The sequence below is a fragment of the Ipomoea nil genome, unplaced genomic scaffold (assembly GCF_001879475.1).
Source record: "Ipomoea nil cultivar Tokyo-kokei standard unplaced genomic scaffold, Asagao_1.1 scaffold0176, whole genome shotgun sequence".
NCBI classification, from domain to species: Eukaryota; Viridiplantae; Streptophyta; class Magnoliopsida; order Solanales; family Convolvulaceae; genus Ipomoea; species Ipomoea nil.
In genome coordinates, this window is record NW_017616604.1 from 134,772 (window position 1) to 206,860 (window position 72,089).

Sequence of the window (72,089 nt, forward strand, 5' to 3'; positions counted from 1 at the left end):
TCACGAACAAAATAAAATAATCTTGATGGACCAAATTTTCAGCCACAGGATCGACTACAACGGAAGACTCATTCGGAGCACAGTTACAAGTCCTACAACAGAACACTCATCCGAAGCGCAACTATAAAAAAGGACACATCCGAAGCGCAACTATAAAAAAGGACGACTCATTCAGAGCCTTAATAAATAAAGTCGGGAACAGAAACGTGCCTTCAACGTATCCACTGAAATTTTGACCATGGAGAAAGGGAACAAGTTGAGTCTTCATAACAGATAGTTTGAGAAAGTATGTTTAATGGGGATAAAGTGATGGGCTGTTTGTAGGGTATTTATTGAGGTTGTGATTGGATAGACAATATCGAAGATGATGTGTGAAGAGAAGGTGGTGTCACCACTCACCGGCCGATGGTAGTGGGGTGTTAGTGGCGACGGCAGGTGGTGTTTTATTTCTTTTTCTTGGTAGGTTTTGTAGTCATGGATCTTTTGGTCTACTGATACCAGATGAGAACAATAGTTTTGGGAATAGTCTTATTATTGATCAATCTATAATGATATAAAAGGAGATTATTTATAAGGATACAAATCGTCCCAGTATGTTGGTCCCGATAGGGTGGTAAAAGTCTAGAGGGGGGGGGGGGGTGAATAGACTTTTAAGCTTTTTCAAATTAAATAACTCTTTGGTAACTTCAACTCTAAGTAACAAGTAAATAGAGCAAGTTTGTACTGCACAGCGGAATAATAGTAAAGAGTTATGCCCAACTAGTAAATTAAGTGTGCAGGTATAAGTAAGTTAGGTACAAATGATATGTAAAGTGACAGAGATATCTTGAATATATAAAGGAGATGGTTCACTCAATATATAATAACAATATTCAAGATTGTAAATAAATATCGTATCACGTCGAACGTGTGACTACTGTTACATGCAACACGTCAAACTTGCTTAGAATAAATCACTTTTTAAGCTCGAGAAGTTTGAGTCACATGCATACGTGAGAACACACTAAACCCGGATAGTTAAGATTAACTGTGAATAGTAAACAGGTTAGTCGGATGAGATAGATAAATGTAGCAAATAATGTAAGTGCGGTATGTAAATGAGAGAGGCAATTTATAGTGGTTCGGAAGTGGCGTAATCTTCCTAGTCCACTTTTCTCCTTTCACGTCTAGGTGAAATTCACTATTTTCCACACACAGTTACAATAGTGAACAAGTGCTACACAGGCACTTCTTCCGGATGTCTTGCACACAGCCACACCCTGCTCCGAGTGTCTTGCACACAGCTACACTTAGCAACTACGAGTGTTTTGCACACAGCTACACTCACTAGAGTATTTTGCACACAGCTATACTCTTTCTACAATTTACAAATACAAGGATTTGTATTTCTCTCTCCAACTAGATTTTGAGACTATTCAGACTAAGTCTCTTTGAATATTTGAGCACTGGCACTTTTGAATTTTGCACTTGTATTCTATCTCGTTTTTCTCTATTTTTTTTTCTCACGCTGCTCTGCACACACTTTGTCTTCAAGTCTTCATGACTTTTTATAGTCTATCAAATATATCCGTTGGAGTGGGATAATTTGATATTTGAATTTTGAATCTTCATAGCCTGATATTGTTGACAGTAGTAGATCTTCAATTTTGATTTGATTTGTCAACTTGCCTGACAAAGTAATTATTTTTAGCACAACTTTGATTTTCTAGTTGTTTCTAAAAATATTACTTTAATTGTCAATTTGAATATCCAACGAATCTTTGAAATAAATTCATCTGATAGAATTTATTTCTAGGATAAGTTTTTATATTCATGCCTTCATAAATATTTTTCCGTTCTGATCAAATGTCTTTCCGGCAATTTTGGAGTCTTGTGGCATGTGGGTGGACTTGGAGTAAATTCCTTCGAATTTATCCAATTTCTGATCATCTTGCTCTTTTGCCACATTGTGCTCCTTTGACTTGAACATTGTGCTTCTTTCGATACATTGTGCTCTTCTGACAACATTGTGCTTCTTAGACAACATTGTGCTTCTTCAGTGGGAGCAGATTTGGTCACATTGTGCTTCTTTAGTAAGCATCGTGCTCCTTAGCAGATTTGGTCACATTGTGACCCTTCAAAATCTGCCTTAAAAATATAGGTCCTTGGGGGGGAATCGATCTCGGGTGTGATTGTTTAGAATAAGGACCTCTACCATTTCGCCGTTAGGCTCATCCAATCATTCCTTGCAACGCCATTACTTTATGCTTCTTTCACGGATGAATACTCGTAGGACCAAAATTAATTTCTCAAATTAATTTTGTTCTTCCTATGGTAGATTCCTTCTGATTTCAATATTCTGATTTATGATGCTTGTACTAAAGACTTAAAAACTAAGGGGATCTAAAGATACATTTGGCTCATCAAAACTTACAAAAATATTCCTATCAATTTTCCCCCTTTTTGATGACGCCAAAACCTATACTCAGTCATTTGGCTTGTCTTTTAAAACAATTATTTTTCAAAAGATTTTATTTTCATTGACATAGCCAAGATGAGTTTAACAAATGATTTTGACTCTAGGAAAGATATTTTTAGCCACTATATTCCTATTTCGCATTTTTGGAATTTTAATGATAATGAATTTTTGCATTTTTCCAATTCATGCGATTTGATACACTCTAAGCTAAAAATATTACCTTTCAAGACAAATAATAAAATTAAGAAACAACTTAATAGCATCATAAACAGATAATTCAAATCATTCCAAATTGTTTCATGGGTTCATGTACCCGTGGACCACAAAAATTGTACCAATCATACAAATCATCTAATCACTTTGTTTCTCTTTTCCTTGAGCACATTGTTAATATGGTTCTGAACATCAACGAAATTGTCACTAATGGCAAAGTTGTTGCATACCTGCCCAACTGAATAGTAGTTGAAAGCTTCAGTGATGTTGCTCCCGGGCAGTATACCTTCCTCATACCATATGATGCACTCTTCTAGACTTTTTCCATCTTGTAGCTCGGCATCATTGACTTTGATGTAGTCCCTTAGAACCATAATCATCAAGGCTCTAGCATAGCTTTGAATTCTTCTGAAATTTTCACTTGAAACCCACATGTTTTGATCACTAGGACCACTTTTCTTCATTCCTTTTGGTAGATCATTCAAAGTCACCAACTTTGGCATTTCAACTCTACCGTCTCTCGGTGTGGATTCCAAATAAAGAGCTGCACGGTTGTACCAATTTATTTGCTCAATGTTTCCTCCTGCACAAACAATATCACGAAAAGAACGGTTAGTGGTATTTGCACTGCTTGATCCTCCTGGACTGCCAGCTTCACCACCACCGAACCAATACTCCAATCCTCCTTTTCTTGGTGCATTTCTTCCAACAGATCTGCCTCCTCCACCTCTACTACTGCTTGTGCCAACATTTCTGCTAGCCATGGCAGTCATCATCATCTCAACTTGTCTTTCAAGCCCTTTGACATTGTTATTCAAACTTCCAACTTGTCTTTCAAGTGCTTGGTGGGTATCAATCAAATGTTGTTGACTTCTCCGATTTTCATCAAAAGATGCTTCGAATTTTCCACCTTGAATATTGACAACTTGATCCACATGAGTGTAGATCCCTTGAAACATGTTCTCCATTCGGTCAACAAGGCTTAAGACAACTTTCTCCAGATTTTCTAATTTCTCATTTGTAGGTGTGCCATCAAGTTCTTGCTCTTCTCGGGATGAGGGAAAACACCTTGCTCCTTCTTGAGCAAAATCGGCTTCAAGCATGTGAGATTGAGCTTGATTTTCCACTATATTTCCTTCCCTTTCCGGAGTGTGTAGCACGTGAGTGTCACCATGTGCACTTTCTGCATTAATAGATTGAATTTCCTCCGTATGTTGACTAGCTTACATGGAATTTTGGTCTTGACTTATTTCAGTGAGATTTAACACACTCACATCATATAAGCCACTATCCATCAAGTGTACACCATACGTGACATTTTCTTCAACATCCCTTGTCACAAATTCGGCCATATCAACTAAGAAATTGTCTTCAGTAGGCAAATCATCTTGAACAGTGCAGTCAACAGTAGCTTCGGCCAATTTGGCTTTCAATTTGTTCACAAATGCTCCATTTACCGTAGACAACAAGGTTGCATGGCAAACATCAAAATTGCCAATCCATTTTAGTGAAAACAATTCTTCTTCATGCATACTTGGTCCCTTAGTCATCAACTCATCATAAGGACCAAGTCTCCATTTTCTCCAACTTAGGACTCTACGGTATTCATTCACTAATACACAGTCTAATCCTGCAACTTGATGAATCTCCTCATTCAACATTGTTTCCAATTCGGCAATTTGGGAAAAAGGATTTAAAAGACTTTGGCTTGCATTTGGGTTAAGACATGTGGTAGGATTTTGGCTTGTGGTAGGGTTAAGGCTTGAGGTAGGGTTATGGCTTGTGTTTGGATTTTGGCTTGATGTAGGGTTTTCATGGGATTGAGAGGGTAGACCAAGAATTTCTGCAACTGGTCTTTTTCTAGCTGGGATACCTCTCGGATTCCTCTTTCTTTTGGAATTTAGATCACTAATCACTTCATGATCTTTAAACAAGATTCTATTACTTCCAAAAGGTTTCTTTGACCTCATAGTCAACCCTTTTCTTTTGATAATCTCTCCAATGAGCAAACCGAACCCTAATATACGGTTGAACTTCCCATTCCTTATTTTTGCACCTTTCACAAAGTGTGCAATTCGGCTCAAGACAAGCTTACTCCAATCACCCCTAACAACATTCATGATAGCATGCACATAACCAATTCTTACGGGTGAAATATCTTCCATGCTATTTAATTTGCACAACACACATTTGTAGAGAATTTTAACAAGCATTTCATACTCCAACTTCAACTCAGATTTTTGACCGGAAAGATTTGGTTCGAGAGAGGCATTCTCATTCCGAATTTCTGTCCAAATTTTCGTATGATCATATAGGTGAACATCTAAGTCCAACAGTGGTTGTTCTGGACTAGATATGGGCAGTCCAAAGGTTGTGTGTAACTCGTGTTCATCAATGGTGATGAGAGTTCCATTCACGGTGGACTCAATGGTCCATCCAACAACCTTGGCATTCATATAAAACTCTGCTACATCTTCATCATAAAATCCAGAATATGAGTAAGAACATAACCTCATTAGATTGCTTTGTTGAAGTGCATTGATGATTCTTTGTGCAAGAGGAGAGTTCTCGGCTTCTTTGAGGAATCCTTGAGGGTCAAAACTTCCTCCGGCCTTGATTCCCACTGCTAGCTTTGCAAGGTTGAGTTGTGTGGTGTGTTCTTCATTCGGTTGTGAGCTTGTATCTCCAATGGTGGCCATAACTCGATTGATATTTTTAGGAGATTTGAGGGATTGAGAATTTTTTGGAAGAAGAGGTTTGTATTTCGGCTATGGAAGATGAAAAGCTTTTGAAAATTTGAGTGTGATGGTGGCTTCTCCAACCGATTGGGTAGAAAAGAGGTGTCTTTACACAAATATCCTCTCAATTAAATGTTGACTTTTAATAAGTGATGGGTATTTTTGATATTCCTATAGCTTCCAACCTTTGACCTAATTGATAGTTAGTTTAGGTTATATATTCTCCATCCAATTTGTCTGCTGATGTGGCGCCAAAAATTTAGATACTCGGACTGATTTTACCTGAAATAAAATTCAAAGAGCACTAAATCTGTTCGAAAATAATATGTATGTATCTACACGTTTTTATGTAGATGGAAGAAAGAGAAATCTATTCTTTCTAGACTATTTATTGTGCACAACTACCATAAAAAAGGTGTTCTCATTTAAGACATTCTATCATCACACCATCTTATCACTCTTAAATGGTAGGATTTGGCATATCTAAATGATTTCTACTTGTACATATGTATATAGATATACGGTTAGAAAGATATATAAGCACTATGTGCTTTAACACCATTTAATGGATATAGGTGGACTTTAAAAAGATGTGACATTCCTTGCATGTGTGACACATAGGCACGAAAATTTAAATCAGATAAAGTGTCGAAATATCAGATGAAAAATTGAGCTTATAAATAGAATAGAGTTTAGAAACTTAGCTCAATTCAATCATGCCCATTCCGTGTCTCAATTTCGAAAATCTTGATTCACACAGAGGCTTTGTGAGAATATCAGCTAATTGATTCTCGGCCGGGATATATTCGATTGATAATTCCTTCTTTTCAACATGATCCCGGATAAAATGATGTCTCACATCAATGTGTTTTGTTCTTGAATGCAACACGGGATTGTGTGTTATGGCAATAGCACTTGTATTGTCACACAGTATATTGACATTTTCACAATTCACGCCATAATCTTTCAGCTGTTGTTTCATCCAAAGAATTTGCGCACAACAACTTCCAGCAGCTATATATTCAGCTTCGGCTGTACTTGTAGCTATGGAGTTTTGCTTTTTGCTGAACCATGAAACCAACCTTCCCCCTAAGAACTGGCACGTTCCTGAGGTACTTTTGCGATCGATTTTATATCCTGCAAAATCTGCATCTGAGAAACCAGTTAGTGTAAAATTACCTTCTTTGGGATACCATAATCCCACATTGACTGTTCCTTTTAAGTATCGGATGATTTTCTTGGTAGCAAGAAGATGACTCTCTTTTGGCTTTGACTGGAACCTAGCACATACTCCCACTGAATAAGATATATCTGGTCGACTTGCAGTGAGGTATAGTAATGATCCAATCATTCCTCGATATTTTGTTTCGTCAACATCCTTGCCTTCATCATCTTTATCTAATCGTAAAGATGTGCTCATCGGGATCTTGATTGAGGATTTTCCATCTTGACCAAATTTCTTTATTAGATCTTTTGTGTACTTGGCCTGATTGATGAATATTCCTTCGCTGAGTTGCTTTACTTGTAGTCCAAGAAAGTAATTCAATTCTCCCATCATGCTCATCTCAAACTTATTCTGCATGAGCTTAGAAAATTTCTCACAAAGAATTTTATTAGTACTTCCAAAGATAATATCATCAACATAAATTTGTACCAATAAAATGTGATCATTTTCATGAATTCTAAATAAGGTTTTATCAACAAGGCCTTTTGTGAAACCACAGTTAATTAGGAACATTGATAGGGTGTCATACCAAGCTCTCGGTGCTTGTTTTAACCCATATAACGCCTTCTTTAACTTGTAGACCTTATTAACATCACCTTTTACCTCGAAACCGGGAGGTTGCTCGACATAGACTTCCTCTTCAAGTAATCCGTTTAAAAATGCACTTTTAACGTCCATTTGATAGACAGTGAAATTCTTGTATGCGGCATAAGCTAGAAATATTCTGATGGCTTCTAGTCTTGCAACGGGTGCAAATGTTTCATCGAAATCTATGCCTTCTTCTTGTGAATATCCTTTTGCCACTAAACGTGCTTTATTTCGAATGACGATTCCATCCTCATTAGCTTTATTCCGAAAGACCCATTTTGTTCCAATTACATTGTAATTTTCAGGTCTTGGAACTAATTCCCATACGTCATTTCTCTTAAACTGTTCAAGCTCTTCTTGCATTGCATTGATCCAATCTGGATCACTTAATGCTTCTTCAATGCTTGTGGGCTCCACCTGAGAAAGAAAACAAGAGAATAAAGAATTTATACTTGAGGACCTTGTTTTTACTCCTTCTCGTGGATCTCCAATTACTAGCTCTGGAGGGTGATTTTTGAGCCATCTCAAGTCAGGTTGTAGATTGCATGGGCTTTCCACGTTTCCTTGCTCAGTAGGTAAATTGGAGGTAGACACATTTTGCTCATCAGATTGATCTCCAATTTGTGTATTGACTTGAGAGTTTTGATTTTCCACGTGTGCATCTTCATTGGCTTCCACGTATCCTTCACTATTGCAATCAATGTCCAATTGCTCCATACCCTGTACAATTTGATCTTTAAAAGATATGTCAGCATCATTAAATGATTTTTCAACTTGACAAATCTCTTGATCATTTTTGTTGCTTTGGGTTTCCTTCATATGAGCTTCACCAAATGTGACATGAATTGATTCTTCTACCACCATTGATTTCTTGTTCAATACTCTGAATGCTTTACTGGTAGATGAATATCCTAAAAATATTCCTTCATCTGCACGCTCATCAAAAGTCTTTAGATATGTTTTTCCATTATTAAGAATAAAACATTTGATACCAAAAGTATGGAAATAGTTGAGTTTAGGTATTCTCCCTTTCCATAATTCGTACGGAGTCTTGTTGTAAGACTTATGTATCAAGCTCCGATTTTGTGTGTAGCAAGCGGTGTTGATTGCTTCAGCCCAATATCTTTTAGGTAGCTCGGCTGACGTAATCATCACTCGTGCGGCTTCTTTTAGTGTTCTATTTCTTCTTTCGGCTACACCGTTTTGTTGAGGTGTACGTGCGGCAGATAATTGATGTAGAATTCCTTGGGAATTGCAGTAGGCTTCAATCACTTGATTCACGAACTCAGTTCCACGATCCGTTCGGATTTTTGCAATTTTCAAGTCTTTCTCATTTTGTAGTAGCTTTAGTAGCTCTGGCAACTTTTGCTCCACTTCATTTTTCTTTTTGAGAAATATTGTCCATGTGTACCTGGAAAAGTCATCAACAACAACTAGTGTATATTTCTTACCACTTAGACTTGCTGGGTCTACTGGACCAAATAGATCCATGTGTAGTAGACTTAGCGGTCTTGTTGTAGATTCTTGAACTTTGGATTTGAAAGATGACTTGACTTGCTTTCCTCTTTGGCAAGCATCACATATTTGATCTTTCTTGTAGACAATGTCGGGTAGACCTTCAACTAATTTGTTTCTTGCTAGCTTGTTGATAGTCTTGAAGTTTAGATGATTCAACTTCTTGTGCCATTCCCAACTTGTTGCGTGTGAGTTGTTTGCTAGTAGACACACTGATTCTTTTGTTGTGTTCCAATCCACAACGTACATATTTTTCTTTCTTATTCCTTCGAGAACAACTTCTCCTGTGGAATTATTTTTCACTTGGCACTTCTCTTTGAAAAACTCTACTAGATATCCTTTGTCACAAAATTGACTTGTACTCAACAAGTTGAATTTTAGACCTTCAACAAAGGATACATCTTCGATTTTCAAACCATTTCTAAATATTGTACCGATTCCTTTTGTTATGCCGTATCGTTCATTTCCACCGAATACGACTTTTGGTCCTTCGATATTATTAAGATTCACATGACTCGATTTATTTCCAGTCATGTGTCTAGAACATCCACTATCGAAGTACCAAACTTCCTGCAAATGAATTAAACATTTTTAGGTACCCAACTTGACTTGGGTCCTTGGGTGTTAGTCATTTTTGGTACCCAAATCCACCTTGTACTCACTGATCTAAGTTTAGGTGATTGGTAACCATTAAACACATTATAATCATATTTAATTTTTGAAAACATTTTTTGTGCCGGTTTTTGAAAATTGACTCGATTTCTTGGCACGTGGGATATAGATTGTTTGGGCCTGTGATAAGCATTAAATCTGGACTTAGTCCATGGTTTAATATTTCCAAACCAATCTTGTTTAGAGGGATAGAATCTCCCTGCCCCAATCTTCGGATTTCTTCCCATTTTCCTATGAGGACTTTGTGCACTAGACTCATTGGTGTATTTCCATTTAGGAACAAACTTTTGTCTTTTAGAGTACTGTTTGGACGAAATATTGTTTCTTTGAGGCTTTGGTCCAACAGTGTTAATTTTGACATCAGTTTGGTAACCAATTCCTTGTCTCACTGTGCTTTCTTGACCTTTTACAAATTTTACTACTTGAACTTTATTACTTAAAGTAGTAGTAGAATTGGTCAATTTTTCGGAGGCTTGAGAACACGATGGATCATAACCAAGTCCAGTTTTATCACTTGAGGGTTTTTGCATATTTACCATTTTGTCCATTATTTTGGATGAATGCGTAAATGTTGCTATAACCTCTCTGAGGTTGTGTTCTCTCACTTCCCTTGATTTACACTCTTCTTGAAGACAAATAATTTTATCTTTCAAGTCTTTCACTTCAAGTAGAGCATTTTGCAATTTTTCATTTAATTGATCCCTTTCAAGAATCAGATGATTATTGCGCTCTTTGAGTTGAGAGTGAGTGTCCATTACGGTTTGACATTCTTCCATTAAGTGAAAGAAGGACTCTCTAGAAAATGAAGAATTGACAGAGTCATAAGATTTAGATGTTACCTCATTTTCTTCATGTCCATTAGCCATAAGACACATGTCCTCGTGTGGTGTATTGTTGGAGATGCTCATGCAAAACATTGCATTGTCATCCTTTGAGGTGTCACTTTCATCACTTGAAGATTCTTCTGACTCACTTATTTCAAGTGGGTCACTGATGAGTGCTTTTCTTCTTTCTTTTAATCTTTTATCTTTGGGCTTGAATTCTTCCTGTTGAGGGTTAGTAACATTTGTGTACTGACTTTTACTCACCTTGGGATATGGACAACTTGCTGCAAAGTGTCCCGGTTTTCTACAGTTGTAACACAAATTTGAATCTTCCTCAATAATTTCTTTCTTCGAATTCTTCGTTGTATTCCATGATTTCCCTTGTGGATTTTTCTTGTAGTTGCTTCCCTTCATGAATTTCCTGAATTTCTTGACAAAGAGAGCAAATTGATCATTAGGCAATAATTCAACATTTTGTACTGACCTTGAGGTTGATGGTTGCTCGGCTATAAGCGCGTTGTTATTTTCTTCATGATCTTCCTCTAATCTTGATTTCATCTCAAATTCATAAGCTTTTAGATCACTAAAGAGCTTATCGGTTGATAGGGTTTTTAGATCCCTATGATCTCTCATGGCTGTGACCTTCATGTCCCATGTAGATGGTAGACCACGTAGAATTTTGAGTGAGATTTCTTTTTGATTAATATCTTTTCCAAGATCATTAATCTCTCCTAAGATTTTGGCAAATCTCGTTTCCATATCGGTAATATTCTCGCCGTTTAGCATTTTGAAATCCTCGAATTTCTTTAATGCTATAGTGAGCTTATTATCCTTTTCTTGTTCGTCTCCTTCACCAATTTGAATGAGCGTTTCCCAAACTTCCTTCGCGGATTGACACTTTCGAACTTTTGGAAATATCGTGTCATCGATAGATTTAAACAAAATATCCTTGGCAATATTGTCCAAGTTATTTCTTGTTCTATCTTCACGAGACCATTCCACTTTCGGTTTTGGAATGTATTGCGGAGTCTCACTTGTTTGTTCGGATGAAGTGTTGACTTGCAAAATCTCAATAGGACCACTTGTAACCACTTCCCACATTTCATCATGTAATGCGGATAAATGTACCTGCATGCGAATTTTCCAATCGCCAAATTTTTCTAGGGAAAATAATAAATTTTGGGCAAGAGCATTATCTCTTTTCATCATCTTGATTTTTCGAGATCTGTCTAGCAGTCAAAATTGACTCAAATAGACAACCGCTCTGATACCAATTGTTGGTCCCGATAGGGTGGTAAAAGTCTAGAGGGGGGGGGGGGGGGGTGAATAGACTTTTAAGCTTTTTCAAATTAAATAACTCTTTGGTAACTTCAACTCTAAGTAACAAGTAAATAGAGCAAGTTTGTACTGCACAGCGGAATAATAGTAAAGAGTTATGCCCAACTAGTAAATTAAGTGTGCAGGTATAAGTAAGTTAGGTACAAATGATATGTAAAGTGACAGAGATATCTTGAATATATAAAGGAGATGGTTCACTCAATATATAATAACAATATTCAAGATTGTAAATAAATATCGTATCACGTCGAACGTGTGACGACTGTTACATGCAACACGTCAAACTTGCTTAGAATAAATCACTTTTTAAGCTCGAGAAGTTTGAGTCACATGCATACGTGAGAACACACTAAACCCGGATGGTTAAGATTAACTGTGAATAGTAAACGGGTTAGTCGGATGAGATAGATAAATGTAGCAAATAATGTAAGTGCGGTATGTAAATGAGAGAGGCAATTTATAGTGGTTCGGAAGTGGCATAATCTTCCTAGTCCACTTTTCTCCTTTCACGTCTAGGTGAAATTCACTATTTTCCACACACAGTTACAATAGTGAACAAGTGCTACACAGGCACTTCTTCCGGATGTCTTGCACACAGCCACACCCTGCTCCGAGTGTCTTGCACACAGCTACACTTAGCAACTACGAGTGTTTTGCACACAGCTACACTCACTAGAGTATTTTGCACACAACTATACTCTTTCTACAATTTACAAATACAAGGATTTGTATTTCTCTCTCCAACTAGATTTTGAGACTATTCAGACTAAGTCTCTTTGAATATTTGAGCACTGGCACTTTTGAATTTTGCACTTGTATTCTATCTCGTTTTTCTCTATTTTTTTTTCTCACGCTGCTCTGCACACACTTTGTCTTCAAGTCTTCATGACTTTTTATAGTCAATCAAATATATCCGTTGGAGTGGGATAATTTGATATTTGAATTTTGAATCTTCATAGCCTGATATTGTTGACAGTAGTAGATCTTCAATTTTGATTTGATTTGTCAACTTGCCTGACAAAGTAATTATTTTTAGCACAACTTTGATTTTCTAGTTGTTTCTAAAAATATTACTTTAATTGTCAATTTGAATATCCAACGAATCTTTGAAATAAATTCATCTGATAGAATTTATTTCTAGGATAAGTTTTTATATTCATGCCTTCATAAATATTTTTCCGTTCTGATCAAATGTCTTTCAGGCAATTTTGGAGTCTTGTGGCATGTGGGTGGACTTGGAGTAAATTCCTTCGAATTTATCCAATTTCTGATCATCTTGCTCTTTTGCCACATTGTGCTCCTTTGACTTGAACATTGTGCTTCTTTCGATACATTGTGCTCTTCTGACAACATTGTGCTCCTTAGTAGATTTGGTCACATTGTGCTTCTTTAGTAAGCATCGTGCTCCTTAGCAGATTTGGTCACATTGTGCTTCTTTAGTAAGCATCGTGCTCCTTAGCAGATTTGGTCACATTGTGCTTCTTTAGTAAGCATCGTGCTCCTTCGGACACATTGTGCTCTTTTAGCACACATCGTGCTCTTTTGAACACATTGTGCTCCTTCGAAATCTGCCTTAAAAATATAGGTCCTTGGGGGGGAATCAATCTTGGGTGTGATCGTTTAAAGTAAGGACCTCTACCATTTCGCCGTTAGGCTCATCCAGTCATTCCTTGCAACGCCATTGCTTTATGCTTCTTTCACGGATGAATACTCGTAGGACCAAAATTAATTTCTCAAATTAATTTTGTTCTTCCTATGGTAGATTCCTTCTGATTTCAATATTCTGATTTATGATGCTTGTACTAAAGACTTAAAAACTAAGGGGATCTAAAGATACATTTGGCTCATCAAAACTTACAAAAATATTCCTATCACAGTATAATATTCTTAATAATATAATTAAGGAGAATAAATTTTAGTGTGACTAGAATACACAGCCCTAGGTGAACAAGCTGGGTAAGCTTTATAATAGAAGCATGGATTGCTCCACTAAAATTTCAAAGTGTAAGGTCAATATAGGATAGAATAGAAGTCTGAGGTTTTCTATAGACTCAGGTAAACTCCCTGAAGACATTGTCCGATTAAGTGCGAGACTTTGAAGAGATCCATTTTCTGGGAAGTCTGGCAAAGAACCCTTCAGTATATATATCATTGAAAGTTAAGTCAATGATTTGCAGAGTTGGTACCTGGAATCCGTAAAGAAGTCTGGAAATGGAGCAGAGAAGTTGACCTAATCAAGCTTAATAATTGAGTTGCCCCTAAAGTCTAAACCGTGTGAAATTTTTTACTTTCTGATTTTGGAATTTTGCAGCATTTAATTTGTGATCATTTATAATTTCTTATCATCACACCTAATTCCTTTTTTAATAAGTTTTTGTGATCAATGCGCAGTTTTATTTCCTTATACGTACGTAGTAGTTAGCGCCGCGTATCGATAATATATATATATATATATATATATATATATATATATATTATAGAGTTCAAATACGGCGGGGTTTTCCCGTGCGGCGGTGCGGCGGAATTCCAGAATACACCAACAGTGTTAACAATATGCACCAACAGTGTAACAAAAACACACCACAATGAAATGCAATAAAACATCACAAAATACACAACAGACTCAAAAAAATACACCATATAACTCACCACCTCCAATGGTGTATTTCTGAACAGTGTATGGTGTTTTTACTCACACCTAATGGTGTGTGTTTGGTGATGCAGGGCTCTGTTTACTCTGTTTTTTGTGGTGTGGGCTCTGTTTACTCTGTTTTTTGTGGTGTATTTTCCTAACGTTGATGGTGCATATTTGTTGAACTATTGGTGTTGCCGCACCGTAAGAAATCGCCGCACCGTAAGACACTGCCGCACCTGAACTCGCCTCCACATATATATATATATATCAAAAGAGTGTTATTCACAAAAAGATTTTATCAAAAGTATCAAATCATTAAAATTTTAAAGTATTCATTTCTTTTCATTTTCCTACTCATTTTCTGAAAAATGAACCAAACACACAAAGACAGTTTTCGGTTGGGTAGCCAAACACCAAAAAGGAAAATGTTTTCTGAAAAATGACTCATTTTTCAAAAAATATTTTCCAGAAGTCATTTTCCTGCTTTCCAGACGGAGCATAATATCACAAATGATCCTCTGACTATAGGGGTACTACTCCTTTTAGTCCTTGACTTTCAATTCGACCAAAAATCATACCTTGACTTTAATTTTATTTTTGACCACAAATAGTTCTCCGTTATAATTTCTGTTAAATGAATGTTAAATCTAAGGTTAATATCGTCAAATCTAAAAATATGAAATGTTCCTCAACAAAATGAAACCAAATACCTTTCATTGAGTTCATTCTTCCCCAATTCTCCTCCACGGCTTCAACACCCAGAATTTGGAGAAAGAAAATGCTAAATAACCTTCATTCTTGCCAATTTTTCTTCACAGCTTCAACACCCAGAATTATAGTCGGAGCTGGTGAAAACTCAAATAATCCAAGTGAAAAAACCGGGCCTAGCTTAATGCAGATGCAAATTTAAACAAGAAATGAGCAACTAAAATTATATTATTAAATAATAATTAACTTACAAATCAGTATTTTCCAGACATTCACTATTCCTTTAGTCTAAGAACTCAGATCAGAGAGTTTAGTTTTTTGGAAGATTGGGAGAGGACCAGAGAATCAGAATGATTAATCATTATCTCACGGTTCCATCAACGTGAGAAGTTATTATCTGATGAGCAATTGAAACTACTATCTTAGCTGACCAATTAATGAAATTAATTAGATCATTATTAAATTTAAATGAATGTCTATCATAATTTGGGAACATAAATTATTAATTAATGAGCCATATAATAATAATAATAATAATAATAATAATAATAATAATAATAATAATAATAATAATAATAATAATAATAATAACAAAATAACAATATTATAAGAATAATAATAATAATAGTAAGAATAGTAATAATAGTAATAGTAATAGTAATAGTAATAGTAATAGTAATAGTAATAGTAATAGTAATAGTAATAATAATAATAATAATAATAATAATAATAATAATAATAATAATAATAATAGTAGTAGTAGTAGTAATAGTAGTAGTAGTAGTAGTAGTAGTAATAGTAATAATAAGGGAGAATTGTCAAATAGGCCCATGTACTATTGTCAAGTTCTCAATTCTCACCATAAACTAAATTAAAGGCTAATTAACCACATTTACCTACTACATTTGTTCAATTAGCATTTTTAGCAGGTAATTGACTTTTTTTTACAGGTTACCAATTCAATTATTAAAAAAATAATTTCAAAATAATTTAAAAATTAAAAATAAAAAATTAAAAAAAAATACAGCCACCGGCTATCCTCGCCGGACAGCCGGTGGCTGCCATTTCGAAGACAGCTGTGGCTGTCAGGCGAGGACAGCCGGACAGCCACGACTGTCTAATATGAGGTCCAGATCTGGACCTCAAACGGCCTGGAACGAGAGCGGCGGCCACCATAGACGGCCATAGCCGTCTAAAAAGAAATTCGAGGACAGCCGGTGGCTGTATTTTTTTATTTTTTTTTAATTTTTAAATTATTTTGAAATTATTTTTTTAATAATTGAATTGGTAACCTGTAAAAAAAAGTCAATTACCTGCTAAAAATGCTAATTGAACAAATTTAGTAGGTAAGTGTGGTTAATTAGCCTTTAATTTAGCTCATGGTGGGAATTGAGCACTTGACAATAGTACATAGGCCTATTTGACACTTCTCCCGTAATAATAATAATAAAATAAACCCTAGTCCAAAAGACAACTTTCTAAAGCCTTTGCAATACTTTCCCCCTTGTGGGAATAGATAGGAACAAATGAAATGATTTTCTTTTGGAGCTTCCACTCACTTTCAATGAAATCTGCAGTTATGCACATGTAGTTTATTCTCTGGACTGAGGTTCATGTATCAGTTGTGATACTAACCCTCTGACTACTAGTCCTAAAGAACTTCTTCAAGTTCAGCCTCTCATCAGAAAATATCTTTAAAATGTCCCTACTGATAGTCCATCTTGAAGGGATTTTAAACCTAGCTAGGACATCAAACTAACACAAACTTTCTAAACCCTTGTCCCTCAAATATCCTAAAAGGCAATTCATCCAGAATAATCATCGCAGCTAAGGCTCTCCTTATCAATTCTTGATCAAACACCCAAGTACCTAACACCCCTTCAGTTCCTTCTCTACTTTCAGTTCCAGCAAAAGAAGGTGCAGGTTGGAAAGTAAGCAAGGACTGCCTTGTATCCTTAGAGTGAGAATTTTTAAGGCAGTTTAAAATATGATTTCTGAGAGAAGAAATCTCATGTTTCTTGGACTCACAACAAAACACCCTAGCACAGTATAAACATTTTCCCTTGATCACAGTGCCCTCAATGTCTTTGATCTTTTCAAAGTGATCCCATACAGGAGATCTAGTCTCAACCACTTTCCTTTTCTTTGGAACAGGTGGAGGTAAAGGCTGCTGACACTGAGATGTATTTGTCTCTACAGCTGTGGCTGTTGGTGACAATGAACCAAAATCGATTTAATATCTTAAAATAATATTTATATATATACACACGAAAATATATAAAATATTATTGGATATATATTTGAAATATATATATATATACACACAAATATATATAAATCAGACCACACGGTTATATATATATATATATATATATATATATATATATATATATATATATATATATATATATATATATATATATATATATCTACGGGAAAAGATATACATATATCTATATCAACTGAAATAGAATTTGTAATCCTCTAGATTACAATTCCAATCAACAAGAAAGTAGAAAGGATTTTTGCTTAGAGCATAATCCAAAACAAGAAAGAAGGAGAGGAAGAAAGATGGTAGGTACGAGTTAGGCGAAGTGGCCTTTTTCCTTAAAACCTTATTTGACATCTCCCAAAAGTGCTAGGAGCGTTGTGGCCAAGGCTTCCCAGGATAAAACGTACTACGGTTCGACGTTTGAGCACCCAAACGAACGAACCTGGCGAACAAGAGCACGGGTAGAACACAGCTTCAAGAATGAATAGGAGCAGAGTTTTGAGAAGAAAAGTAGAATTTCTTTGTGTGTGTTCTTGTGTTGTTTCTCACTTTCTCACACTGAAAATAAGTTGCTCCCACAACATGTTTATATAGCAGATTTAGGATTTAATAGCATATTCATGGCACATAAAACCCAACATTAATCCAATTTAATAATTGGATAATAACGTTTGAAACGGTCATACTTATTATCGAAATAATATCAATGGTCACGAACTTAATATCCGATTAATTCGTATCGACCATAACGACCCGTTTCAAAATATCTGAGTGACCGAGAAGTTCGTACAAACCTAAAAGTTTAACGAATTGGGACCGGAAACCACACCCGAGTGGTCCGCAAGCACCGAAACGGTGCAGCACAAATCAATGCATATAGCATTGACTCGTGCTCAGCATGAAAGTAGCTCGCAAAAGGAGAGCACGAAAGATAGCTCACAACTCCAACTTTCAGCATGAAACTAAAGCTTAACATTAAGCTTACAATTTGCATGCACTTTCGTCTAGCATCATTGTCCCAAATTCCAATTAAACTTTCCAAAGCTTAATCACACTTAAGCTTTTAACACAAACTTTCGTGCAGGCAACGAAAGTCATTAAAATGCTAATTTTTAATTAGCATCTAAACTTAAGTTTTTGACTTCTCTCAAATAGGTTCACTTTGAGAATCAATTTCTCATTCACCTATTACCCATTTTGAGCATACATTATATCAAATTCTTCGTCTCACTACGAAGAACCCGAATCCACATTGACCCGACCCAAATCGAAAGTGGATCCCACATATATTTGTACCACAAAATAATCACTCAAAATGCCATTTTAATGCTATTTTTCCAACAGTGGCTTCCACCTCAGGTTGACTTCCAGATAAACCACTAATACTTTACATCTAAAAAGGGAAAGTATCAGTGAATAGGAAATCACTCTTGGAAAATTATCAACAATTATGGACAAAGGCATCAAGCATGCACATTACCACATATATTCATATAATTACTTAAAAAGGTAAAATTCAGTTAATTTCACATATCATCATGTATACAGAATTGCACATAAATGATTTAAGGGTCACATATCCATAAACTTAATACAGGCCAAAGTCAATTTCACAATTACAATTTACAAAGAAATTCATAATCAGGCATTCAAGCTAAGTAGATGTATGCTACTTTATAATGCTCATCATCTATATGGATTTCGCACACAGGGGCTAGGGCTTCCACCATATTAAGGACAATTAATTAACCCTTTAAGCCTTTAACTCCTTTAAGGGACAAGACAGATTCACACTTATGTTGGAAAAAATAGCTTAAAATGGCATAAAATGACATATTAAGTGGCTATTTTGTGGTACAATTATCAGTGGGGTCCACTTCCGATTTGGGTCGGGTGAAAGTGGATTCGGGTTCTTCGTAGTAAGACGAAGAGATTGATATATTGTACGCTCAAAACGGATAATGGGTGAATGAGATATTGATTCTCAAAGTAGACCCATTTGAATTGGAAAACGAAGGGAAAAAGTGAGCTTTTGTCCCACATTGATTTGGGAAGAGGATTTGCCCCACTATTTATACATGAGCTCTTTTTAAACTTGTTCAATTGTATAGCATAGAGGCTCTCTCTCGCGCGCAGGGGGAGTGCTGCAAATCAAATCCCAAAATGAGATTAAGATTAAAAAGGCTTGGATCAAGCCTAATCTCGTGTGCGAAATTTTCTAATTCAGCCACGAAATAATCTGAAAGTTAGTTGGTGAAATGGTTTCGCTAATTCGTGGTGAATAAAGCTCCCATCACGAAATGAAACAGTGAGAAATGGTTTCACTGTAATGAAACAACTTTCGTGTAATGAATTGAAACAATTGTTATTGTTTCGTGTGAAATGAAACAATCAGGCCGAAAGATCGGCCACTGCTAAGGCCGAAAGTTCGGCTTGAAGCTTTTGTTTGTGACTGTTGGGATTTAATTCAGCTGTTATGGAATTAATTTTTTATTTAATTCCAATTTTAATTTTTGAATTAACACTCATGTTAATGGTTGCTGTTACAAGAGTTGTAGGGATGCCCCTAAATGCCATAATAAAGACTATTCACTCCTGAGCATTAGCTTTTACAACACACAAGAAGAAGAATTTTTCCAAGCCTCAAAATACTTTTGCTTCTACTCCATTCTTGAAGCTGTGTTTTGCCCGTGCTCTCGTTCGTCGGGTTCGTTCGTTTGGGTGCTCAAACGTCGAACCGTTGTACGTTTTATCCTAGGAGACCTAGGCCACAACGCTCCTAGCACTTTTGGGAGGTGGCAAATAAGGTTTTAAGGAAAAAAAGGCACTTTGCCTAACTCGTACTTTTCTTTCTTCTTCTCCTTCTTTCTTGTTTTGGATTATGCTTTTAAGCAAAAATCTATTCTCCCTCTTTTGATATATATATTAGTTGGATTGGACTTATAATCTGAGGATTATTAGTTTCAATTTTGGTTGATATATATTGGTATATCTTTTTCGTAGATATACATGTATATATAACCTTTGGATCCATTTTATATATATTTGTGTGTATATATATATATATATATATATATTTCAGATAAATATCCAATAATATTTTATATACTTGTGTGTGTATATATAAATATTATTTTTGGGATATTAAATCGATTGTGGTTCATTATCACCAAAAATCTTAAAACCTTATTTATTTTGATAATGAACAAGTCGTGGATTCCAAAAGTGTTGGATCCGTGAATGTTGCCGGAGGTGCACATTCAAATGGTAGGAACGGCAACGATGTTGCACATTCCGTGATGCCAGTTGATTGCAGCAACGTTGGAAATGATATTTCCATGGGAGTTTCAAAGACACACGATGGTGCTCCAGAGAACTTTGGTTCACGATCCGGTAGACTAGTGGCAAATGGCACACAATTGGTACCTATTGTGTTGTCTAGTGGATCGGCTAAAAGCCATGAAGGGTCCTATGATGGTGTAATCACTACATGGTCTGAGGATTATTGTAGTGTGACCAATGACTTCAACCGTAATCAAAGGAAACTTAAGCGGAAGCTTAGCTTTCAAGAAGATTATGAAAGAAGGAGAAATGCCACTACAAAGCGAACCGTCATCCTGGTGAAAAGGTTGAGGACAACTTCGCTATGTTTAAGACATGTGGATGGTTGGACGAGTGAGGTCACAACCGAGGTACCCCCGATGTGCGCTATGGACCACCCTTCGTGGAGTGGACGATTGGAAAATGGAACAAGGCACACGGGTTGAAGGATCACTACGAGATAGGAATAAGGAAATGTGTTTCCAATGTAATTTTCCTATTTATTTATTTTGAATAAATGTTGTAGTATCCTTGTGATACATTTTATTGTTGAATAAAATGAATTGTTCCATTTGTGGGTATTGAACTTTGTATATTTTGAAATATTCTTGTGTAATATTTTTAATATATAAAAGGTTCAATATGGGTGCGTGGTGCATCACGGAGCATTATGTGGAAAATTCTAAAATGGCTTAACGGCCGGAACGAAATGTAACAAGCGTGTTACATGTTTGAAATTCCGTAAAAGGACTTCGGTTCTAGTTCATGTTGAAAGATACAGATTTCAAAATAGGATCAATTTGTCAAAATTTGGGATAACTATATAATCGTGAGCGTCACAGCTCAAGTGTTGAATATTTTATATAATATTCTAAGAACGATTATATGAGTTTGGTTCAACTAGTTTTGAAAATTTGGTTGATTTGGTTTGTTAATTGTGTTATAACTAACTTGATCAAAAATTCCAAATTATACTAGTATATTTAATTTGAGACAAATTGTGTTTGGTGAATAGTGCTTTTGTAGCACTAATGGAAAGTGCAATTTAATTTGGCACTTTGAAGTGCAAATTAAACCACTGTAAGAGTGCTATTGAGCACTAGGTAGAGTGCCTAATTAGGTACTTTCGGCCACTTGGTGGCTGCATCTTTAGGTGTTGAAAACTTAAGCATTTGGTGCTTTGGTAATAGCAATAAAGGTGCTAGATTATGATTGGTCTTAATGCTAATCTATTTAGCTTAAACCTTTCGTATGTGGCTAATTAAATTTAGCATTGTAAAAGTGCTATGTGATTAACACGAAAGGAGGTTTGGTTAATTGTATAATTAACTAATAATCCTTGTGCTAAGTAGCACTGAAAGTATAAATTAAGCAACCGAATATTGCTGTGAGTTTATAATTTAAAGCAATAGAGATTTCTTTGGAATCGGTGCATTAGTTTGACAGCAATAATTCATGCTTGGTATAGCATGTTTTGTGCTTCATTACTAAGCACTGATTCGTGCTTCAATTTTGGAAGCAATGGTTCGGGTTTTGTCCTTCGGTCAAAAATCGAATGGATTTGTAAAGGCTAATCTGTTAGCTTCTACGAGATGTGTTAACGTGTAACACATGTTTATTCTTTATGAGAATAAAAAGGATAACCAAATTAATTGTGAATTAACACGGTTACGAACGATCGATGTGGTGAAAATGAAACACCGATTGTTGATTTCGGCGCAAGCGTTAGTATCGCACTCGAGTGTACGGTATGGTATTCACCTCAGTCGAACGTTGTTGCCGAACATAAATATCAAGACGTTGATAAGTTCGAGTCTACCTCAAAGTATGTGGGGTGAGACAATACTTTGGACAAGTAAGTACCTTTTAAATAAGGTTACCCGCATGAAATTCTTACGAATTGTGGGTACGTAGGAAATTTTCCTACTAATGCCTGAAATGTGGGGGTGTCTTGCCAAAGGTATGTATTAGTTCTTAGTACACGAGTCCTATAGTTTGGATGTACATAAGAACACGATAAATTGAATCAAGAAATTTATTGTTCTTTAGAAGATATATCTCTATGAAGGTTCAATATCGGACCTAGCACGTTGAAATGAAATTTCGACGTAGCTATGGTTGAAGGGTATGAAAGAGAACCCGAGCTCAAAGCTAGACGTAGCAAGAGAGCTAGGATTGAAAAATCCTTTGGTCCAGATTTTCTGACGTACATGCTAGAATGTGACGCGCATATTCTAACTTGTTTACTAGAAAATAAATTGGTTTTTCTGACATGGTTGTTAGAAAACGAGCCTCGAACGTATGTAGAAGTGGTGACTTCTACAGATGGACCAACCCGAGAGAGGCTATCGAGAGTGAAGTAAACTCTATCTTAAAGAATCATACTTGGAACTAGTTGTTCTTCCTTCGGGTTGTAAAACCTCTAGATCCTTAAACGGATCACTAGTCGGAAGATAAAACCGGTTGGTTATATCGAAGTAAAATGGTCGGGCTTGTAATTGTAGATTACATGCAACACGAGTGCCACGATTACTTCAATATGTATTCTCTTGTGATGAGAATGAAATCCATTAGGATGATACTTCCCGAGAGCTGTTTAGCGAGACTTGGAAGTTTATTGAAATGGATGTATCGCTTTCTTAATAGACATGGAACAACCCGAGGATTTTGTGGTTCCGCGCTATGGAAAAAAAGTGTGTAATTGGTGAGATCATTGTATGGCTTGAAACAATTGCCTTAGTATTTGGCGTGTAAGTTTTAATCATACAATGATGTTTAACGAGTTTAGTATAAACAAAGGTGACAAAGGTCTACGTAATGCGTACGATAGACGAGGTTATCACTATTTATCTATACACGATAAACTCAACATGGGTAGTAACGATCACATGATCAATTCTACTAGGGTCATGTTAAATTTGAGAGTTGACATGAGACGAGTGAGTTTGGTAGATTTAATCTTTGAGATTAAAATTGTGATAAGACCGTATGGTCTCGTGTTAAGCCAATCTCATTGTGCTGATTAAATCCTTGCAAAGGATGTTAATCAAGTGGCTTGGACACCGTTAGATACTAACGTACAACTAGCCAATAATCGCGGAGATTGTACTTCTCACGAAGAATACATTCAGATTATCGGTAGTTTAATTGTATTAAATGAGTTATACTAGGCGGGATATTGCCTTAGTGGTTAACGGACTCGGTAAACATACGAGTAACCCTAGTGTTACGCACTAGAAGGCAATAGTGGAAGTTATGAGATACTTATGTATACTTGTGACTTTGGACTGCACTACGTGGGATATCTAGCCGTACTTGGAAAGTATAGCACGGATATCAAAGGACGCTAAGTCCAAGACTACGTCTTTACGTAGGCCAGTGTAGTCAGTTGGACAGAAATTCTCGAAATGAATTTGTGATAGCTAAGATCCGACGGGATCAAAGCTGAGAGCCTTACACTCGTGTCGCGAGCGAGTAGGCCGAATGGCTATGCCATTATTTCGAGAATGTTCCTAGTGGTGAACTCGTACCTCCAATTTGTGAGCACTGCGATAGTCAAGCCAAAATTGGTTAAGTACAGAGTTAAATGTGGAATGGTAAGTCTAGACTTATAAGTCATAGATATGATACCATTAAACAATTTCTCACAATGGGGGTTATCTCTATTGACTACGTGATGTCAAAAGATAACGTAGCGGCCGCTAACTCGCTAACCCGAGGGTAAGCAAACGGTTGTGGAGAAATTGGAACGAGGAATGGGTCTAAAGCCCTTGGACTAAAAGTTCTATAGTGGATACCCAACCTAGCTGGCACCTAGGTTCAATGGGACAACTAAATTATGGAACGAAGCGTGTCACTGTGGGGGTCTCGGACTCCCCACCACTCCTCGTTAGAACAGTGACTCCCGCGCAAGGTAAGCATGTTGATGCTTTAATGATTCGAATGTCGGTTGACATGTGTGAGTATGCGGGATACTCGGAAAAGAATCACCTATGTGAGAGAGAAGTGAGGGTCGCTTCAAAGGAGAATTGATGGGCACAATTCTTCACAAACTCTGGCAGAACCAGGACGGTGACCCACGACCAAAATGGGCACACTCATGAGAACAGAGCATGGATGGGAGGTTCCTGTGTGAGATACGTCATCATCTACACAAATGGCAGTCGGTTCAAAGACATCGCGTTCTACCGTACAGCCAGTAGAGTAAACATATCTTTACAAGGGAAGGTTCAAAGGGTATAGTGATCCCTACCTATCCTATGCAGGGATCGACCGTTGAACACAGTTTGTTTCCGATTTCAAAATACCCTGAAAATCAATTTTTCATTCATGTGGGGGATTGTTGGAAAAAATAGCTTAAAATGGCATAAAATGGCATATTAAGTGGCTATTTTATGGTACAATTATCAGTGGGGTCCACTTCTGATTTGGGTCGGGTCAAATTGGATTCGGGTTCTTCGTAGTAAGACGAAGAGATTGATATATTGTACGCTCAAAACGGATAATGGGTGAATGAGATATTGATTCTCAAAGTAGACCCATTTGAATTGGAAAATGAAGGGAAAAAGTGAGTTTTTGTCCCACATTGATTTGGGAAGAGGATTTGCCCCACTATTTATACATGAGCTCTTTTTAAGCTTGTTGAATTGTATAGCATAGAGGCTCTCTCTTTCGCGCACAGGATTTTACAAATCAAATCCCAAAATGAGATTAAAAAGGCAATTCAGCCACGAAATAATCCGAAAGTTAGTTGGTGAAATGGTTTCGCTAATTCGTGGTGAATAAAAGTTAGTTGGTGAAATGGTTTCGCTAATTCGTGGTGAATAAAGCTCCCATCACGAAATGAAACAGTGAGAAATGGTTTCAGCCATGAAATGGTTTCGCTAATTCGTGGTGAATAAAGCTCCCATCACGAAATGAAACAGTGAGAAATGGTTTCAGCCACGAAATAATCCGAAAGTTAGTTGGTGAAATGGTTTCGCTAATTCGTGGTGAATAAAGCTCCCGAAAGTTAGTTGGTGAAATGGTTTCGCTAATTCGTGGTGAATAAAGCTCCCATCACGAATGGTTTCACTGTAATGAAACAACTTTCGTGTAATGAATTGAAACAATGTTTCGTGATGGCCGATGGTGAATAAAGCTCCCGAAAGTTAGTTGGTGAAATGGTTTCGCTAATTCGTGGTGAATAAAGCTCCCATCACGAATGGTTTCACTGTAATGAAACAACTTTCGTGTAATGAATTGAAACAATGTTTCGTGATGGCCGAAACTACTGCTAAGGCCGAAAGTTCGGCCTGAAGCTTTTGTTTGTGACTGTTGGGATTTAATTCAGCTGTTATGGAATTAATTTTTGAATTAATTCCAATTTTAATTTTTGAATTAACACCCATGTTAATGGTTGCTGTTACAAGAGTTGTAGGGATGCCCCTAAATGCCATAATAAAGGCTATTCACTCTTCATTCCCTATATAAGAAGGAGTTGAGCATTAGCTTTTACAACACACAAGAAGAATAATTTTTCCAAGCCTCAAAATACTTTTGCTTCTACTCCATTCTTGAAGCTGTGTTTTGCCCGTGCTCTCGTTCGCCGGGTTCGTTCGTTTGGGTGCTCAAACGTCGAACCGTTGTACGTTTTATCCTAGGAGACCTAGGCCACAACGCTCCTAGCACTTTTGGGAGGTGGCAAATAAGGTTTTAAGGAAAGAAAGGCACTTTGCCTAACTCGTACTTTTCTTTCTTCTTCTCCTTCTTTCTTGTTTTGGATTATGCTTTTAAGCAAAAATCCGTTCTCCCTCTTTTGATATATATATATTAGTTGGATTGGACTTATAATCTGAGGATTATTAGTTTCAATTTTGGTTGATATATATTGGTATATCTTTTTCGTAGATATATATGTATATATAACCTTTGGATCCGTTTTATATATATTTGTGTGTATATATATATTTCGGATAAATATCCAATAATATTTTATATACTTGTGTGTATATATAAATATTATTTTTGGGATATTAAATCGATTGTGGTTCATTATCACCAACAACTTATAAATTATAAATTTATAATGCTCATCAATCACAGACTCACAGAGTCACAGTCAAAGTATCACATATTAGAGACAAGTGATATGCAATCTGGAACAGTGGAAACTTCTCAACAGATCACATTATCACGGTCCACAAAAATCACATTCACAGAAACCGTAATCAAACTATCAAAGTATCCACAAATTAGAGACAAGTGACATGCAATCTGAAACTTCTCAACAGATCACATTATCATGGTCTACAAAAAATCACAATCACAGAAACCGTAATCAAACTATCAAAGTATCACAAATTAGAGACAAGTGACATGCAATCTGGAACTTCTCAACATATCACATTATCACGGTCCACAAAATCACAATCACAGAAACCCTAATCAAACTATCAAAGTATCACAAATTAGAGACAAGTGACATGCAATCTGGAACTTCTCAATAGATCACATTATCACAGTCCACACAAATCACAATCTATAAGACTATAATCTAACAATCTATAAGATTAGGGTTTAGCGAATAGAGATTACTTCGTTTCTCTAAATTAAACCCCCGAGAACAAAGGGCTTTGATTCCTAGCCAGCGAACTGCAATCCACCAGAGTATCGCACGTCCGCGCTGATCAGAGACTCAGACTCTCAGAGGTCAGGGGCTACCGGAAAGGAATGGGATTTCCAAGGTTCCATCGAAGAATAATAGCTTCCACCGGAGACAAAGAAGTCTAACTCACACTCTCAGAGATTGAGAGAAGGGTATAAGAGACTCAAGACTCAAGAGACTGAGAGAGAACGAGAGACTTTGAGAGAAGAGAGAAGTCGGAGAGTTCTCTAGAAGAAGGGAAGAGGTGAAGTCGCGAAGAGCTGCGCAAATCAGAGAAATGCACTTGGGTTTTCGATTTCAGCCTTAAACGTTCTATATATACTTGGACTGCACGACGTCGTATTACTTAGGTATACAAACCCTTACCCTATATCGGGTAGTTGGACGGGTTCGGGTGGAAATTATACCCCCTACCCGAATTCATTAAACCGGCGTCGTTCTTGGTTACGGATCGGATTAGGCTTGTCGGGTTCGGTTTTCGCACCACTCTCTTGTATCGGGTTCAGGTCGGTCGGGTTGGGCGGGTTTCTGCACAGGCCTAGCTGAAATTTGTATAAGCTTATTAGAAACTAGGGGTGTGCATCGGACGATTCAGATGTATGAACCGCCAACCTGTTCGGTTTTTTATTTTCTATACCCAATCCATTTAATTAATCAGTTAAAACCATCGGATATTTATAATTTCATATTCGGACAGTTTTTGTCGGATGTCAGATTTAGTTCGGATTTTTTAAAAAAAATACAAAATATACTACTTTTTAGTTCAAGTGTTACAACTTAAAAATTAGTAATTACAAGTTACAACTTAAAAGCCAAGCACCTTGTGCTCAGATAGCATGTAGTGACCTCTTCCATATGGGAGGTCATGAGATCGAGCCTTAGTGGGACGTTGGCAAATTGCTACATATTCAAATTGACCATATGACCATTCACTCAAGTCAATGGGCCTCATGTGAAATACAAAATACGACAATGCATGTATGTCATATAAATGAAAAAAACTAGCAAGGACGAGTCGGTTGGATTAACTCGGCTAACTCGATAGAAACGGCCGAGTTAGGTGCTAGGCGCCGATTAATCGGTGCCTAGGCGGGATTGGCGGGATTTTTGCAACACTGCTTACAAGTTACAATAGGCTTCCACCAGTCCAACACAATCCATTAAAACCAAGCAGATTAACAAAATCACAAAATCAGCATGTATCTTAACGACTTATAAGCTCTCGCAGTATATATTTACATACATTTTAATCACAAAATCAGAACATATTTCATCATTTTTTGTGATCAACTATTTATACGGCCATATTATATCACAGTAGCAACTTATAAACTTCCACATAATATATTTACATGAATTTTAAGCACAAAATCACAAAATTAGAACACATATTTCATCATTTTTGTGATCAACCATTCATATGGCCATATTATATCACAACAGCAATTATATGCTTCCACACTATATATTTACACACATTTAAGAACATACCATCACAAAATCAGAATATATTTTCATCATCTTTGTAAGCACAAAATCACAGTAATCATATATGACATATTCATAAAATTAGGGTTTTCTAGTTACCAGTTCACCACCGCGCTTGCTAAGGGCTAGGGCTTCCACAAGTAGTCCAGTACGCAGTACCATCGTCCACTGGTCATCAGAATGAACAATTCATTGGAAGTCGGCTAGGAAATCGCTAGCATATTTTCAATCATCACAATAAAATGGATAAATCGAAAAAATAAAATTAGGGTTTTCTAGTTACTAGTTCACCACCACGTTTGCTAAGGGCTAGGGCTTCCAGCGGTAGTCCAGTATGCAGTACCACCGTCCACCAGCCATCAGAAGGAACAATTCATTGGAAGCCAGCCAAGAAATCGCCAGCCTATTTTCAATCATCACAATAAAATGGATAAATTGAAAAAAAAATAAAATTAGGGTTTTCTAGTTACCAGTTCATCACCATGCTTGCTAAGGGCTAGGGCTTCCACCAGTAGTCCAGTACGTAGTACCACCGTCCACCGGTCATCAGAATGAACAATTCATTGGAAGCCGGCCAGGAAATCGCAAGCCTATTTTCAATCATCACAATAAAATGGATAAATCGAAAAAATAAAATTAGGGTTTTCTAGTTACCAGTTCACCACCACGCTTGCTAAGGGCTAGGCTTCCACCAGTAGTCCAGTACACAGTACCACCGTCCACCGGTCATCAGAAGGAGCAATTCATTGGAAGCCGGTCAAGAAATCGATAGCATCATCCGAAGCAGAGTTCTCTGCGTTGAGAATCTTGATCCTCCGTTTTCGCCGCCCAAAAACCGAAAACTCCTTATGAGAAGTTTGCGAAGACGACGACGAGGAAATCGAAGAGAGGAACTGTGGAACAGAGGAAGTAGAGAACTAGAGAAGAGAGTCACGAGAGAAGAGAGAAGTCAAGAAGACGAAGAAAGGAAATGGCGAAATGCGACTGCGCTCAATGCCTGAGATCAGTGGTAAATGTGTGTATATATATACTAGCTAAAACGACGTCGTATGGACTGCAGCAAAACCCTAACCCTAAGTACTTTCGAATATTCGGATGGTTCGGATCTCAAAATGCACTACCCAACCTGACGAACATAAGCCGACTTATTATACGGTTTCAGGCAGATTATTGCGTTTGGGTCAGGATCGGTTTGGATGGGCTCTCCTCGATTTTTGGATCAGGCAGGTGGGTTGGTTTTTTCGGTTCTTGCACAGCCAAACCATGGCCGGGTTGATATCTAACGTAACCCTACCGTCTGAAAACATAAATGCACCTCACAACTGCCAATGATATTCCAATAAGGCGGGACATGCTCTTTTAAGGATCGAAATTAAAGCAAAGCTAATTCAGTGACATTTAATCTAACTTGCCAAGTCTTTCAAGAAATCATAAAAAATCGGATTCCACGGCGGTTGACAGTAGTTATATCGTGGAACATGGTACACGAAACTTTGTGGACCATGATTCAAAAACGACGTCGTTTCTTTAAGTAAAGAAATGGTTCTCGTTACATCTCAACGAAGTCTGTATTTTTGGTGTGTTAATTACAAAATGAAACTACAGTGTATCTAAAATGAAACTGTCTCACATATTGTTTTTTATATTATCAAATGAAACTATAATTGAATTGAATGAAACATTAGTTGTATTGAAATGAAACTGCAGTGTATATAAAATAAAACTAAATAATAATTTCACATATTTGAATGTGTATTGTCCAATGAAACTGTAGTTATATCGAAATGATATTGTAGTTGTGTTGTAATGAAACTATAGTGTATATAAAATGAAACTGAATAACAGTTTTACATATTTTAGTGTATAATGTCGAATGAAACTGTAGTTATATTGAAATGAAATTGTAGTTTTGTTGAAATAGAACTGAATATGTTATACAAACAAAGCTACTTTACGCGAAACGGCGTAGAACAGGTGTCGTTTCTTTTCATTAAAAGAAAAAGAACAATTTTGGACCATGGTCAACGGTATAATTTGCCGGCAATTGATGATTGGACCTTTGTTATATTCCTATCATTTTTTGGGGGCTTTCCTAAAAAAAAAAAAAAAAAAATCTTTTTTTTTGGGAGATTGTTATATCTTATCGAGTTAATTCCAGGAATGATCTCTAGACTATTGATATTTATTAATTTTTATCATTTAACTTTCAATTGGATCATAAATGGTTCATTGACTATTGATCTTTACCAATTTTCGTCTTCGACTCTCAATTTAACCATAAATGGTCCATTGACTATTGATTTTGTTCCAAATTTAGTCCTTTAGCTAAATATCCATTTAATAAATATTAAATTTAAGAATAATAATGTAAAAATTAGCTTGTTGTTGAGATGGATAAATTGAGTTCATAAATTTAATACATTAAGTTCATCATTATGAAAAACTAAATTTTTTACATTATTACCCTTAAATTTAATGTTTATTAAAATAATATTTAACTATAGGATCAAATTTGGAACAAAATCAATAGCCAAGGAACCATTTATGGTTAAATTGAAAGTCGATGACAAAAGTTAGTAAAGATCAATAGTCAATAGACCACTTATAGTCCAATTGAAAGTCAAATAATAAAAATTGATAAATGACAATAGTCAATGAACCATTCTCGCATGAAATTAACTCTATTCTGTCTAACTTCTCTCTCTAGGAGCCTGGACATTTTTACATATATATAATTCCTCTCTATCTCTCTTACTTTATTCTTTGATATTATTGTATCTTTTACACTTGTGAGATACAAAATAAGAGTTAATTCTCAAAATGGTTCTCCGATTATGACCTTTTTCTCAAATTAGTTCTTTGACTTTTAATTACACCCAAGTGGTCTTTGGACTATTGAATTATAAGTCAAAATGGTCATTTGTCAGTTTTGGTGTTAAGTGTGTGTTAAAATGAAGGGTAAAACTGGTAATTCTGATTTTGTTGTTGATGATGTATTAATTATTTTTTATTTCCCTTTTATTTATAACTAGTATTTTCACACGCGCGTTGCACAGAATAGATTTGTTATAATATTTTAAGAATATTTGGATCGATATATAATTGTATAAATTACAACATCGAATATTATATAGTGCAATTGAAGAAATGAGTTGGATCGATTATGTTTTCTGATGTTATCATTGCTTGAATTTGAGCAAATAATTATTCAATTAATAACTAACGTGTAGATATACGCATCCGGTGATGAAACTTTAGAGAGTTTATATATCAGTGTTTAAGATTTGTATTAATTGGGCCAATTAGCTCGTTGTCTAACAACTTAGTTGTAGAAATTATTTTGTACGGAAAATATATATATTTTATGTAGATATATAGCAATTTTGTCATCTTTCTATTAAAAAAAAAACATAATATCACTGGTTTGAATTACACATTATTAAAAATCTCTTTGTAGAAGACATTGGTAGTAGTAACAGAATTTTGTCCACCCTTGTCCAACCTTCGGTAAATTTTTGGTTAACCGACCGAACCGACAAAGTTAGGTTAACCGTTTTATAACCGAACTTTTTTTTTTGGTTCGGTTAATGGTTAAAGGTTTTTTAAAATTTTGGTTAACGATTAATTCGGTTCGAAACTTCGGTTAACCAAATTAACGGAACGGTTAACTAAAATTTTAAATATATATAATTATATATATAATATAATATATATATATATATATATATATATATATATATATATATATATATATATATATATATATATATATATAGACTTGCACTCGGGTGCGAACGGCTCGCCCAGGCGCGAAATAGGAATGGATTCTGTTCGTCCACGTGTCCAGATCTAATAGATGAGAAACACTGATTTTTTAAAGAAACGCGGTGGCATTTTCGTAAATAATTGAACATCGAAGTGCAAGTAAAATGTATTACAAGTGCATGTAAAATATATTATAGGTGCAAGTAAAAATTTACACTGAGCATCAATACTTAGTTGCACTTATAGTTCTAAGTAGTTGCACCTATAGTTTTAAGTAGTTGCACACATAGGTATAAGTAGTTGCATCTAGGTGTATGAATGTTTGCGAGTGGTTTTCAGGAGTATTACTACCCGCTGAACTCAGATCAATGAATGTTAACAAGGCAAAATTACATGCACTCATAGGTGAAAGTAGTTGCACCTATAGTTATAAGTAGTTGCACTTATAGTTATAAATAGTTGCACATATAGTTATAAGCACACCCAGGTGCATGAATGGTTGCGGAAAGTGAATGCTAACAAGGCAAAATTACATGCACTTATAGGTGAAAATAGGTGCACTTATAAGAGATTTTACTTGCACTTCGATGTTCAATTATTTACGAAAATGCCACCGTGTTTTTTTTTAAGTTATTAGATCTGGACACGTGTCGCGCGCTGATTCGTTCGCATTTCCTTCCTAGGCACTTATTCGCACCTGAGTGTGTCCCTATATATATATATATATATATATATATATATATATATATATATATATATATATATATATATATATATATATATATATATATATATATATATATATATATATATATATATGTGTGTGTGTGTGTGTGTGTGTGTGTGTGTGTGTGTGTGTGTGTGTGTGTGTGTGTGTGTGTGTGTGTGTGTGTGTGTGTGTGTGTGTGTGTGTGTGTGTGTAAAATCCCTATAAATTTGTAATTTGGTTATGATATTGTTTTTGTATATTTTCTTATTGATTTATTATTATATGTATTATTTTAATTGGATTTATTATTATAGGTATTATTTTTAGGATTTAAAACTTTAGTTTTAAAAAGTTCGGTTAATCGGTTAATCGACCGATTAACCGAAAAAAAAAAACTTCGGTTCGGTTAATTCGGCAATACAAAGTTTGGTTCGGTTAACGATTAAAGTTTTAAAAGTTTCAGTTAAAACGGTTCGGTTAAAATGGTTCAGTTAACCGATTGAACACCCCTAGCCTTACACAAAGAGTCATAACTTAAATATGTTCGATCTTTTGCAGTATTCATGTCGCACATGTAGTGATTAATTTGATAAACGACATCTAAAGTCGGTGAGAGGATTGTTTGGCCTTTTAGGTGTGACTCATCAAGCATGTCATATCTCGCGCTTGGGAAGGTTCTTTCCACTATAGTTGCTATTGGATCGGGTCCACACTTCAACAGAAACCATGCCAGAATACCGATCTCAGACAAACCGTCGTTACCCCTGTAACCCCATCTCCAATGTCTACAATCCATTTTGAAAACCAATCAACCGTCTGTCTATTTTCCTCTGAAGCTAAGCTCTGTAATCTCAAGTTATTCGTGAGCATCAATACCTTGCAATTTGTCCAGGGTAAAAAGAATTAATAGTGCTTTCGACAACTATTGGTCTCGTTTCTTTCAGAATAACGGGAAGAATCCGTCTAAAATCGTCGCCCAAAACTACTGTCTTTCTACCAAATATCTTTTCAGCACTACCCGGTATGACGAACCTCGATAGATCCCTCATGGTTTTCGGTGCTTCGTCCCATATTATCAATTTGTTCCTTATTATAAGCTCAGCAAGGTCATTGTCTTGCGATGTATTGCACGTGGAATCTTCGTTCAAAGAGAGTGGTATAGCAAATCTGGAATGCATTGTCTTACCTCCCGGCAAGAGTAAAGATGTTATTCCACTCGAAGCAACGTTGAAAATAATGTCACCGCGGCTCCTTATCTTTGACGATAACGTTCTCCACACGAATATCTTTCCTATTCCTCCGTAACCATACACAAAGAACGATTCACATCCATTAGAATCAATATCATTCATCACAAATTCGTAGACATTCTTATGCTCGTCCGTCAATTGTGTTACCAACGTTTCATGCTCTGTCATCAACGATTCCTTGTCATACGCCAACTCTTCGGCTATTAGCATGTTTTCCATCAAAACCCATGCTACTTTCGTCTGGAATTGACATTTCTGAAAAGTCCCTCATGCTTTTCCCCCACAAAGATAGCAACTTCTTCAACTCCACCAGAGGCAACTGTTTCATATCCGAATCTGATAAAACCAACTTTTACTAATAATTTAGATTAATTAGTATTCATATTAGGTATGGCGAGAAAAATGAAGGGGATGATTTGACTTTTATTAATAGTATAGGTTGGTGTAAAATCAGTATTCGAATTATTATTATTGGTGTAAATAATAATTAATAAATCATTAGTTCCTTGTAAAATTACATAATAATTAATAAATCATTATTTCCTTATAAAATTATGTTATTACGTAGAATTTCCAATGAATATTACCAATTAATAGATATTAGTTAATTTTCATATAACATTTTGTTGCCAATAAGGAGCCAGAGACGAAAACAGACTCCATTAGTCAATAATAAGGAGAAATAGCATAAATACCAGAGAAGAACAAAAAATAATCGATGAAAGAATTGTTCACGATTAAGTGAGTATTTATAGTGCAATTGTATAAAGGTTAGGAAAGTATTTATAGTGTAATTTCAATCAATATTATTATTTGGAGATTCAATAAAATAATAAGTAGTTAGAATTGTATTACGGATAAGAAAGTATTTATACTGTAATATTAATCTAAATTATTGCAATTTCAATATTATTATTTGTAAAATATTGGTGCATGTTTCATGTACAATTGTATTGAGGTTAGGAAAATAATTAAAGTGTAATTTCAATCAATATTATTATTTGGAGATTCTGTAAAATAAAAAGTAAAATTGTATTACATATAGGAAAGTATTTATACTGTAATTTTTTTCTAAATTATTGCAATTTCTATATTATAATTTGAAGAAATAATGATGCATGTTTCATGTACAATTGTACTACAGTTAGAAAAGTATTTATAGTGTAATTTCAATCAAAATTATTATTTAGAGATTTTGTAAAATAATAAGTAGAATTGTAATACGAGCAGAAGAGTATTTTTTTTTTTTTGTACCGATTACTTCCCATTATTCCTTATTATTATTATTATTATTATTATTATTATTATTATTATTATTATTATTATTAAGTGTTTAGACGGAGAGTTGCAAAAGTAGGATTTTGTTTTTATTAGTAGTACTAGTTTTTACGCGCATTGCGCGATTGAGATAATGCCCCATGTTTTTTTTTTTTTAAATAAGTACTTTAAAGTATATCAAGGTAAGATTATGGGTGTTGGTATTTGCACCACCCTTTGACCAAAAGTGGGTATAAAGCATCAAAGCATCTTGAAAGTGTAAAAAGGTAAAAACTTTTATTAATTAATAGGTGGTGTAAATAGCTAAATGGGGATACCTTTTACTATTTGCACCACCTGGTCAAACTTGTATTTAATAATTTATTAATTCAAAATTTAATTAATTTAAAAAAAAAAAAAAAAAAAAAAACTAAACATCATCTTCTCCGGTGAGATGGCAGCCCAGTGGGTCGCCTTCTCCGGTGAGAAGGCAACCCACAATGGGGGCAGTTTCTACCTGGGTCGCCTTTCGGAGAAGGCAGCCCAGTTGCCTTCTCCAGTGAGAAGGTAGCCCCTCGCCCTCTCACCGGAGAAGGTGACGGAATTTTTTTTTTTTTTTTTTAAACTGGGTTGCCTTCTCCGGTGATAAGGCAACCCGTCGCCTTCCCACCGGAGAAAGTGGCGGTCTTTCTTTTTTTAAAAAAAAAAATTAATATTTGACCACATTAATGATGGTGGACTTTTCTATTTGCACCACCTATGAAGCTATTATACCTATTAAATAGATTGTGTAAATAGCAAATTGGGTGGTGCAAATAGAATTACCTAAGATTATATTGGAATTGTTCATGCATAGATAATTGAATGTTAAATTTGAGTATTTAAATAGACAATTTTAAGTGTACAAATGCAAGATAATATAGTCAAGATTGATTATAATTGTTGATAAAATAATAGTATAGATACGGTTGAAACCAAACAAGGACATTGTGAAATAGTTTCCCACTTCAATTTGTTGTGTAATTTGAATACTCTTTTTGTCAATAAATCCTCCAAGTAGTTAATATGATTGGCTTAATTAGATTTATTTATTTATTTATTTAAACAATTATTATTATTATTATTATTATTATTATTATTATTATTACTATTATTATTATTATTATTATTATTATTATACCCTTAGGTCATTTTACATATTAATCTAAACAGTTAATTTTTTTAAATATCTTTTTACCAATCGTTGATATAATTCGCTTGTTAAATTTGCTAATATAATCCGCTAACGCTAACCGCTAATGCTGATTGTCAAACAAGGACATTGCGAGGTAGTTCTCACTTCAAATTGTTGTGTGATTTGAATAATCTCTTTGTCAACAAATCCCTCAAATAGTTAATGTGATTGGCTTTATTAATTATATATATATTTTTTATTTTTTTCATAGTATCAATAAAATACTTGGTAATAAATATATAGCATTATTTTGTATTATAACTTTGATATTTAATTAAAAAATAGTGCACAAAAAAAATAGATAATGTAGTGAATATAATCAATTGATGAATTTGAATGTAAAGAATTTTTACATTGGAGAAATATAAAGACAATATAACTAATAAAATTATTTCTCTTAATTAATTTATTGATAATGAATAACTTTTTTTTAAATAAAGACATTGTAGGGATAATGTAGCGAATATAATCAATTGATGAATTTGAATGTAAAGAATTTTTACATTGGAGAAATATAAAGACAATATAACTAATAAAATTATTTCTCTTAATTAATATATTGATAATGAATAACTTTTTGTAATAAAGACATTGTAGGGACAATGTAGCGAATATAATAAATTGATGAATTTGAATGTAAAGAATTTTTATATTGGAGAAAAATAAATACAATATAACTAATGAAATTATTTCTTTTATTTAATTTATTGATAATGAATAATTTCTTTTGAATAAAGGCATTGTAGACACATAATTCTAAATTAAAGAAATGCATATTTATTATTTTTGGTTGTAGCTACTAAATTATTATTTCTACAATCTATCTACATCTACAATTCTAATAAGAGCCAATAATGTTAGGTCCTTAACTGGAATAAAAAAATGTCAGTACTACTTGTTTCTTAAAATGAATGGTTCATAGTATTTTGATTTTAGTATTTTTAATGATTTTTCTTATTTACCCTTTATTATATTATTTTCTTTCCTTAAATAACATTAAATTCCGTTGCTATAAACTTTATTAACGGAATATTCCGTTAACTATTTATTATTCTTAACTTACTCATTAATCTACAATTCTAATAAGAGCCAATAATGTTAGGTCCTTAACTGGAATAAAAAAATGTCAGTACTACTTGTTTCTTAAAATGAATGGTTCATAGTATTTTGATTTTAGTATTTTTAATGATTTTTCTTATTTACCCTTTATTATATTATTTTCTTTCCTTAAATAACATTAAATTCCGTTGCTATAAACTTTATTAACGGAATATTCCGTTAACTATTTATTATTCTTAACTTACTCATTAATTTTTATAAGAAAGGTTTTAGGTTCGAACCTCATTCCAATTAGAGTTAGCATAATTGTTAAGCATATACTACGAATATGTTAAAATGTATTTAAAAATAAAATATAAAATTTAGCATAAACTTTGGTCAAATAATTAGCTCGACTAAATACATACCATTCAATGATTATAAATCAAGAACTTTGATAATCATTTGATTTTCTTTCATTAAAAAAATAATAAATAATAAATTTAAGTTCAGTTTTTTTTTTCCGTTTAATTAATCTTCTTTTGATTATTGAGAACAAAACTTAATATTTCAATTATGCTTTTATCAATGCATGAAAACTTCTAAAGAAATTTGTAAATAAATTTAGTATATTATTATAATAATATCTATTGTAACCTTATATTCTGAATTATTTATTATCATCATCTATTGACAGCAATTGTCATTGACAAACTCTTGAAACAATTTGTCTCAACAACGAATGGAAATATTTCATTATTGTGGATGAAAAGTATGTACGCCACTTTATTCAATCGTTATGCTGTGGAACTATGTCCACCTTGCAATGTGGACACAGTTTTATGTTCATAATTACTGAACTACATGTTCATAATTATAAAGCTATATATTCAGAATTTTTGAACTTCATATTCATAATTATTGAACTCTATATTCACAATTACAGAACTCTATGTTCATAATTACTGAACTATATGTTCATAATTATAAAGCTATATATTCATAATTTTTTTAACTTCATATTCACAATTATTGAATCTCTATATTCATAATTATAGAACTATATGTTCATAATTATGTTCATAATTATAGAACTATATGTTCATAACTTTTGAACTATATATTCATAATTATGAATAGTTTTGGAACCGTGTCCACCTTTGTCCACCTTGCAAGGTGGACACGGTTCCACATCATAATTTTCCCACTTTATTGCTCTTATTACTTAAATTAAAAAATAAATTAGTAGCTACAACAAAAAATAATATATATGCATTTAATTAATTTAGAATTAGATGTCTCACAACACATGAAACATGTAGGTGAAAACTATCACTACCAAATATCAAAATCTGCTTGTAAGATAATAAATAGTTCATAGCACAACTAAGATCTCAGTCATATACACAACAAGACAAATCTAAAACTCCATACACTATAATCTCATTGCATGATGAATCTCTCTATAATACTACCAATAAACCAATTGCACATGACACACTACCAAAAAAAAAAAAAAAAAAAAAAAAAAAACACTGAAGATGAAAACAATAACAATGCTACCTAAAGGAGAATTAGAAAAATTTAAGTCAAAAATAGTATTTATTTAGACTATCGCTTTTAGACTTAATACTTAGATTAACGTTATTACAAAGTTGCAAACATTTATTTTTGTGATAGTTATATATAATCAATCTCTCATATATTATCATGCATTTATATACTTTAAATTACCGATTTAAATAAACAAATTCAACATTTATTTACATATGCATGAACATCTTTTATATAATATTGCATTAATATACTTTGAAATACTTATTTAAAAATAAGTATTGGGCATTATCCTATTCGCGCAAAGTGCGTAGAAAAACTAGTAATTTAATAAGAGTAAAATAGAGTACTAATTATGTCAACTTTGATTGGGATGGGGTTCGAATCTAAGACCTTTCTTGTTGAAATCAATGAGCAAGTTAACATTAGACTAACAGAAATTAACGGAAAAGATAATATTTAATGGAAAAGTTAACGGATAATCATATTCATTAAGGATAAATTAGGAAATCTTAAGGAAAAATTAAAATCTGATCAATCTGAGCCATTCATTTGATTAAAAAATTTGACCGCCATTTTTTCTACCCATTATAGGCCTAACTCCCTTGGACTCTTATTAGTGTGTGTGTGTATATATATATATATATATATATATATATATATATATATATATATATATATATATATATATATATATATATATATATATATAGTAGATAGAAGATTACGTTGCAAGGAAGAATATGTATTGCATTAGTATGATTAGTAATTTTAATCTAGAATTGTATTACGAATAGGAAAGTAGGAAAGAATATATTGTATTAGGAATTATATTACCATATTTTAATGTATAATTATAGTACGAATAGGAATTGTATTACCATATTTTACAATATTACATAAACCTTAATAGTATAAGAGTGTTTTGGTCGAAAAAGTTGAAGTGGAGGATTTTTACTTTTATTAATAGTATATAGAAGTATAGATATATATTGGTGTAAAATCAGTATTCGAATTAATATTATTGGTGTAAATAAAAATTAATAAATGATTATTTCCTTATAAATTTACGTTATTACGCAGAATTTCCAAAAAGTATTACCAATTAATAAATATTAGTTAATTTTCGTATAATATTTTGTAATAACATAACTTTATTAATTATTTCTAATAAATAAATTAATTAATATTAAGAAAAGTTTAAGTGGGAAAGTTGAACGGGACGATTTTATTTTTATTAATAGTATAGATTGGTGTATTCGAATTATTATTATTGATGTAAATAAAAATTAATAAATTATTATTTTCTTATAAATTTATATTATTAAGCAGAATTTTTAAAAATATTACCAATTAATAGATATTAGTTAATTTCTATGTAACATTTTGTTACCAAGTAAACTTTATTAATTATTTTACGAATAAATTAATTAATTGTGTTCTTGTTTTGTTTTGTTTTGCGTGCCAAAGTTGCTGTTGTCCACATAATTTGCACTTAAGTAGTACTCCGTAATTTGCAGGTGATTTAGGAGTGTTTGAGTACAACATGGAGTTGGGAGATTGAGTTTGATTTTAACTGGATTTATCAGTATTGTATGGAATTAGGCTTTATAATATTATAATAGAAACTTTTATGTAGAATTGTAGTACGAATAGGAAAATATGAAACAATATATTTAGGAATTGTATTACACTATTTTACAATATTAGAATAAAAATTTTAACGTAGAATTAATGTACGAATAGGAAAGTAGAAAATAATATATAAAAATTTGAGGGTTTTGGGCGGGAAGTTAAAGTTTAAGATTTTGTTTTTATATATAGTATAGATAGTATAGATAGATAGATAGATTTTATTAATTTTTTCTCTTATTGAGTGTTTACCCAATTGTGTAATGCGTGATATTATACTAGTATTAAACTATTAATTAATATATGATTGATTACATAAAAAAAAAAAATATTTCATAATCTGATCAATTTAATAAATGTAAATCTAATATTGTTATTATTGTATTTGGGGAAAAAGGTACAAATAGGCATTGAACTATTTGGGGGTTAGCAATTAAGCCATCGAACTCGAATAAGTTTCAATTTGATCCATGAACCTGCAAAAAAGTGCAATTAGCATTTTTAACAGGTTAACAACATGTTACTGCTGACTAGGATGACACGTGCAATTTTTATTTTTTATTTTATTATTTTTATTATCCTAATCAGCATTTGACACTAAAAAAAAAAAAAAAGAAACATTTGATCCTCAACTATAGCTTCTCTATTTTGCGATTTATCTCTCTTTCGCGGTTGTTTGCGACATTTTTTATTTTATCTCTTTCGCGATTGTTTGGGGCATTTTTGAATAGAAAAAATAGATTGAAATTTCAATATTTAAGAAATTACACGCATAATAGAATACAAAGTTTGTCTATTCACTAACTAGTAAAAATATAATGTTACTATAGATTTGCATTGCTAAGCAGAAATTAATATATTGTTAATATAGCTTGGATTGCCACACAAAAATACATTGTTAATTGCAACACTACAACATTTGATAAGCATAAATATATTGTTAATCTAGTACTACCAAAACATTAACCCAAAACAACTCTTCTACTAAAACATTAACCCAAAACACCTCCAACAGAATGAAACATCTCATTATGCGACCCTTCCTACTTAGTTGAGTCTTCTTACTAGCAGTTGATAAACCTTCATTTTCCTCACGATTTCTTTTCTTCTTTGGCCTACTTGTCATTTTTTTGGGGATTGAAGCCAAAATTTCCTCCCAATTTGTTTTAGGTCAGAAGAGTTCTCCATTCATCGATATAAGAGCATGTGTATAAGTCCTTTGATATGCTTCTTTTGAGTAGCATGGATCAAGATAATCCTCCATATTCATGCCAAAGATGGCACATATAGCATTAATAATAATAATAATAATTATTATTATTTTAATTAATTTATAATAAATAATATTTTTAATAAAAAATTAAAATAATGAATTTAAGCTGATAAACAAGTTTTTTTTTGGATGCTACTAGATCTATTACATTGTAGTATCTGTTCATCATATACTCCCTCAACCTACTGAAACACAAAGAGCTTTGTAGTATCTGTTCATCATATACTCCCTCAACCTACTGAAACACAAAGAGCTTTGTAGTATCTGTTCATCATATACTCCCTCAACCTACTGAAACACAAAGAGCTAATAACGCCTCCATTGAGGCTCAAACTCACAACCTTCCAAATGGAAGTCCAACCCGGGTACCATTGGACCATATAGTCCTGGTAAGCTGATAAACAAGTTAACTTGGACTTAATTGTATAATTGAATAATTTTACAAGTTTAGGAGACTTGAATGAAGCTTTTTTCACTTAGGAAATCCAATTGCACTATAGGAGGTCAATTTGACACTTTTTCTATATATTAATGACTTGTAAGTATAAATTTTCAATACAAAAAAAAAAAAAAAAAGGTTATATGTACAAAGTATATAATGTGATCAAATCAAATGATCGTCGGTTTTATGATCGGCTAACTGTATCAAGCATTGACTTGAAATTAGTTTGAAATGTCCAGTTTCGAAGGGTGTTGATGGCCTCGGAGATCGAGGTCGTTGAGGAGATGGAAGTCAGAGATCGGGAAGCCGCGGCTGCGAATGACGGAGAGGCCTCGGGAGTCGCGGTGGTGGAGGAGGAGAGTTTGAAGAACGAACCGAACAATGTCTATACGTCGGCGGCGTATGGAGACATGGAGAAGCTGCAGAGATTGGTAGAGAGCGAGGGTTGCTCAATCTCTGAGCCCGATGGCCTTGGCTACTATGCTCTCCAGTGGGCTGCTCTCAACAACCGCACTGCGGCAGCTCAATACATCATTCAGGTGTTTTAATCACTTAATTCTGTAGTTTGCAACAATTCCATCATATTACCATCTTCTTCAATTCCTTCCCTCAACCTGATTGTTTTTCCTAGCTTCTTCTGGAAGCGTTTGACCTGTAAATTTCTTTTGTTGAATTTATTGAACTAAAGAAAATTGCCAGAATCTGAATTATATATGTGCATCTTTGTTAAATTTCTACTTTATTTGTAAAGTTTTTAATAAAATGCACCAGGAATTGCAGGCAGGAACTAGTTGAAATTGGACATTATTTGCTCATGCACCAATGTGGAGGCTGTGATATTCGTGTAGTTTAGAAATATATGTTCAGTGTATCCAATTCAACCTTGAGAGTTGAGATGAGGGTTATATGCTGCAAGGTTTCCTTTTCTTTTTTTTTTTTTTTGGTTTCTTTTTTTTTTTTTTTCAATCTTTTTCTTTTCTTGAATTTCTTTGCCACTGTGGTACTGTTTTTTAAAGTATCCAGTTAGGATTCAGCCTAAACATGCTGCCCTTTGGCTAATATTTTTATTTTTGTATGGTGATATCATTTTTACAATAATATGATGATATCATTGGCAGCATGGTGGAGATGTTAATGCTGCAGATCATACCGGACAAACGGCATTACACTGGACTGCAGTTCGAGGTGCAATCCCAGTTGCAGAGATTTTACTCCAAGCGGGTGCTCGCATAAATGCTATTGATATGTATGGTTATCAGGTTTGTATTTTGGACACTAATTATTTAGTTATCCATGGTGTCTTACTGTCTTTACCAACTCAATTATTCCAAAGCTTTCTTATTGCTTCAAAACATGTAAGTAGTTATTTAACTTGGGATTTGCAGTATTATAACTTGGTTATATGTTTTTGGCTTAACAATGCTCAATGACTTAGTGACAGCTGCGTTAATGGCATTCCATGATCATCTTCCATTCTAATTCACCTAATGCTTTCTTTGCCTAAGACTCTAAGTTCACTCATAGAAACATCAGTCTATGAATTTTGATCCACCTTCTAGAGCCTATTCAACTTAGCTTAAGTTCTAGGTTGCTTTATGATGTTGGGAACATTGAACTCAGTAGAGGTTACCATAAATGAGACACCAAAATTGATGATAAACTATAATAAAATTAGACACATGGATATCATGGTTAGCCAATGTAAAGTTTATGAATAAAATTAACTGAAGTACCAAAAAAAGGTTACTTTCAACTGTTTGGAACCACCAAAACACATGATCTTTGCTGATGAAGACAGAGGAAGACAAAGTAAAGTTGAACCGCAAAAGTAGTACCATTGAGGTACGCCTTTGATATTGACGTAGATGTTAGGGCTACTTTGGTTATGAAATATTGGTTGAAGGAAAGGGATAAAACTTAGATGAGACTCTTTTCTGTTTTCTAATTTTTTCTGCATACTTTGTGAATTTCATGATGCTCCTTTATCCAGGACCAAAGAAACTCACTTGTTTATATCTTTCTCACCCTTAGCCTACAATTTATTTCCTCCATTGCTGTTGTTTTTGTTTTTGTTTTTTTTTTTTGGTCCTTGTTCTTTCTTTTGGATTAACTTGTGAATACTTTTTGGTGCTTTTATTGAATCTATTCTCTTGCTTCTCTTTATCATTATGAGTAATTACAATGCAAGTAGTAAAAGGACCATGTGATGGTTTACAGGCAACCCATGTTGCTGCACAATATGGCCATACAGATTTTCTGTATTGTATTGTCACAAAGTGGAATGCTGATCCCGATGTTCCAGACAAGGATGGGAGAAGCCCTTTACACTGGTATTTTATTTCAAGTCTAGTTATTCATTTGCTATTGTTAGCCGGAGTTCTTTTGACTTTTTGTTTCATATCTTGTACATATGATGGAATCTAAATATGCGCATCTTTTTCCCCTAAATATATCTGTCTTGCTCCCAAGCTAAATTGTTAAGTGGGAATAGCTAGGACATCACTAATTTGGTTTAGAAAAAGTCAGATATTCCTTTTCTATTTTTTGGGGTCATTATTTCCAACTATTATGTCTTCAGTTATTCATAATTCTCTGTGTAGATACATCATAAAATGTTAAAGCTTATTGTATGCAGCTAATGCCTGTGATGTTAAACAATGGTCATTAAACTTAAACAATGGTTTTAAAAGGAGGGAACAAAAGAAGAAAAACCTAATGGTCTTATCTCTTCATTCATGATTGGTATAGCTGTATCTTTTTTTCTTTTTTTTTTTTTTTTTTTTTTTTTTTTTTTTTTTTTTTTTTAAATTTTATTTATATTCATATTTATTTTACTTTTTATACTTTGTCTAGTCTACCTTTTTCTTTTCCTTACGGTGGTGGAATGCTCTAGGGCTGCATACAAGGCTTTTGCTGATTGTATACGACTTTTGTTGTTTCTGGATGCATATCCGGGACGACAGGATAAAGAGGGTAACTTCAAATGCTTGGTTATGAGTTTAGTGGTTCTTATATGTTTCTCAAAGAAGCCTACTTAACACCTTTCCACTTTAGGGTGCACTCCTCTTCACTGGGCTGCTATCAGAGGTAACCTTGAGGCATGCACAGTATTAGTGCAGGCTGGGAAGAAGGAAGGCCTGATGGTGAAAGACCATACTGGCCTTACGCCTGCACAGCTTGCTTCTGATAAAAATCACCGACACGTTGCTCTTTTCCTTGTAGGTCTTCTTTAATCTTAGTATTCCTGAATTGCCATGAAATGTCTCACTTCTCAACATTACTTCTACCAGAATTTGTTATCTGTCTCCATGTCGCTTGATTTCTTTGTGCTTTATTTATAGCTGTCCTTATTCAGATTGTAAAACATTTTTAGTTTGCTTTCACTTCCTAGTCTTTTCTCCTTGAGCTTCACTCTTCTATGTTTTAATTCTAGTTACCAAAATTTTTATTAGTCCAAGGTTCCTATGCTGAAGTTACACATTTGTGTGCATAAGTGCATTTACTTTACTATAATTTTCTAGTGCATATAGATCAGTTTGATTGTAATTTGTTACAGACATTTGCTATTCATAACTTTGCTATTACAACAAATTCTTTTTTATTCGAGCTCCATTACAAAATGATTGATGCAGTCATGCAACTGAGTTCTTTTGATGACTTAGTTCAAACATCATCTTGTGATTTGCTGGGATATATGATTGTAACATGATAAAGATGGGAGTAATGGTGGTTCTTCATGACACAGTTCTTAAATAAATATCCTATTCTTCACAAATGTAATTCTGCAGGGAAATGCTAGACAGCTGTATGACAAAAATTGTGATGGGAAAAGCCTACTTGGGAAATTTTCAAAATTAGGCCTTGCTCCAACACTTTGGTGTATAATCATTCTGCTACTTGTAACTTATATTCATGCCGTCATCTTGGGTAACTTTTCCTTTGGTTTCGTTTTGTGTGTGTGTGTGTGTTTTTGTAATTAACTTTTGACCCGTAAATTAAATGCATCCTGTATTACTTTGTTTTTTTTTTTTTTTTTTCAGCTCCAAACCTTCCAAAATTAACTGCTGCCAGTGCTTCCTGTGCATGGTTGGGTGTTTTTATTGCAACTTCTGCACTAGTTCTGTTTTATAGGTGCAGCAGGTATAGCCGATGACCTTTAGAAACTAGACTTCAGATGACCATGTGTTTAGTAGATTTTATGCTTTGGCAATGTGTTAAGGACCCAATCTAGACCAATGACATTCATATCCTTTTACACTTACAGATAGGTCCAATGCTTGTAAATCAATTTTTTTTTTTTTTCATATGCCAAATGAATAAAGCCATTAAGTGTATCTGGTTTCAACTTAGCAAAGGAGAAAGGAGCTTCTTTTTCATAGAAGGGTGACCAATCAATATCACTGTTGCATATCCTATTCATAGAAGGGCTAGTAAACAGTATTCCTGTTGCATATCATGGACTAAGAAGTGCTTAAAGTTTGGTATACTATATATGTGAACATTTGCTTTTCTAGAAAGTTTCATTACAGATGACTAGGTGACCAAAAAAGTATGTAAACTATAAGTGTTGGGTGATGATATACTTGGGAACATTGAACCTTAAGTTCTTTCTGTTTTGTTTTGTTTTTTTTTTTTTTTTTTGTTTTTTTGTTTTTTTTTTGTTTTTTTTTTTAAATTTTATTTTTTTAAAATTTTTTTGTGACCTCTTTTTCCATGATTTTCTCTATTTATTTTCAGTCTGCATTGAATGCATATACCACTTATTTGACACCTTTTTCTTTCTTGAGTTTTAATATCAGCAATAACTGATTGTGATAACTTTATATTTGTTTTTAATCTTGCTATTGTTTTTTTAACAAGTTGTGTGACCTAGTACCTACATAATATGTGTCATTCCTGTTCATTTATAATGGCAACCCAAAATTTTTTGAACATGTTGGCTTCATAATTGCTTTTTGATGATGTCCATGTGTGTGCACTTGCAGAAAAGATCCAGGGTACATTAGTATGAGCTTACGTGATTTGCAAAATATAAAAGATGATGTAAGTTGCTTCATCTCCCTTTTCCATCATTGTACCTCTCTCTGACCTACACAAACACACACAAAAGGAAAGATAGATGGTCTATGTGTTTGTGTGTATAAAATTGCAGAATTATAAAGGTGCATTATCTCCAGATATTGAATATATCCTTGCTAGCACAAGTTTATATATTACCAAGGTGGAAGAGTGAAAACAAAATTTGAGGTTCCAGCTTGCATGTTTTTCTCTCATTTTCTCTTGGCATAAATGCATAATGCTATCATTAATTGCTTCACATGATAATACTGTTTGTCTGAAATTTATGTAATAACCCTAACCTCATGAGTGATATTCATGTAAACTTATCTCTATATTGTTATATTATATTAGGAACCATTGTTGAAGAATGATGTATATCACCCTGCTCTGCTTGCTGGGAATTGGTCTCAGCTATGCTCCACATGCAAGGTGCCGTGTACTTTGATTTTTCCATCTTTATTTCTTCCCCTTTATGGTACCTTTTTATGCCTTCTAATGTTTTGTTTTCTATTCCATCAGATTGTCCGCCCTCTTCGTGCAAAACATTGTTCTACTTGTGATCGTTGTGTAGAGCAGTTTGATCATCACTGCCCTTGGGTATCTAATTGCATCGGCAAGGTGCTTACCATTGAGTGTATCTCTTCTTTTTTTTTTTTTTTTTTTTCCTGCTATTGTTTCCTTATTTTCTTTAGCTTCATCCTTGTTTCCAGCTATAGTACTTTGTAGTGTGTATATCTTCTATTATTTTCAGCTTGACCAAGTCTAATAAACTTCTCTTTCAGAGAAACAAATGGGAATTTTTCTTGTTTCTTGTTCTTGAAATATTGGCTATGCTAATAACTGGTGGAGTCACTTTTACAAGTAAGAGTTCTTGTTTATTTTCATTTTTGATGCATGTGCAATATAAGTTTTCAACTGTTCTTTTGCTTAAGGAAATTCTCTGTATTTCTCCATGAACTAATAAAATACCTCTCAACATTGCAGGAGTCTTGACTGATCCAATGGCCCCATCTTCTTTCGTTGCATGGTTAAACTACACTGGTACTCAACATATTGGTGCTATAACGTTTATAATTGCCGATGTTTTCCTCTTCTCTGCTGTTTCAGCCTTAACTGTGGTACAAGCTTCTCAGGTTTGTTTCTGTGCTTATTTACTTAAAATAATACAGCTTAAATTCTTAAAACCATGTACCCCACCTTTGGGCATGTTGGAATTTCAAACTATACTTTCTTTGTTTTCCCTTGCAATTTATATTGTCTGTCTTCATACTGTGATAGACACTGAAAGGTAAAGTTGTTGAAAGAGGCGGTTTGTCTTTTTATTGAATTACCACGGGATTCCTCAACCCTCCTATGATTTTTGCACTGAAATGAACCTATGAATAACTCATCTTTTTACCCTTTCCATGCTACAGATTTCCCGCAATATCACAACGAATGAAGTGGCTAATGCACCACGCTATAGTTACCTCAAAGATCAAAACGATCAATTCAGAAATCCTTATGATCATGGACGCAAGAAAAACTGTTCAGATTTCTTGATAAATGGTTACAGTCAAGATGTGGAGTACACAGCAGCATCAACTCAGCCTGTGGGAATCGGGATGATGCATATAACTACGAGTTCAACCCCACAAAATGGTGTTGGCCATTCCCATCAGACCAAGGAAAGTAGCCATGTAACTATAGACGTGAATAAGAGCCCAGGTAGCTATCACAATCATGCTCAGTTTTCCAGTTGTAGCCATCATAGTACCAAAAACAAAACAGATTCATTTGCTGTATCTTCTGAATTAGGTATTGGCCAATTGCGAAATGCTGCCAAAACTGCGGTTTCATGCTTCATAGTATAATACTGCGCCTTGTTTGTTGGGAATGCCGTCCTTCATACACACTGTTATATGTAAGTATACCTTTAGCTTTAGCAATTCTATTCATGATTACTGCAATTTATTTTCCTTCACTGAGCCCTAGTTTGCTTGTTACAGTATGTTGTAGGGATACAAGCTTGCAAATGATAAGAATGAATTTGAAGCTGTTTGAATTGGTGAGTATATCTCAAACTAGCTCTCATATTACTCTACCAAAAGAGTTGTTAAAGGTACTCTGATCTATACAACTTTTTTCTTCATTATTTCTGAAATACTTAGAGCATCTACATTAGTTTAACCCCGGTGCAGTATTTGAGAGGTTTTTGTAAATGTGAAATTAGGAAAGAGAAAAAAATGTGGGTAAAAAAAAAAAAAGAGTAAAAATTAAAAAAAAAAATGACATTAAAAAAAAAAGAGTAAAAAATTTAAAAAAGTTAGAGTGGCCGTCAGTTGACTCGCCCAGCGGGCGCGTGTTCCCCACGTGCCCACTGTTTGAAATTATTTTGGGTCTGACATTATTTTGGGTCTTTGCAGGCCAATTCTTTTGCAATTAATTCATCCCCCCACATCAACAATTATCTTGAACAAAAGCTATTTGATCTGACATTCTCCCCGAAATAACTCTTGATAATGTTTCTCTTACAAATATGTGGGTTATAGAAAAGTTACAGGGTACCGAAAGGCTCTGGTGCCTTTGGTACCCAGTACCATTATATAGAAAAGTTACAGGGTACCAAGTACAATTACAAACTATTACTCAATAATGCACTTTTTCATTATGTTATTTTATACACTTAAATACCATAATTGTGATATTGGCTCTGTTTGGTAACGTAGTTAGCTTATCAGTTAATTTTGACTTATTTGACTACTATTAGCTGTTTGACTTGGTTAAATAATCAATATAAGTGTTTGATTAATCAGTTTTTTGAACAGCTTATTGTTCTAAAATGTTAAAATTCAAAAAGTTGCCTAAAGTAGCTTTTTCAATAAGCTTTTTGTGAAAGTAATTTTGCATGTAATAAGCTATCGGCTAACAATCAATTTATCAAACATTTTTTTTACAATCTGCTAATGTTATCAACTAGTTAAATTCACTAACACAATTAGCTAACAGTTATTTATCAAACACTCCCATTGTGTTGTATGATATGATGGCCCTGTTTGATAACATAGTTAGCTTATCAGTCAATTTTGACTTATTTGATCACTATTAGCTGTTTGACTTGGTTAAACAATCAATAGAGTGTTTGATTAATTAGCTTTTTGTAATAGCTGTTGCAAATAAAGGTTGGAAAAACCAATAATAATCCTACGAAAATGATTATTATTTTTCTAGGAAATTTATGGGAAGGATGAAAAGATATGGTGGGTAGGTGGTTAGCACGAGTCGAGCGAAACACTCTCTCTTTAAAACTTTATTTGCCGTCTCCCAAAAGGTACTAGGAGCGTTCCGGCCTAGGCTTTTCAGGATAAAACGTACTACGATTCCAAGTTTGAGCACTCAGACAATGAAATACGGCGAACTAGAGCTTAGGATGAACACATGAGGCTAAAAAAAGAGTAGAAGCACAATTTTTGAGAGAGGAAAATATATTTTCAGGATAAAACGTACTACGATTCCAAGTTTGAGCACTCAAACAATGAAATCTAGCGAACTAGAAGCACAATTTTTGAGAGGAAAATATATTTTTGTTGTGTTAAAAATCTGATTCTAAACAACAACTTATATAAGAGTTGAGAAATTCAATAGCATTCAATTCGTGTCCATAGGTGTCAGTGTACATAAGTCAGTCAAGCCTTTTCAAAGGCATTTTGGAATTTGATTTGCTCTCCCTCCCTGCGCAAGAGAGAGCCTCTATACTATACAATTCAATAAAGGCTCTTGTATAAATAGTGATGCAAACCCACTTTTCAAACCAATGTGGGACAAAGGTTACTTTAAAGCCTTTTCCCCTTCATTTTTATAACTCAAATGGATCTACTTTGAGAATCAATATCTCATTCACCCCGTTTTGAGCGTACAATATATTAATCTCTCCGTCTCACTACGAAGAACCCGAATCTACTTTGACTTGATCCAAATCGTGAGTGGACCTTATTAATAGTTGTACTACAAAATAGCTACTTAAAATAATATTTCTTGCTATTTTATGCTATTTTTTTTTTCCAACAATAGCTTATTGTTTCAAAAAGCTAAAGTTTAAAAAATTGCTCAAAGTAATTTTTTTATAAAGTCATTTTGTATGTAATTAACTATAAGCTAATAACTAATTTACCAAACACTTTTTTATAATCAACTAATGTTATCAACTAGTCAAACTCACTAACCCAATCAGCTAACAACTATCAATTAACAACTATTGACCAAACATCCCGATATAAAAATCTCTCTAGCATATAATAATATTCAAATTGCTTGATAAATTGAGCTATATGGCAATGATGACATGACGAGCATTGAGATTTGAGAATAATGATAGGAGTTGGTATTTGTAAAGAATATATGAAGTATAGAATGTGTGTAAGAGAAAATAATGTGGTAGATTTGCTACAAATATTAATAAGTTCAAGTACAAATTTTTTAAGGTTTCAAATCTTTTAGCTAGCAATTGAGGTCCGTATTTATAATTTATATATAATAACGGAACAATCAAAATCTCACTAATAAGGCAATAGGTTTGTCGTGACACTGCCAATGGTGGCACTAGTTGGATGTTTAGAGTAGTGATGGTAGAATTGGTTTGTCTTGCTAATGGCACTCAGTTTTAATGATCGGTTTCTTAACCATAAAGATCAAGAAATGTCTAGGTTTAGTTGGATCCTGATATTTTGTCAATTAATCTGTTGTATAATCCCATCAATTTATGTAACTTTCTTTCTTCATCTTTATTTATTTAATTTTTAAAAAAATTATTTATTTATTTTGCAATTTTGATCTTCTTGTTTTAGATTGGCTTGATTAGTCTTGCACCAAGAGAGTTTGAGTCATCACATTGAAGATTTTATTCCTCAGCCAACACACTTTCAAAGAGACCATTTAATAGAAAGTTAACAACTATTTTGGTATAGAATTTAGCTCTTCATGGATACAAATAATTGATGATAATTACTCAGATATTTTTATTCTACCTGATATAGTAAAACAGTTGTACTTCATAATCAAACTTAAAGAACAATCTCATTAAACTAGATGAAAACAGTAGGAACCATTTTGACAGTGTATTCTGTTACCTAAACTAACACAAAACAGTTCCTAGTACTGTTGTGAAATTGCAAGAAAAATCTCTACATCATAAACTGATAAACAACACCTTTCTGGTTGAATATGTGTATGCATCTTATCAGCTTCTCCTCTCATCTGTACAAGAACTGCAGCAAAAATAGCAGACTATTAAGTTTACTAACCGTGTAAATCACTACTGGAAATTATGAAATATCCGACCACCTGAAAGTGATCTTAAATCAAGTCGAAAGCATTATTCCGACCACTTTTGGTATCCGAAAAAACCTTTATTGCTATTTCCGACCACTTTTTTCTTTCAATTTGATTTAAGATCACTTTTAGGTGGTCGAAAATTCCATAATTTCCAGCAGTGAATCTGCAGAAATGGTGTTTGGGAAGAACATCAGAATACAAGTCGAACTATGAATTGAAGCATACCCGAAGAGAAAATAGGGAAGAAAGTCGAACTATGAACGAAAGGTATCATTGGGTTACCTAATCCTTTGTCTCGTTGAAAAGGACTTACTTCAGGTCTTGAGATCATCAGCCTGCTGTCTGTTTGAATGAACGAAGGGCAGAAAAGTGCAGTGTTTTTATCTGTACTGTACAATAATGTTTTTCAGTTCAAAGAACATGTTTCATGAGGTGATTGCAGGTTTAAAAGTGAAGAATCTTGGAAGGACAGCCTTTTGTGCAGTCCAGCCAGCACGAGATCATCCCCACGAACCCCTTCTCCGTTGGGTGCGCAATGTCTGTCTCTCGCCTCTGCAACACTCTCAAGAACTCATCCGAGCTTAGAATCCCATCGTGGTTCGTATCAAACAAGAAAAAGATCATGTCCACCACATTCTCAGTAAGAGATATGCCACAAACCTTGTATATATAGAAGCAAAGCTTACGTTAGATGTATATAACGTTTTAGTAATGCTAAACGCACTTCTACCACTACTGGAAATTATGGAATTTTCGACCACCTGAAAGTGATCTTAAATCAAGTCGAAAGCAAAAAATGGTAGGAAAGAGCAATAAAGGTTTCCCCGGATACCAAAAGTGATCGGAACAAGACTTTCGACTTGATTTAAGATCACTTTCAGGTGGTCGGAAATTTCATAATTTCCAGCAGTGCGAAGTAAGAAAAAGCGCGTTGTAGACATACGTGCTTAGCAGCTCGTTTGAAGTCATCTTTCGAGAGCATCCCATTCATCGATTTCCCAAAGCTGAAGATGGCAAGAGTAAATGGCTGCAGTTTCTTCCTCAGCTCAGCAAAACTCTTGAACTCGTCGAACGAAATGCGCACATCCCTAAGGCGTGGCTCATCGTTCAGCTCTTCAACCCGATCAAGAAACTTGGTGATGTGACCCATGTCAGCGGCTGCCACCATTGACAGCGCGAAATCTTTAGAAGAAATGGTTCCCCGCGACCTGTAATCATAATGTGCAAACTCCAACCGCAACATCTGTGGGAATACAGAGAGCAGAAACCAACACTTTGAGACTATAACAACAGCAGACACATACTATTGACAGAAAACTAAAGCATTACTTCGATGTGCAAATCTCTCAAGAACTGAACAAATTTATCGTGCTCAAGGCGACCATTGCCATCTTTGCCAAAGAAGTACTCGAGCAGACCCCCGTCCTCTACAGACCCAGAAACGTGCAACCCGATTCGCATTCCATCTCTGTGGCGAGCGCCCTGTCTGTTATAATTTCGCATCAGTGCCATCACTCTCTTGAATTCCTCCTTATCTATCCCTCTGTTCAGAAGACCAGTCACTAAAAGTTCCAAAACCATTAGAGGATAAGTAAATCCTATTTTCTTAGCTAGATTATATCTTCATATGAGCACTTACCCATCGTTGTCAATGTCAAACATCCGAAAAGCTATGGAGAAACTCGACTCGGGAATGCTGAGAAGCGTAACAAAGAAGATATACCTGCAGTTGCAGACAAACCAGAAAATGATTTAACGAGATTAAATAATCATTCTTTTTTGCAGGAGAAGGCGGGGGTGAAGTACTAACTCTGGAAACGATATAAGCCCGTCACTGTTGGTGTCGAAAAGCATAAAGAACACTGAAGGAGCGCAATGCAATTCACCAGACACCTTCTCGCCTTTCAGAGATCCACCTCTCACACTTGCTGCTTCAGATGGAGGAAAGACGGGAACCACAGCCCTCATCAGATCTCCTGGAGTCATATACACTTCCCCGCCAGGCGCTTTAAAAGATGCAAAGTACTCAAACACCTTGAACCAAAAACATTAAGGCACCACTAATATTGTTAATGTAGTTGTGTAGAAAGAACATACATACCTTAAAACATTGCAGAAAACCTTAAAATATGCCTAATTTAGCTCCATACCTTCTCTGGAGGACTTCGCATTCTTAACCGTTTCTCATACTTGAAGAACACCCTTTTCCTATATGTATCTGAAACCACAGAATCATCAGTTCTCATCCTGTCTTGCAAGAGATTCGGATTTATTAACAGATAATATTTAGCAATAGCATAAAGCTGGTGCTGAAACATAGATCAAAACTGCAATCAACATGTCATTACTGGTGATAACATTACTGCACATAAGCACCTAAGAACGGTCTCTTGACTATTGACATTTACTAATTTTTGTCTTGACCGTTGCCATTTGACCATTAACGATCCTTGACTATTGATTGTGTTTCTGGGTAACCTTAAATTTAAGGGTAAGAATGAAAAAATTGACTTGTTTCTAAGATGGGCAAATTGGGTTCAAAAACTTGATACACTAGGTTCATCATTAGTGGGAATGTGAAGAATGATGCATAAGCCAATTTGGACCTAGCTATAAAGTCTCTATCCCAAATTTGAGGCGATTATATCATTTGCTTCAACACTCTTAAATATGCAAATTTGTAGAGACGATTATGTGAGCTAATTTTTACATTCGTATCTTTAAATCTAGGCCGATTAAATGAATATCTAACAGAAGAACCAAATTTGAAACAAAATCAATAGTCAATGCCCAATTCAGAAGTGACCATTCCTGAATTAACTCATAGAGAAATATGTGTGGCACACATGTGCAAAATGTATGTTTGAAGAAAACAAGGAAAAAAAAAACAATTGAGAGAAGAGTATAGACTATAATAATACCTTTGAATATAAACATAGTTTTATTCTCAGACTTTTGTTCTGAAGCTTTATTTCCAGAATCAGCATAAGAAACCAAAGAATCTTTCCCAGAAAATGCATAATAACAAAGCCCTGCACTTGAGCTAGCTGCAACAATGGGGAGAAGCGATCTCAACACTGATTCAAGAACCATGCCACCCCTTTTCTTCTCATGGTTGAATCTCCGGCCACCGGAGCCGCCGCCACCACCGCCGGATTCCGTCGAAATGGCTCTTGAATATGCCAAGATTAAACGAAGATTGGGATGGTTTTTCCTCAGAAACTGCCCAAATGAATGATGCATAGTAAAAAAACAAAAACGAGGATTACTGTGTTAAGGTATTGTTGTGTCTTTTTTGTGTGTTTAATGTTGTGACGATGAAAGAAAGGGTTGTAATCCATATGGAAGGAGGAAGATAAGGTCCTGATGAATTTGACCGAGAAAATTGGTGGGGAAGTTATGATTCAGTTTTTTTTGTTCTTAACGGTCGTACGAGGTAGTTGGACTTGAGCTGTTCTTACAATTTACAAATAATAGGGAAAATGGTCAAATAGGCCCTCAAATTTTAGTTTAAAAGTCAATTAGGCCCCTAAACTTTTTAAAGGTGCAGTTACACCTATCAACAATTTATTTAGGTGCAATGAAGCCCAAAAACAAGTTAATGACCTGCTATCACAGGTCATTAGGATTCATGCCACCTTCCGGCGAATTTTCTGGCAAAAAAAAGTGACCAGCAACCGACCCAGATTTGCCGAAAATTTCGCCGGTCACTTTTTTGTCAGAAATTTCGCTGGTCACTTTTTTTTTTTTTTTTTACCGGAAAATTCGCCGGAAGGTGGCCTGAACCCTAATGACCTGTGATAGCAGGTCATTAATTTGTTTTTGGGCTTCATTGCACTTAAATGAATTGTTGAGGGGTGTAATTGCACCTTTAAAAAGTTTAAGGGGCTAATTGACTTTTAAGTTAAAGTTCGAGGGCCTATTTGACCCTTTTCCCCCAAATAATATAATATCATGATTTTCAGATCATATTAAACTAAACAGTATACATACCGCTTTAAAAAAAACAGTATACATACCAAAATACAAAATAGGGAAAATGACACTTTTTCCCCCTATGTTATATACTTATAGCATTTTTTCCCCCTCAATTATTTAAGTGGCTCTTTTTCTCCCTGAAATGTTAAATGGACATATTTACCCTTAAAATAAATATTTCATTTATTTTTATTCTCCAATAAATTATTACTATAATTTGGTTCAAACCAGATACTATAGTAACCAAACCAAAATATTCCAATTACAATTTATAATCAAAACGCGATATTTAGAGTTTATTAAAATCGCGAACTGGAATGGCCGGTTCATGTTCCGAACTGAAAAAATAAAATACATTTATTGTTGAATTTAAACTATTTTAAAATAAAAAATAAAATTTTAAAATATAGACAGTTCAAAATCGCGAACGGGATCCGGAACCGCCGGTTCATGATCCAATTTTTTTTTTTTTTTATTCTTAAATTTAATAAATTGAAATCCAAATATTGAGTTCTAGATCTGAATCATAACTGAAAACTTTTAATTCGATTGCTATAGTGTCTGGTTCAGTTCGAACCGAACCGTGGTAATAGCTACATATACGCAATAATTTGTTGGAGAAGTAAAATAAATAAAATGTTTACTTTAAGGGTAGAAATGTCAATTTAATATATTAGGGGGGAAAACCACCACTTTTAAAATAATTGAGGGGGCTAATGTGCTTACATAAATAATTGAGGGGGAAAAAGTGCTATAAGTATATAACATAGGGGGAAAAAGTGCCATTTTCCCTACAAAATATATAATATGATAAAGAGTTAATATATTATGACATAATTTTAATTTCATCATCAACTATTAATTCATCCAAAATGATCGTTTGACTATTTAAAATTTACTTGGTTTAATTTAGTCCTTAGGATGACTAAAATGAGTAAATTTTACCTAATCGATAGGCATTGTAATTTGATAGCGATTGTGGTAAATACAGTAATTTCTACGAATACATACGAGTATTGAAGTTGGACCGGATTCGAGTCCTTTCCTGTTTGTTGGTTTAAGTCTTGAGCTCAAGAATGACGCGAGGTTAGAGGATCCCGAGCTATATAGCAATCGGTAGAAAATGTCCAAAAGTCCTCCCTCCTCGCATTTAATGCGGTATTTATAGGAGGTGCGAGGGGCACATGTCAGTCTCTCGGCATGTGTGGCACATGTAACGCATACACAAGGGAAGGTTAGAGGCCTTGCTGGTCCTTCCACGTGCCTTGAGATTCCCGACTCTCTCGGTCCCACCACTATTTAATTTGGCTGAAGGAACTAAGCTTAAGGCTCTAAGTATCACAGGTCGGATGGTCGGTCCCGACTTGATATAGTTGGGGTGAAATAATGAGAACCAGGCTCTACTGGGGAGTGAAACTATGTTCGGTCTGCGATCTAGGTCAGTCATGCTCGGATACGGCTCTACTCAGCGAGCAGCCTTGGTATTGATCATGCACATGATAAGGTGTAGTTGGGATAATCCCTATCACCACACAACTGGCCCAAGAGATATAAATCACACTAAGAAGACTCATGTGATAAGCTCAAACAAAAGAGTGTTGACAAGAACCAAACTCGTGACCTTATATACAAAAATTATACTTTACCCACCCCTTTACTGGCACCGGGCACCATTACTGTTTTTGAATTATAATATCATGCGCTGTGAAACAGATATTTTCCAAGAACTACAATGCTTCAGTAACAAAAATTTAATATTTCTTTTTACCAAAGACCTAGTGGTTGGTAAAAACCTAGTGGTCAAGCTGTGTCACGAACATACATCCAACTATCTTAGATTTCTCCTTTTCCTCTGCATTTCTTCAACTTTTAGACAAACTTCTCTGCTATAAATGTGAGCCTCATTTTCAGTCAATGTAACAGCAGAGAGGCCATAAAATTGATAAAATGCCATAAATTATGAGCTCCACTTGAGTAATAATTACAATACTAATACTAATAATCATAATAACAATAAAGCCGCTAAAAGCCCAGTGGTTTTAAGCAGATACATCAGTAAGGGCAGAAGTAGAAAATCCTGTGCCCTAATAGCTACATATATTAAGTTCTTGATGCTCAAACTGTCAAAACAACATACTTTTTACTCCATAGAGACTAAAAGAGGGAGCAATGGGATCTAAGAAACAAAAAGCAAAAGATCCCAGAAGTGGTAGTTGTTACAGTAATGTTAGTGGTTTGAGCTTTGGGGCAGGCGGAAAGAGCCCCCGGCATAAAGCATCTGGTAAACCGGCTTTAATCTCACAGTTAGAACTACGCTAAGCAAGGCGCCAGCAGAACAAAGTCCAGCGAGAACTAGGAATGTTACCCGAAAGCAGTTAGGACCGATGCAGGTATCGCTATGCTGCTTTGCAGCCTCGATATCATATAAATATCCAGCAAGAAGACCCGAGAAGAGATAGGCACCGAGAGGGTTCCCTATTCCCATGAAGCTGAGAATTAGCCCGAAGTGCTTCAAGCCAAAAAGCTCGGAGGTAGTAGGGATCAGTATGGAGAACTGAACGCCATAGCAGATCCCGAGTAGCGCTGTGGCCACATAGAGGGTCCCGTTAAGAGCAGAAGCAAATAGGAAGTATGTAATTATCATCACTACTTGCGTGAACGTCATCCAAATCGTTCTTGGAAGAGCTTTTAACCTGCAAGGAAAGGAGAATTCCATGTTGAATTATCCGATAAAATAGTGACATCAAGCAGAAAATGAAGATTCCGTTTTGTTTCGTTTGGTCATACAGGTTGTTACTCCTCCTCAAGTGGACAACCAAGCCGTTGTCACCCGAACAAGCGGGTTGGATCGAACATGCTCTGATATCATGTTATAAACTAAGATTCGGCTAGAGTCACTGCTATAATGCACATGGGGCAAACCACACTAAAAGATTGAATCCAACCAATTAGCTAATCTAACCGAAACCCATATGTTCTCTCTTATTTTATCAATGTGGGACTCTTAACACAGGTCAAAATGAAGACAAAACCCATCTAAGTATCCATAGAATCAATGACAAGATTATAGGACAAGTACTACAGACCTGACAAAATGTTCAGAAACAATCCCGCCACCAAGACGACCCACGAAATTGCAGAAGCTGAAGAGAGACAACAAGATTGTCGTGTCGTTAACACCTTGTGCAATTCCAACCTGTGCAAGGTTATTGAGGACTGTAACCCCCGAGCCTACGCCAAAAAAATAGACTAGAAACAAACACCAGAAATCGGCCTTGACCACAGCTTCTTTAAACTTAAAATCTTCGCCTCTTCTCGGTCTCCTCTTTTTCTTTATGGCTCCTTCACCCTCAGCAAGAAGCATATCCACCTCAGACATGTCTTCGTTTTCATGAAAGCTTCCCAGGTTTGCTGACGATGATGACGCAACCAACAGAGGCTCCGTACTCCCATCATTACCCTTATCTTGATCGGTTATCGCCACAGTTTCCTCAGACTGATTGACGGTGGATGATTTGCTAAGAATCGAGGGATAGAAAGTCATTTTTACGGGAATGGCAAGTGGAGCCAATAGAAGAAGTATCATGATAACGAGGATAATATAAGAAACCGGAACACCCAGAGAAAATACATCTTCCAAGATCGTGGTCGAAAGAACATAGACACCAAGCACAGCACTAGCTAATTGAATGAACAAAAAGTGGGAATGCTCCGAAGGATCGTCACCCGAAGCGGGAGTGCAAGGCCTAACAAAGTACATCATAACGAAACACGTAATGGGAACACCGATAGCTAGGAACATCAAGAGGTTAGCAGAAGAGTTTTTAAGCAATACACCATAAACTTCAGTAAACACCGCAGCACTAAGTCCTCCGTAACCTTTAAGAATACCAGCAACAGTGCCCCGATTGAGAGGGAAGTTTCTCATGTTAGTCACAAGCACGGCAGTGCTGATCCAAGCACTGCTGTTCGTGCCCACAATAAGCGCAATCCATAACTGCAAGTAGTCAACATGTAGATATTTCTCAGTTCAAAGAGAATCGAAAAATCTTGTGAGCCAAGCATTAAATACGTCAAATCTAACTCTTTAAATCGGAATCTAGACAGAAATGGATGTAGCAGAGATTTAGTATGATTAGTAAGCTTGATAACTTGGTCCAAGTAAAATATACTTTTGAACTATTGTGTATGTCTCATATATACTAGAGGATTATAGGTGTTGGATGGAACAGAGTGGAGTGGAGTCCTACACCTATCATCCTCCAGTACATATGAGACATACAAATGTTACTTTTTTTCTTTTTTGTTGCGTAACACGCAGTTGGTCGGGGCAGTACAATACAGGGGTAATTTAGTACATGTACCTTTTAGGGTTACATATGTTTGTAATCCTGGATATTCTACCGTCACAAGAACAGTTTCACTCTGTTGACGTAGGCACATAAGCACATTGCCAAACCACGTAAATCTTGTCTTCTTTACTTTCTGTCATTGTTTTCCATTTTTGTTTTGTTTATCTCAACATGAACCATACAGTACTATTTTGGGAAATCAAAGCCCCAAGCATTTAAGTTCATAAAATTAAGTATGAAACCTAACTTTCCTAAAAAAAAAAAAGTAAGAAACCTAACTTCCATGACCTCTGAACAACTGCAGGACTAATAAAAGGCAAAGAATTGACTCCTCAACAACACTGTACAGCACCAATTTATGTTCTTACAGAACAATATTACCAAACAGTGACCCCAAAATGCAAAAGAACCAAACATCAATGCACTAAAGATTAGATATTTTTAAAACAGAAACCAAAAACCAAAACTATATTCTACATCTTCCCAGTTTACATATCCTATATTTTTGTTCATTGATGTGCATGCATCTGGTAAATATCGCCTTGTGACCTTCAAAGAACCACAAGAAGGTAAATGAGCCTAAGTTGTCCATAACTAACCAGTTCAAGGCCAATGGCTGCTCGAGTCGAACTTGTAATATTGTGGTTACCAAATCAACAGAACAACAAAACAACTTGGCTTTACCCCCAACAAGTAATATTTTGGATGTAGTTTCTTAATATGATTTTTTTTTTTCAAATATTGAATTTATAATATAAATACCAAAATTGGAGCTAGCATAAACACATCAAAGGACACTAGAGTAGAATTTTAATCAATCTCAGGGAATATTTGAAGAAAGATTAGAACTTTACCAGCCAATAAGGCAAATTGAGAACAGTTCCACTAACAGAAAGCCAGAGAGTTCCATAGCCAAGAAAACAAGCAAAAGCACCAATGAGGAGGACAACCCAAGGTGGGAACTTGTTGCAGACAAGGCCAGGAAGGAGGCCAACGTTCTCCCCAATATCATTGGCCACCCCAAGCATGGTGAGCTGCTGCTGACTGAAACCCAGAACTGATTTCAGAGTGTGGGAATAGAGTGGGAAATTGTAAGCATTTCCTGCTGCTATTTGCATCCAAACTGAGGCCCCAAGACCCACCCATGGTGGCCTTGTCCCTCCCTTCAAGTTCACCATTCTTGAGACCCTTTGTTTAGCTCTCAAGAATCAGGGGATAGCAGAGGAAAGAGTGGGTTTTGATCTGATTTGGTTTTGCAGGGAGGGGGGAAGAATTGAGGAAAGGAGTGTGAAAGTGAGAGATTGTGTCACTTTTGTGGAAGTTAAGGGGTTCTTAAATAAAGTGGTGTGGTGAATTACGCAAAACAATGCGGTTTGATTGCAAATTTTTGTCCTTTTGGGAAAAAAAAAAAAATTCTTTATGGTGCTTTTGGACTTTTGAAGCTTTGCAGAATTGCAGGCCTTGTTGACGCGTCACCATCCTCAAATCTTGAAGCTCATTTGTTTGAATTTTTCAAGGACATTTAGTTCATAAAAAGGTGAAAATAACACTTTTTTTTTTCTCATGTTTATGTTTATAGCATTTTTCTTTTAAATTATTCATTAATCTATATTAGTTGATCAATTATTTTATAAGTAATAATTTTACCCCTTTTCAGTTAAATTAATATTTTTACCCTTAAATATAAGTATTTCATTTATTTTTCTTCTCCAACAAATTATTATTTATATATTATAATTAGAATAAATGCAAAAAATAAAAGGAATATAAAACCTTTAACAAATATAATAATTATAATGTTAAACTAATGCTAAAATTATAATTATAATATTTACAAATGATGTCTACTCTTTTTCGCATTTATTCTTATTAACACATATAAGCAATAATTTATTAGAGGCAAATAAACAAAATACATATTTTACACTTATTTTTATAGAGTAAAAATTTCCATATCCATTTAACAAAAAAAGAGGGGGGGGGGGGGGGGGGGGGGGTGATTGTCACTTTAAAAATAATTGAGGGGCTCACGTGGATACATGGATAATTCATGGAGGAAAATTGTTATAAAAATATAATTCATGAAGGAAATTATTAGGAATATTGATTTCATTGTTTGGTTGGGAGAAAAGAAATTATTGAGAATATTGATTCTATATTTGGTTGAGTTTAGAATTATAAGGAATAATAAGTATAAAGACCAATATAGGGATGTCAACGGGGCGGGGTGGGGGCGGGCACATACCCCACATCCCCGCCCCCGACTTTTTTCCCATTCCCCGTCCCCGTCCCCATCCCCGCCGGGGAATGGAAAACTCTCCCCATCCCCACCCCATTAATAAGTTATAAAAAAAATTAAACATTCATAAACATTTAAATAAATAACGTATATATATTCATCCCCAATTTAAAATAGTATTCAATATTTTACAATTAAACATGTTATTTAAATATGCATTTCATAAGCATGACAAACAATGACAAGAATGCTTCTAAAATTATATATATTGTATACAAAGTAATACATATGTGTGTGTACTCCCCATACATACATACATACATACATCGGGGACGGGGCGGGGCGGGGAGAGTACTCCCCATCCCCGTCCTCGTCCCCGGGGGGAATTCAAAATTGCCCCCATCCCCATCCCCGATCCCCTATTTCTATCCCCATCCCCGTCCCCATAGGGTCGGGTAATCGGGTTCCCCGTCGGGTGCGGGTACAATTGACATCCCTAGACCAATATGCCCCTACAAAATAATAATGATAATAAAAGTAATAGTGATTTCTAAATTAAAATATTATAATTATATATTTAATTATAATAATATAATAAAAATCATTATACATATTTGGTTTAAAGGTAATTAAGAAAGTTCTATGCGGCAAAATTATCAAGTGATAAATTGTTTTTGTTGGTCCCAAAAGAGATAACGTAAAAGTCTAGAGGGGGGGGGGGGTGGGTGGATGAATGAATAGACTTTTAAACTTTTTGCACAGCTCAACAATTGCTAAGGCAACAGAGAAACCAAAACTCTTAACTAGATTGTTAGAGCCTGGTGCACAGCGGAGATAATAAACGATACAGTGTGTGTGTATTTGTGTCAAGTTTATCCTCGTGAGAAGCAAGCAAGAACAGTAAGTAAAGAAAGCAGTAAAGAACACAAGGCAATTTATAGTGGTTCGGAGGTGGTGTAATCCTCCTACTCCACTTGCTCTTATCTCCAAGAGCAATTCACTATATCCACCACTACTTGGTCTACAATGAATTCCGTGATCTAGTGCTTTGATCACCAAGCCTGCACTAATCACGCCCAGTGCCACCAACACCGCTGCTTCGGGTTTCACGTCGCCGCGCTACTTTTCCAGGATTTCACGACTCCGTGTTACTTTTCCCCTCGTCTTCTACGCTCCGGTAGAAACACTCATTCCGTGATCTAGTGCTTTGATCACAAAGCCCGCACTAATCACGCCCAGTGCCTCCGACATTGCTGCTTCGAATCTCACAACTCTGTGTGACAATCCAGGATTTCACAACTCCATGCTACTTTCCCGCGACTTCTACGTTCCGGTAGAACTTCTACTTGTTTTGCTCCAAAACAAGTTTGCCTTGCTTCCAACTTGAGACTTCTGTAGATGATCTTCAATGATGCGCTTAGTCTCTTGTTGTTGATAAAGATTCTAACACTCTTGGATATTTCTTTGTAAGCTCTGTATCACTATGAGTGTTTATCTCACTAAGAATATATCAATTTAAGCTCTTGAGATGGAAAGCTCTTTTGATTTTCGTATGCTCTGTTTAGCTCTGCTCTTTGTGTTCTTGCTTCTGCTTTCCACAGCTACAATCTTCATCATTTTATAGCTGGTAATGAGAATCTGTCCGTTGGAAAGAAATGTTCTCAGTTTTGAATTTCTTCTAGCTTGTGTAGCCTTTTCAGATGATAAGATAACGTTGCAGATATGTCAGAGATTCTCTGCAAGTTGAGCTTCAAATCCACGCAAAAATGGCGTCCCAAAAACTTCATTTGGTGTAGATCACGCCTTTTGGGATTCTCTGCAAGTTTCTCATGAGATCAGCCTAATGTAATTCTCAAACAGATATATAAACAAATATATCAAATAAATTATTTGAGCACAAGTATCAAATTAAAATCATGAGATTAAGTCCAGTGGTGATACTTAGCTCATTTCAAGCATTCTCAATTCGTGCCTTAAGGTAGAAAATCTCGTTTCGCATAAAGGCTTTGGGAGAATGTCTGCAACTTGGTTATCCGTAGGGATATACTCGATTTTTAGATCTTTCATTTCAACATGATTCCTTATGAAATGATGTTGTATGTCGATATGTTTGGTTCTTGATTGAAGCACCGGATTGTGAGTCATAGCAATTGCACTTGTATTGTCACAATATATGCTAACGTTGTCGCAATTCACTCCATAATCCTTCAATTGTTGCTTCATCCACAAAATTTGTGCACAACAACTTCCTGCAGCAATATATTCGGCCTCAGCGGTACTAGTTGCGATGGAATTTTGCTTTTTGCTGGACCAAGAAACAAGCCTTCCCCCCAAGAATTGGCATGTCCCGGAGGTGTTTTTTCTATCTATTTTGCAACATGCAAAATCCGCATCTGAAAAACCTGTTAGAGTAAAATTTGTACCTTTAGGATACCACAATCCTACATTGATTGTGCCCTTCAAGTATCTTATGATCTTCTTTGTTGCGGTGAGGTGGCTTTCTTTTGGATTTACTTGGAATCTTGCACACACTCCCACATCATAAGAAATATTTGGCCGTCTTGTAGTGAGGTATAAAAGAGAACCAATCATTCCTCTATATTTCATTTGATCAACATCTTTTCGATCTTTGTCCTTGTCTAGCCTCAATGATGTACTCATTGGAGTTTTGATCGATGATTTTCCATCAAGGCCAAACTTCTTTATCAAGTCGCGGGTGTACTTTGTTGGATTGATGAATATTCCTTCTTTCAATTGTTTGATTTGTAAGCCCAAGAAATAATTCAATTCACCCATCATGCTCATTTCGAATTTATTCTGCATAAGCTTTGAAAATTTATCACACAAAGAATTGTTAGTGCTTCCAAAAATAATATCATCAACATAGATTTGCACTAATAAAATATGATCACCATCTTGAATTCTAAAGAGAGTTTTGTCAACAAGGCCTTTGGTGAATCCACAGCTTATCAAGAACATTGACAATGTATCGTACCAAGCTCTAGGTGCTTGTTTCAACCCATACAATGCCTTTTTAAGTTTGTAGACTTTGTCACCTTCGCCTTTTTACCTCAAAACCTGGGGGTTGTTCGACATAAACTTCTTCTTCGAGTACTCCATTCAAGAATGCGCTTTTCACGTCCATTTGATAAACAGTGAAATCTTTGTGTGTGGCGTAGGCTAGGAAAATCCTTATAGCTTCGAGTCTGGCTACCGGTACAAAAGTTTCATCAAAATCTATTCCTTCTTCTTGAGAGTATCCTTTTGCAACGAGCCTTGCTTTATTCCTAACAACCACGCCTTCTTTGTTTGCTTTGTTCCGGAAGACCCATTTAGTTCCTACAACATTGTAGTTCGTTGGTCTTGGAACAAGTTCCCAAATGTCATTCCGCTTGAATTGATCGAGTTCCTCTTGCATGATGTCTATCCAACTTGGATCATTTAGAGCTTCGTCCACTTCTTTTGGTTCAATCTGAGATAGATAACATGTGAACAATGCTTCCATGGTAGATAATCTTGTTTTCACGCCATCTCGAACAGTTTCAATCACTAATTCTGGTGGGTGATTTTTGAGCCATCTTAAGTCTGGTTCAAATGGGTGCATGGTACTGGGTGGATCTATTGGTTGAGAACTGGTAGCACTGGTTCGAATTTCTCCTTGCAATTGATTTCCCACTTCTCCAGTAATTGCATCCAAGGACTGATTTGCAATTTCCACTTCAACTGCATCCCTGGGTTGATTTGCAATTTCAATACCAACTGCATCCCTAACTTCATTTCTTACTGGATGACAGATGGGATTTTCTAGAAAATTAATTTCCAACTCATCCATTCCTTGCAAAATATTATCTTCACACGTATCATCAATATCACAAAAATCAATATGACACTTGTTACCATTTTGTTCAATATTTTCGCCATTTTCGTCCAGAGCATCAATATTGACATGTGACTTTTCATCAAATACCACGTGTATGGATTCTTCAACCACCATTGTTCTTTTGTTCAAAACTCTGAATGCTTTGCTGGTAGTCGAATATCCTAGAAATATTCCTTCATTTACACGCTCATCAAAAACTTTTAGATGCAATTTATCATTAATATGAATAAAGCACTTGCATCCAAAAATATGAGAATAACCAATATTTGATTTTCTCCCTTTATATAGCTCATATGGCGTCTTGCTATACTGCTTATGGATCATGCTTCGATTTTGAGTGTAACAGGCAGTGTTGATAGCTTCTGCCCAATATCTTTTCGGGAGACCGGCTGCACTTATCATCACTCGTGCGGCTTCTTTAAGCGTCCGGTTTCTTCTTTCGGCAACACCGTTTTGTTGTGGTGTTCTCGCGGCAGATAATTGATGTGAAATTCCTTGTCCATTGCAAAAAGATTGTATCACGCTGTTCAATTACTCAGTTCCACGATCGGTTCGAATTTTTGATATTTGCAATTCTTTCTCATTTTGTAGTTGCTTCAACAGCTTCGGCAATACTTGCTCAACTTAATTCTTCTTCTTGAGAAACACAGTCCAAGTGTACCTGGAAAAATCATCAACAACAACAAGAGTATATTTCTTACCACTTACACTTATTGGATCAACCGGTCCAAATAAGTCCATGTGTAACAAGCTTAGTGGTCTTGATGTTGACTCGTGTGTTTTTTACTTGGATGATGATTTTATTTGCTTTCCGCGTTGGCATGCATCACACACTTGGTCCTTCTTGAATACGATACTTGGTAATCCTTCAACTAGATTTTTCTTCGCAAGTTGATTGATAGTCTTGAAGTTTAGATGATTGAGCTTTCTGTGCCATTTCCAATTTGCTTCGTTCGAATTTCTGGCCATTAAGCATACAGAATCCTTGCTTGTGCTCCAATCAACAACGTACATGTTCTTTCTCCTTTTTCCAGTGAGCACAACTTCATTTGAGAGCTCATTTTTGATTAGGCAATTATCTTTTGAAAATTCTACAAGATAGCCTTTATCACAAAATTGACTAGTGCTCAACAAATTGAATTTTAGGCCTTCAACGAATGATACATCTTCGATCATTAAGCCATTTCTTTCAATTGTACCAACTCCTTTTGTAATTCCCTAATTTTGATTTTCTCCAAATATAACTTTTGGTCCATCGATTTCTTTGAAATTCACTAGATATGATTTATTTCTAGTCATGTGGCGTGAGCAACCACTATCGATATACCAAACATCCTGCAAAAAGATTAGTTGGTTTTAGGTACCCATACTTGATTAGGTCCTTTACTGTTAGTGATTTTTGGTAGCCAAACCTACCTATACCCTATTGAATTAAGATAAGGTGGTTTGTAACCATTCGAGACACGATAATCATAACTCACTCTTGAAAACATTTTTGGCGCCGGGTTTTGAAAACATTTTTGGCGCCGGGTTTTGAAAAACATCTTCAAATTTTGGCACCTGAGAAGAGGATTGTTGCTTTGGTCTATAACAAACATTAAATCTATCATACAACCAATCCTTTTGAGTGGGATATAATTTCCCAACTCTATTTCTAGAAAAGCTTCCATCTTTTCTAAAAATTCTTTTTGCACTTGACTCTTTGGCATATCTTTGCTTGAAGAATTTTTGTTGCTTTGCCGTAGTATTGAACTGTTTCGGCCTATCAACATTCAACTTTGCTTTCTCATGATAGCCAAGTCCTTGTCTCATCGTGCTATTCTGGCTCTTCACAAATTTTACCACTTGAACTTTATTATTTAAAGTAGTAGCAAAATTAGTCAGATTCGGAGGGGTTTGAGAACATGTGGAGTTATAACCGAGTCCGGTTCTATCTCCAGATAGCTTTTGCATGCTTACCATTTTATCCATTATTTTGGATGAATTAGTAAACGTAGCAATTGTAGCCTGAAGGTTATGTTCTCTAACCTCTCTAGCTTTACACTCTTCTTGAAGACGAATATTTTCACTCTTCAAGTTACTCACTTCAAGTAAAGCATCTTGCAATCTTTTATTCATCTCTTCTTTTTCAAGAATTAGAACATGATTGCGCTCCTTGAGTTGAGGATGAGTGAGCAGAATCTCTTGACAATCTCGCATTAGGCTGCCAATAGATTCACAAGAAAAAGAGGAACTAACGGAATTGAAAGAATTAGATGTTACCTCTTCTTCTTCTGCTCCAAGTGCCATAAAGCAATCTTCACTTGTATTCAACTCAATTGATTTGCATACTAGAGCCGTGTCATCTTCCGAACTTGAGCTTTCGTTGCTTGATGACAATCCATCCGACTCATCATTTTCATTAGGTTCGTTGCTAATGAGAGCTTTTCTTTTATCGCGCTTGAACCTTCGATCTTTTCTTTCGGATTTATTCGGTGTAGATTCAACATTTTTGCCTTGATACCTGCTAACGATCGGATATGGACAATTCATTTTAAAATGTCCGGGTTTGCGGCAATTATAGCATAGATCTTTATTTTCTTCTACTTTCTCTTCATGAGCTTTTCGAACAGCATTTTGGATTCCACGAGAAAAGTTTTTGTTGTTTCCCTTTCGCATGAACCTTTTGAATTTTCTAACAAAAAGAGCAAACAGTTCGTCAGTTATAAAATCAATATTATTTTCTACTGACCTGGAGGTTGACGGTTGTTCAGTCATTAGAGCAGAATTTCGAGCTTCATGAACTTCATCATCTTTGGCCTTCATCTCGAACTCATATGCTTTAAGATCACTAAATAATTTGTCAGTTGACAATATTCTTAGATCTCGATGATCTCGCATAGCCGTAACCTTCATGTCCCATGTAGATGGTAAGCCTCGTAGGCCGGATTTTGAGATTAATTTCCTTTTGACTAATATTTTTGCCAAGGTCATTAATTTCTCCAAGGATTTTGATCATTCGAGCTTCCATATCAACAATGGATTCGTTTGAGAGCATCTTGAAGTCTCCGAACTTCTTCATAGCAATAGTGAGCTTGTTATCTTTCTCTTGTTCATCTCCTTCTCCGATCTTGATGAGAGTATCCCAAATTTCTTTAGCACTTGTGCATTTTCAAACTTTTGGGAATATTGTATCATCAACGGCTTTGAACAGAATATCTTTGGCAATGTTGTCAAGATTGTTTCTCTTTCTATCATCCGACGTCCATTCCGGTTTTGGCTTTAGTACGAATTGTTGAGCATCCGGTGATATAAGAAATGCCGTATTTACTTTCAATATTTCGATCGGGCCATTAGAGATAACTTCCCACATTTCATCATGTAAGGCAGATAAATGAACCTGGATACGAACTTTCCAATCATCAAATTTATCAAGTGAGAATAATAGATTTTGAGCTAAATCTTTATTCATCTTCTCGAAGGATTCGAGAGATAAATAATCCAATTACACACACTGGGTAAAATGGATTTGCCTAGCAGTCAGAAACAGGTTGACCCAAATAGGCAACGTGCTCTAATACCAATTGTTGGTCTCAAAAGAGATAACGTAAAAGTCTAAGGGGGAGGGGGGTGGGTGAATAGACTTTTAAACTTTTTGCACAGCACAACAATTGCTAAGGCAACAGAGAAACCAAAACTCTTAACTAGATTGTTAGAGTCTGGTGCACAGCGGAAATAATAAATGATACGGTGTGTTTGTGTATTTGTGTCAAGTTTATCCTCGTGAGAAGCAAGCAAGAGCAGTAAGTAAAGAAAGCAGTAAAGAACACAAGGCAATTTATAGTGGTTCGGAGGTGGTGTAATCCTCCTACTCCACTTGCTCTTATCTCCAAGAGCAATTCACTATATCCACCACTACTTGGTCCCTAGATACAATGAATTCCGTGATCTAGTGCTTCGATCACCAAGCCCGCACTAATCACGCCCAGTGCCACCAACACTGCTGCTTCAGGTTTCACGTCGCCGCGCTACTTTCCCAGGATTTCACAACTCAGCGTTACTTTCCTCCCCGCCTTCTACGCTCCGGTAGAAACGCTCCTTCCGTGATCTAGTGCTTTGATCACAAAGCCCGCACTAATCATGCCCAGTGCCTAAAACACTGCTGCTTTGGATCTCACAACTCCGTGTGACAATCCAGGATTTCACAACTCCGTGCTACTTTCCCCCGACTTCTACGCTCCGGTAGAACTTCTACTTGTTTTGTTCCAAAACAAGTTTGCCTTGCTTCCAACTTGAGACTTCTGTAGATGATCTTCAATGATGCGCTTAGTCTCTTGTAGTTGATGAAGATTCTAACACACTTGGATATTTCTTTGTAAGCGCTGTATCACTCTGAGTGTTTATCTCACTAAGAATATATCAATTTAAGCTCTTGAGATGGAAAGCTTTTTTGATTTTCGTATGCTCTGTTTAGCCCTGCTCTTTGTATTCTTGC

General features: G+C 35.1%; 3 protein-coding genes across 9 annotated transcripts; 1 reads left to right on the top strand and 2 right to left on the bottom strand.

The window, feature by feature from the left end:
* The first annotated feature begins 42,953 nt into the window (after positions 1-42,953).
* On the top strand, positions 42,954-52,773 carry LOC109176501 (protein S-acyltransferase 24-like). 7 transcript variants are annotated; one of them, XM_019325965.1, is made up of 15 exons: positions 42,954-43,334; positions 43,914-44,054; positions 45,013-45,125; positions 45,689-45,768; positions 45,850-46,013; positions 46,584-46,722; positions 46,836-46,935; positions 47,781-47,838; positions 48,208-48,285; positions 48,376-48,474; positions 48,639-48,717; positions 48,841-48,989; positions 49,272-49,759; positions 49,845-49,903; positions 52,680-52,773. In XM_019325965.1, the coding sequence occupies exons 1-13, from the start codon at positions 43,050-43,052 to the stop codon at positions 49,707-49,709; spliced, it is 1,923 nt and encodes a 640-aa protein (XP_019181510.1). In that variant the 5' UTR covers positions 42,954-43,049; the 3' UTR covers positions 49,710-49,759; positions 49,845-49,903; positions 52,680-52,773. The 7 variants fall into 7 exon arrangements, with proteins under 7 accessions (XP_019181510.1, XP_019181502.1, XP_019181518.1 ...); XM_019325957.1 differs by lacking the exon at positions 52,680-52,773 and adding an exon at positions 50,262-50,521; XM_019325973.1 differs by lacking the exon at positions 52,680-52,773 and having other exon boundaries at positions 49,272-49,563; positions 49,654-49,759; positions 49,845-49,990.
* Positions 52,774-52,889: 116 nt separating this feature from the next.
* Positions 52,890-56,648, bottom strand: LOC109176540 (calcium uptake protein 1 homolog, mitochondrial-like). Its single transcript, XM_019326008.1, has 8 exons — positions 56,088-56,648; positions 55,317-55,384; positions 54,977-55,200; positions 54,806-54,889; positions 54,496-54,709; positions 54,110-54,409; positions 53,449-53,826; positions 52,890-53,099 (listed from the first exon to the last, which is right to left on the bottom strand). The coding sequence occupies exons 1-7, from the start codon at positions 56,407-56,409 to the stop codon at positions 53,611-53,613; spliced, it is 1,428 nt and encodes a 475-aa protein (XP_019181553.1). The 5' UTR covers positions 56,410-56,648; the 3' UTR covers positions 52,890-53,099; positions 53,449-53,610.
* Positions 56,649-59,224: 2,576 nt separating this feature from the next.
* Positions 59,225-62,856, bottom strand: LOC109176552 (protein NUCLEAR FUSION DEFECTIVE 4-like). Its single transcript, XM_019326012.1, has 3 exons — positions 62,351-62,856; positions 60,231-61,141; positions 59,225-59,837 (listed from the first exon to the last, which is right to left on the bottom strand). Exons 1-3 carry the CDS (start codon positions 62,672-62,674, stop codon positions 59,372-59,374), a joined length of 1,701 nt encoding a protein of 566 aa, XP_019181557.1. The 5' UTR covers positions 62,675-62,856; the 3' UTR covers positions 59,225-59,371.
* Positions 62,857-72,089: the final 9,233 nt, after the last annotated feature.

What these genes read in the sequence shown, in the direction of transcription:
- LOC109176501 (XM_019325965.1), top strand. Translation starts at nt 43,050, where the DNA reads ATGGCCTCGGAGATCGAGGTCGTTGAGGAGATGGAAGTCAGAGATCGG. An exon ending in TATCTAATTGCATCGGCAAG is followed by an intron (nt 48,475 to 48,638) that starts GTGCTTACCATT and finishes CTTCTCTTTCAG; the next exon opens with AGAAACAAATGGGAATTTTT. An exon ending in TGGTGGAGTCACTTTTACAA is followed by an intron (nt 48,718 to 48,840) that starts GTAAGAGTTCTT and finishes TCAACATTGCAG; the next exon opens with GAGTCTTGACTGATCCAATG.
- LOC109176540 (XM_019326008.1), bottom strand. Translation starts at nt 56,409, where the DNA reads ATGCATCATTCATTTGGGCAGTTTCTGAGGAAAAACCATCCCAATCTT. An exon ending in TTTGACATTGACAACGATGG is followed by an intron (nt 54,710 to 54,805) that starts GTAAGTGCTCAT and finishes TCTTCTGAACAG; the next exon opens with AGGGATAGATAAGGAGGAAT. An exon ending in TGAGAGATTTGCACATCGAA is followed by an intron (nt 54,410 to 54,495) that starts GTAATGCTTTAG and finishes GTATTCCCACAG; the next exon opens with ATGTTGCGGTTGGAGTTTGC.
- LOC109176552 (XM_019326012.1), bottom strand. Translation starts at nt 62,674, where the DNA reads ATGGTGAACTTGAAGGGAGGGACAAGGCCACCATGGGTGGGTCTTGGG. An exon ending in TCAATTTGCCTTATTGGCTG is followed by an intron (nt 61,142 to 62,350) that starts GTAAAGTTCTAA and finishes GACTACTTGCAG; the next exon opens with TTATGGATTGCGCTTATTGT. An exon ending in GTTTCTGAACATTTTGTCAG is followed by an intron (nt 59,838 to 60,230) that starts GTCTGTAGTACT and finishes CTTTCCTTGCAG; the next exon opens with GTTAAAAGCTCTTCCAAGAA.